This window comes from Rhinoderma darwinii, chromosome 3 (genome assembly GCF_050947455.1).
Source record: "Rhinoderma darwinii isolate aRhiDar2 chromosome 3, aRhiDar2.hap1, whole genome shotgun sequence".
In the NCBI taxonomy this organism is placed as follows: domain Eukaryota; kingdom Metazoa; phylum Chordata; class Amphibia; order Anura; family Rhinodermatidae; genus Rhinoderma; species Rhinoderma darwinii.
Window position 1 is genome coordinate 389,910,569 of NC_134689.1, and position 72,089 is coordinate 389,982,657.

The 72,089-nt window shown below is 44.7% G+C and overlaps 1 protein-coding gene and 1 non-coding gene across 2 annotated transcripts; one reads left to right on the forward strand and one right to left on the reverse strand.

The window, feature by feature from the left end:
* Positions 1-37,939: 37,939 nt before the first annotated feature.
* Positions 37,940-38,011, reverse strand: TRNAE-CUC (transfer RNA glutamic acid (anticodon CUC)). Its single transcript has one exon. It is a non-coding gene; the product is annotated as a tRNA-Glu (tRNA).
* Positions 38,012-38,191: 180 nt separating this feature from the next.
* On the forward strand, positions 38,192-53,909 carry PIN1 (peptidylprolyl cis/trans isomerase, NIMA-interacting 1). Its single transcript, XM_075858946.1, has 4 exons — positions 38,192-38,391; positions 43,297-43,497; positions 50,037-50,147; positions 53,225-53,909. Exons 1-4 carry the CDS (start codon positions 38,334-38,336, stop codon positions 53,332-53,334), a joined length of 480 nt encoding a protein of 159 aa, XP_075715061.1. The 5' UTR covers positions 38,192-38,333; the 3' UTR covers positions 53,335-53,909.
* The last annotated feature ends 18,180 nt before the right edge of the window (positions 53,910-72,089 follow it).

The following is a 72,089-nucleotide window of genomic DNA, read 5'->3' on the forward strand; positions in this document are numbered from 1 at the left end:
TTGCCGCAGCAGAATGTCTGCGTTTTTCAACGGAATTGCTGTAGTAAATTTTCTGCAGCAATTCCGTTGTGTGTGGACAAGCCCTAATAGTAAACTGGCCAACCCCTTTAAACATTAGTCCATTTATTTCTTGTAAAACATTCATCCCAATGATGACCAGTATGACTGGACATGCAGAATTTTGTACCACTACTATACCAGCCTGTGGAAACTTGTGCTCAAACACTTCGGCTGAGCTCACACATGGCGGACACTCTGCAAAATAGCACGACGCAGCGCATCCGCCCTGTCTGCCGCAGGGAATTCCGGGCAAAAATGCGCACCAAACTGTGGTGCAGTTTTCCGCCCGGAATGTCCGCTTTCAAAAACTGCAGCACTAAAGCCGGCCGGCCTCCTGGGATGACGTCTCATCTCAGGAGACCGCTGCAGCCTGCAGCGGCAGTCACATGGGATAAAACGTCATCCCGGGAGGCCGACCCTCTGATGTCATCAAGGCCGGCCTCCTGGTATGACTTTTCATCAATGTGACCACCGCTCCAGCCTGTGATTGGCTGCAGTGGTGGTCACACGCAATGAAGCGTCATCCCAGGAGGATGAAACACAGACTCTTAGGTAAGTTTATTTTTTATTTTTTTCTGAGTTACATTTTTTTGCGGCGGGATCGCTGTGAATCCGCCGCAAAAAATGGAACAACTGCTATTTGATGCGGGCTTTACATCCCCATTGAATTCAATTGGGAAACCCTGCAACATATAAGCAGCGTTTACGTAAAGAGAATTGACATGCTGCAGAATCAATTTCCGCACCACAGGTCAATTTCTAAGCGGTATTTCCGCTCAGTGTTTACGCAGCATGTGGATGAGATTTCTTCAATCTCATCGACTTTGCTGCTACTGTATTTGCTGTAGATTTTCCGCAACTAATTCTGTTGCGGAAAATCCGCACTATTTACGCAACGTGTGAACTGGCCCTTCTAATTCTAGCCAGGTAACTCCTGCAATGGGAATCGGCAGACTATTTGCTGCTATTAACCCTATCCAGGGAGCCTCTAAACTCTTGACTTCGGAAGTGTTTGTGAAATAAATGATACGTCATGGTAGTAACCTCTGATCCAGTGTCAATTAGACATGGGACGTTTACCCCGCCGATGATAGCAGTCACTACTGGGCACGTCCTGTCAAGCGTTCCATATTTCCTCGTGGGCCTGATGGTGATCTGCCCGCGGCTTTGCCCTCAGCAACGGGTAACTTTAGTTTAAAGGTGGCTGTTTGCGTCTAGAGTAATGCTCCACTCTGCATTCCCTTGCAAAGTGATCCGGCTGGTCACATCGCCAACAGCGTTGCAGCCCCCTTTGTGCTTGTCAGGATGGTCGAGGTTGCTGAATAGGCCTGTCTGCACCAATTCTCATCTGTGCCACCTCTGTCTTCAACTCCCCTATAGCTTCTCGAACGTCTCGGGCGAAGTCTTGGAATACTGCTCTGGGTTTTTCGGTCACGCTTTGGGTCGGTTCCGGGGGACTCGCGCACTGTATGGCAATGGTGGCTTCCCCTAACTCTTCTAGGTGTAACTCTAGGACTTCCTTCATTACTTTTTCCATGGTGGCCACAGGAGTGGCTTTCACAAAATCTCGCAAGGCTCTTCAAAGTCTGCGGCTGCCAGCCCAGATATACTAATCCTTCTCAATGAATTAGAATATCATCAAAAAGTTTTTTTACTGAATTTATTTCAGTAATTCAATGCAAAAAGTGAAACTCATATATTATATAGATTCATTACACACAGAGTGATCTATTTCCAGCATTTTTTTTTTTTAAAGGAAGGGTGTCGCGAAAAAATGTTTTTATATCAATTTGCTTTTAGTGTTTTATTAAAAAAAAAAAAATTATTTGTGTGTTTGTGTTTTACTTTTTTTTATTTTCTAACTTTTTCTTCTCTATGGGGGCTGCCATTTTTTTTTTCATCTCTGTATGTGTCGATTAACGACACATACAGACATGGAATACGGCACATACATCCTCATAGAGAATGTGAACGGGAGCCGTTCTATTCACTATGGTGTACGCCGTCTGTGTTGGAACAGCGCATGCGCCGCTCCCACACAGTCCAAATGGAATGTCTTCGGCCGAGCGACATCCGGAGCCATTTTCTTGTGGACCGGAAGCCGCGGCCAGACAGTAAGATTACTACTTCCGGTCGCGGCTTCCGGACATGTGTTCTGAAGCAAGCACTAGGAGCGGAGGGAGCAGACGGAGCGGACGGACCAGAGGGAGCGACGGCGGCAGGAGCAGGTAAGTTATGTCTGTGTTTGTTCGTGTTTTACTGTGTGATTACCACTGTATGTAAGCGTACTACACTGTGTGTTCACTCAAAAAATGGCGACACACAGTGTAGGAGGTTTGAACATTCAATCCCCTCCTTTCTCCTGGCCCTAGCCAGGATAAGGGAGGGGGATTCTGTGAGCTCACTAGAGCGTGTGTGTTTACACCAAATTTGCAGCATAAAGCAATGTGGTTGCTTTACCACATGCCAATGCTGCAATTTTGTGAATTACTCCCTCTAGTCACCAGCACAGGGAAATGTTATAAATTAGAATCTAATTTATAATATTTCCTGACTCGTGAAAAAATTAAGAAAATTAGAACAATGTTTAATCACTTATACACTAACTGTTTAACTAAAAAAAAAAAATTCTAGCGACACATTCCCTTTAATGTTGATGATTATGGCTAACAGTTAATGAAAACCCAAAATTTAGTGTCTCAGAAAATTAGAATATTATATAAGCCCAATTTAAAAAATGACTTTTAATACCGAAATGTAGACCTACTGAAAAGCATGTACAGTATATGCACTCAATACTTAGTCGGGGCTTCTTTTACATGAATTACTGCATCAATGTGGCGTGGCATGGAGGCAATCAGCCTGTGGCACTGCTGAGTTGTTATGGAAGCCCAGGTTGCTTTGGTAGCGGCCTTCAGCTCGTCTGCATTGTTGTGTCGGGTGTCTCTCCTCTTCCTCTTGACGATACCCCATAGACTCTCTATGGGGTTTAGATCAGGTGAGTTCTCTGGCCAATCAAGCACAGTGATACTGTGGTTATTAAACCAAGTATTGGTACTTTTGGCAGTGTGGGCAGGTGCCAAGTCCTGCTGGAAAATGAAATCAGCATCTCCATAAAGCTTGTCAGCAGAGGCAAGCATGAAGTGCTCTAAAATTTCCTGGTAGACGGCTGTGCTGACTCCTGGACATGCCTTGTAATCCCACTGCGAATTGTTGGAGTGATCCTCCATTCCTCTGCACTCTTGTGCAGGTCAACTGTGGGTGATAATACTGTATAAAGATTCCAATCTATAGCTTCCAACGTGCTGCGTTGATATGCCAGTAGAACTAGTACGGCTTTTCTGGCATCCCCTTCTATGGAATTGAGGACTAAATCTGCCTGATGTGTTGGAGTCACCTGGAAAAGTCAGGCAGCCGTGCACACACTCTACAGACTGGTATAGGTACATTCTTTCCAACAAATTTGGGGATGTAACAAACTCACATTCTCACAACAGCCAACAATGTCATTGTACAGTTTAGCAGATTAGGATGGAAGTGCTCTGTGTGGCCAAAAATGCAGAACATGAGTTTGTTTAACTATTCCATCCTATTGCGCAAGATTTTATTTTGGCTTTAAAGCTCAAATCATTCCCATCTCTATACTCTTATGTATGCAGAACCAATCTGTGAATAAAGTAAAGAGGGGATAGCCATATGGGTATAAATGTCCTACACGTACCGTGACTCCTTACAGCGGCTTCCACATGGAATTTCCATATGGTCTAGCATTTTTATTTTGCAAGTCTGTATCAAAGGAAGCACTCTCAATGTCTCTACTAGGTTTCATTTTCTCTTCTTTTTACTCAGAAATCCTGCTTAAAGGGGTCATGTGGGGACCGAAAAGTATTAGCAGTGTACTCGATGCAGTACGAGTACACTCACTAATATACATTCCAGTCCCCCATCGCGCTGATTATAAGATTTTAATAGATTTTTATAGTGCTGGCGTGAGACCGGAAGTCTAGTTGCACAGTGTTCCTTCATGTTGACACGACTCTTCGTTATGTGACAAGCCCCACTGTACTCGATGTACAAGCAGCAGCAGAAGAATAGCGATTACATGGAGTACAGTGGACCGTGGCTGGACAACCCTTTTAAGGAAATCAGATTGGAAGTGTGGGTTTCACAGGTGCTTTGTCCACTAAATAAAGGCACACAAAGCCTGTTTACTGACCAATCTGTTCTTCTCAAGAAAGACTGGTTAATGTGAACCATGCCCGGGAAAAAAAAAACACTTTCAGAAGATGTGTGATAGAGACGCATAGATCTGGAAAAGCATTGTTGAAGACTATAGTGTACATCAATCCACGGTTAAACTGTCTACTAATAAGGAAAATTCTCCCTAGGAGTGGACATCCAGTTAAGATCACTACAAGAGCAAAAAAAGGCAATCCTAAAAGAGGTGAGATTTACACCAAGGGTAACAGCAAAAGAACTACTGAAGACTACAAACTGAAAAAACTTGTTCACTTGTCCACTATTAAAAAAACACTGAACAAGCATAGTGTTCATGGAAGGATTTTAGGATTTGTAGCTACAGGAAATGTTCGGTGGGGGTGATTCAAGGGTTCACTTATCTTTTCTCTCCACACTGTGGATGTTTTGCTCAATGTGCTCAATAAAAGACATGAACAGTATGGTATGTTCATATGCAAAACGAAAAAACGGCTGTAAAATACAAAGCTGTTTTCAAGGGAAATCAGCCTCTGATTTTCAGCCGTTTTTTAATCATCTTACGTTTTTTGATGCGGCCTGAAAAACAGCAGAAAATAAGCTGTGTGAACATACCCTAACTACTTGCATGTTATTAGTTTAGTTAGTTTGTGTTTGTCTATAATTGTGACTTAAATAACAGAGACCACATTTCATTAGTAATCAATGCAGGTGGTTCCAAAGGGTTCACTTACTTTTTCTTGTAACTGTAAGTCCATCCAGTTCAGACTATTAACATTTGAGGAAAAAGCCAATTTTCCTCATCTTATGGAAAAAAATTCCTTCCTGACTTCATATCTCACAATCAGAATAAATCCCTGGATCAACGCTGCATTTCAAGTAATATAGTAACCATTACTTGTAATATTGTTACACTCAAGCAAGAATCCAGAGAACTCTTTTAATAAATTCACCATGACAACTTCCTCTGGCAGGGAATTCCATAGTCTCACTGCTTTTACAGTAAAGAAACCCCTTTAGGGAGCGCTTAGTACCTGGAAAGCCACTCTGAGCAGTTCAGGGCAAAAAGCTAAAGTGCACGTTACCACTAGGGGAGGGCATGTGAATTTATTATTGAGTTAAAGAGTCTGTCACCAGATTATAAGTGCCCTATCTCCTACATAATCTGATCGGCGCTGTAATGTAGATAACAGCAGTGGTTTTTATTTTGAAAAACGATCATTTTTGAGCAAGTTATGAGCAATTTTAGATTTATGCTAATTTGTTTCTTAATGGACAACTGGGCGTGTTTTTACTTTTGACCAACTGGGCGTTGTACAGAGGAGTGTATAACGCTGACCAATCAATGACCAATCAGCGTCATACACTTCTCATTGTTCCAGCATGATCCACAGCACAGTGTGATTGTGCAGAGAAAGAAGCTGGGCTGGAACAATGAGAAGTGTATGACGCTGATTGGATGCTGATTGGTCAGCGTCATACACTCCTCTGTACAACACCCAGTTGGTAAAAAGTAAAACACGCCCAGTTGTCTATTAAGAAACTAATTAGCATAAATCTAAAATTGCTCATAACTTGCTAAAAAATGATCGTTTTTCAAAATAAAAACCACTGCTGTTATCTACATTACAGCGCCAATCAGATTATGTAGGAGATAGGGCACTTATAATGTGGTGACAGAGCCTCTAAATAAAAGCTATATAAATCACAATGCAGTGAACTCCCTTTTTTATAAATTTTCTCTCTGGCTATATGAGGAAAAGTAGAGAATTTGGAGCTCTGTATCAGAAAAACAGAGTTCCAACACCTATAAAGAGACCCTGGACCAATTTAGATTTAATTAAATTATAGATATACTTTTTAGCCTTAGAACACCACTATTAACCCCTCCACTATCCTCAACAATCTAATAATGACAACTATGTACAAAACCCTATTCACACTTAGGGAGTATTTCCACTGTAGATTTGAGGACATACTTCAGATTTTCAAATTCGCAGCATGCCTACTAGGATTTACTGCAGATTTTTTGCATTGCAAATGGTAAAATCCGTGGCTAAACGTGCATGTAACAGATTTTGAAGTGGATTTGCGGTGGTTTTAATGCGGACTTGTAGACCTTTTACAGTGGAAACAAATTGTCGATATTATAATATAATAAAAAGTTTGCATCACTAAATCACATGGGACCCCTAGAGATATTAGATATTGAGCATAGCCACCACATATAGATCAATAGTCACCCTTCACCATCATAGACCACAAGAGATATTAGGTATTAACCGCTAAACCGACAGAAATACTATAACTAAGTTAGCAAGGTCTGTGTAACTGGGGGAATTTTGCCGTCTTCGTTGAGGACACCAACAAATTTGAAAGCCCCCTCTTCTACGTTGGTGTAGAAACTTTCTTCTAGATGTAGATGATGCCCCCTTCTATTGGAGATCTCTGTATTGTACTTTGATATATTTATATATAGTTATTAGGTTAGCCCTCAGCTGTCTTTTTTCTAAATAACCCAAATTTTGATTATCCTTCTGGATACTGTAGTCCATCCATTCTATCCTCCTGAGGTATACCTCCGACGTAAACACCGAGCGCAGTGTAAACAGAGCCATACTTTAAGCTCATTCAGACAAACGATTTTCATGTCTTCCTGACGTATATCTCCTACATAAACACTGAACGCAGTGTAAACAGAGCCTTAGAGCTTATTCAGATGAACAATATCCACGTCCGGGTGCTGTCCGAGTGTAGAACGAACAGCACCCGGACTGAACACTGACCCATTAGAGTAAATAGGCCAACTCAGATATCAGTTTTTTTCATGGACTATGCATTCATAAAGGAAAAAAAAAATTGCCGCATGCTCTAGATCTTTTGTTTGTTTTTCACGCATTGAAGTCAATGAGTCTGTGTGAAAAATTGAGGCCACGCAGATGCCATACGTTCCATTTTTTCACTGATGGTTGCCCGGAGAAACTTGAGAAGTGAAACGTGAAAATAGAGCCAGAGCAGTGTGATCTTGAATATAAAACATGGACAGAAGCCAAAAATATGCGTGGGAAATATCCCACAAGGCAACCTTTGCTATAAGCAATAGAAAATGAATGTGAACATCCTCGGGGTGTTTTCAATGGGTTAGGAGGATTGAGGACATTCTCCGTTTTATTTCATGGACGTGAAAAACAAATAGCACACTGATGCCAAAACTGACAAACTGAAGGCAATCACAGAAAAAAACTGAAACAAACTGATGCAAATTCATCCGTTTCTGTACTCAGACAAACTTTTACAATGCCTGACTGAACAAGCCCTTATTGTATTATTTTTTCTAGTGCATCAACATGGCAGTAACAGTTTGGCCTCCGTCCGTTGCCTCTGTTGCAGATATGTCCGAAATGACTGGAAACAATAGCGTAGCATTTTGCTCTATTGTTTCCGGTAAAACCATGGACACCCTGATGGAACCCATTAAAGGGACTTTCCCACCAGGGACATTTATGACATAGCCACAGAATACGTAATAAATGTCATTTAGATGCGTGTCCCACCAATGGAACCCGCACCAATCTCTAGAATGGGGTCCCCTAAACCCTGTTCTAGCTTTTTGTGCACACGCTGACTCCCGGCCACTTACTGATTACATGGTCGAGAGTTATGGAAACAACGTAGCTCACATGCTACGTTGGTTCCGTAACTGCCATTCACCACTATTGGAGTTACGGAAACATCGTAGCTCAGCGAGTTACGCTATTTCTGTAACTCCCGACCATGCAATCAGGAAGTGGCCGGGAGTCAGCGTGAGCAGAAAATGCGAGAACGGGGTTTAGGGGACCCCGTTCTAGAGATTGGTGCTGGTCCCAGAGGTGTGACCCGCATCTATCTGGTATTTTATGAAATATCCTGTGTATATGTCATAAATGTCCCTCATGGGAAAACCCCTTTAAAGACAACGGAACCGGTGCGCCCGTATTTACGTTGCTCTACTCCTACGACTGAGCAGAGCAACTGAAATACCGAATGCAGATGTGAACATAGCCTTACCTATTTTCCATTAGGTCCCTTATTCATTGTATCCAGGGCCTGGTATATTCCCTGCTTCAATGTTCTTGAAGCAGTTCCAAACGTACTTTACTCTTTTTTTATTTTTACCCCAGGAGGCTCAATGTGTTTCTAGGGTGGCGTGTCAGTCCACCACCAGCCGAATCCTCTTTTCAACATCCCCGGTTTGTTCTGTGCATGCGCTATGTGTTGGTACAAGCGCAGCCCATATTTGTTGGGGAGGGCTGTTCTGTCTTGTTTTCATTGGATTATAATTCAAGATGACGTGTACTGTGGGTGAGGTTATTACTATTTAAACCCCACACATTTATACTTCTGGGCGCTTATGTGTGGATAGTTTTTCTTCCCTCCTGAGTTGTTACTCTTACCAAGTGCTCCAAATTATACTAGGTCGTCTGGTGCCCTCTTGTGGTAAAATTACTTATTGCAATGAAGGTTTTTCTTGATTTCTCCACTACTTATATGTGTTGCTAATGTTCATATATATATTTATATATTATCCAGATGTCCATTCTTAACAAGGCACCTAAAAAAGTACTGGAAAAGGACGCCATTTGGTGGTTAAAGATTGCAACACCCCAATTCCTAATGGAAGTTAAATTCTCTACTTTAGAGATTGCCTACCTGTAAACCTAGCTGCAAGCCCTCTTTCACAAGGAATGTTGTCATTTGGGTAAAAGATATAGGGGGCAGTTTATTTAAATTGGCGTTTCACACATTTTTTTTCGTAAAATGCAACACTTTTATTAAGAGGCAAAAGCAATGACTGTGGTAATGCGCCATCCATTCCCCCACATCGAACATAAATTTAAAGGAAAAACATAGTCACCTCATAACTCTTCTTCTCCTGGTCAGGCTCCCTCAGCATGATATGGCTCATTCAACGTCCCAACACAGTGGTATTATATGCGATACAGCACTTTAAGGCCACGTTCAGACGTGGCGGAATTGCTGTTGAATTCTGCAGCAGCCGTGTTTTACATTTGTTTCTATACATTTCTAGGAAACTTTGTTCAGACGTTGCAGAAAATTACTGTGTGGAAATTAGGCTCCGGTGCAGAATTTTCCCTCAGCAGCATGCTCATCATGTTGCGGAGAAGAAGCGGAATTTCACTGCGGATTTCAGCCTTTGCAATGCAAAAACTGACACCTGTGGCAAGTCCGCTGTGATATCTGCAACGTCTGAGTTACCTGTCAAATATGAAAATGTTGCTGCAGATTCGTTGCGTAATTGCCCCGAATCTGCACCAACATTTGCAGCGGAAAAACTCTGCCACGTGTGAACGTGGGCTTACATCATCAGTGTTACATTGCATTCCACTTCATGCTGAGGGGCTCCGGAAAGGAAAAGAGGATCGTTTTTAAAAAAATGATTATTTCACTGTAAAATGGGGGGTGGGGAGATAGTCTGATCGAGGGGCAACAAGGTAGGAATCCAGCATGGGTCTCTACCTTGCTACACGCTATAGAGTGAAATCTATGCCAACTAGGAACTGGTGTAGATTTTCACTATAATGTACGTCAGTTTTCTGACGTAAATTACAATAAATTTGTCGGGCCCCACTCCCTTTTGCTAAGCCATGCCCTTTCCACAATACTGGCATGGAGGTTGTAAAAAGGCCAAAGAAAACTTTTTGGCCCTTTTGGGACTTTTCTATGACCGAAAACTGGCATAGAAAGATTAATAAATTACCCCTCTGCATGCTCTTCTATTCAAGAAATTAAAGGGGTTGTCCGGGCACAGGGTGTTTTTTCATACTGCAGCAGGGCCGCTATACAATGGTGGAAGCCATCTGAATCTGATACCGACCACTGCAAAACACCAGGTGCCCGGAGACAGTCGGAACAGCTGATCAGTGCAGGGTCCGGGTGTCTGACCCCCACCGATCATATACTAATGACCTATCCTGTGGATAGGTCATCAGTATGAAAAACCGCTCAGTGCCCAGACAACCCCTTTAAGGATGAATTCAAAGCCTCTTTAGCTCTTATGTCACGTGATTTCAATGTTCAAAGACACTTACAAGTAGCCGATGAAGTACACTCCTCCTCTTCAGAGGAAGAGGAGTCAAGAAAATTAATTATTTTTGATATAGAGAAAACTGAGCTCGTTTAGACAATCCGGTCAGAGGAGCAGGAGACCGTCCAGAGGGATAACCATGTCTACACCTTGTGGGGGCTTAGGGCCTTGAAGGTGGTTGAGGCCCTCCCTGCACTTATACATGGGCTTTGTCCAAAGCCTCTGTCCTTAACAAAAGATTCAAACTCTTATTTTCAGAGCTTGGACTCGCTAATGACCCCTAAAGTGGATGTGGCTATAGTGAAGTTGTCCAGATGCGCCTTCTGAGGATGGTTCTTATCTCAAGCACCCTATAAACAGAAGAACGGACTGCGCCCTAAGACGAAGTTGTATATATGCTGCTTCCCATGCAAAAGTTAAGGTCATAATTTATGACATTGTTAAAGTTTTTAGAAAGTGGCTTCACGGAGTACAGGGTGACATCGATTTAGTTGTACCTGTCATGACTATGGGGTATGTGTACCCACTGGCCCGCTCCGCCATAGCGGAGTAGCAGTTGGACAAACAACAGTCAAAGATAGTCTTTAGGAGTACCTGGATAGAAGATTTGGCAGACACTTGGCGTGACAGACACTTGGCATAGCAGACACTTGGCACAGATTACAATTGGTGCAGATGAACACTTGGCACACATGATACTTGGCACAGATGATGAACTCAATTCTGACACTAAACTTCGCACTGGAACAAACACAATTTGCAATAACGAACATGGGCAGACAAAACAACGCTCAGGTAAGGAAGAAGAGGGCAGAGTCCATTCTATAGTCCAGGGTGCGTTGGGATTGGATAGGAAGCATTTTACAGGTCCGCACGCTGGCCCTTTAAGGCCAGGAACAAGAGCGCGTGCGCACCATAGGAGAGGCAGTGGAGCAGAGCGGGCACATGTGCTGGCATCTCCGGGGAGGGAGACGTGGGCTGAAGTACATTGGTCTGCGGTCGCAGCCACTGGAGGGGTAGTGATGCAGGAGGTCCGCGGCCATTACAGTAACCCCCCCTTACGCCCCCTCTTCTTAGGTCCAGAGCGTGAGAGGAATCTGATGAGAGCTGGAGCATCCACATTCTCTTCAGGCTCCGATGACCTCTCTTCAGGACCAAACCCTTTCCAGTCCACCAAGTAGAAGGTCCTCCCTCCTACCCTCTTGTAATCCAGGATCTCTTTTACTTCAAAAGATGTCAGAAGAACTTTAGGGAGCAACTGTAGAACCAGGGGATTTTCTGAATCGGTTCAGGACCACAGGCTTTAGGTGGGACACATGGAATGAGTTGGGGATTTTGAAGATAGGAGGTAGCCGAAGCTTATATGACACAGGGTTTATTTGTTGCAAAATGTCGAAGGGGCCGAGGAATCAGGAGTGAATTTGTGGGAAAGGATCTTCAGACTAATGTTTTTGGAAAGCAACCAGACCTTGACCTTGAGGAGAAAACTGAAGATAAATTTTTCTTCTCCTATCTGCATATCTCTTTATGCTATCAACTGTCTGTAGGATCGCAAACTTAGTTTGCTGCCAGATGTGAAGAAAACCTCAGAAGAATTGGCTGCATGCACTTGAGACATAGCTGGTACAGCAAGAGGAACACGAGGATGTTGACTGTACACACTGAAGAACGGAGAAGCAGTAGATTCACTAGTATGATTGTTGTATGATAATTTGGCCCATGGCAGAAGCTGTACCCAATTGTCTTGTTGAACTTTAAAAAAATGACAAAGATAATTGTCAAGTACCTGGTTGATCCTTTCAAGTTGGCCATTAGACTGCGGGTGATAAGCGGAAGAAAAGTCCAATTTCACATCCAAAAATCTACATAGGGCTCTCCATAACTTAGATGTGCTGGATAAACAGACTTGCCAGACGAGGAGCAGAGGAAGGGCCCGTTAAAGGAACTAAATGTGCCATCTTGGAGAAGCGGTCTACCACGACCCAGAGCGTAGTACATCCAGAAGAAGGGAGGAGGTGAGTAATAATATCTATAGCCATGTGTTGTCAGGGAGCATCAGGAACTGGCAGAGGTAGGAGCAGACCAGCAGGTTTAGAATTAGTAGCCTTGTTTTGGACACAGTTCGTACAGGAAGAAAAATAGTTCAAGACCTCTTTAGGTAGCCTGGGCCACCAGTAGTGACGAGCAATAAAGTCCAGAGTTATACAAACACCAGAGTGGCCAGTGAGTTTGGAATTATGTCTCCAGCGGAGAATTATTTACCTGTCAGCAAGATGGACAAAAATCTTTCCAGGAGGAATGTCCTTGATTTGCAGAAGTTTAACTGCAATAATCCTTGAGGACTTTCTTCAGAGTCGTTAGTCTCAAATGACGGGGACAGGGCATTGGCCTTAAAGCAGAGTTGGCATGGAACAATTAGGTATTGGTGGCGACATTTTGGCAGGGACTGTCCTCGCACATCAAAGATGAGTTAGAAGCCCACGATCTTCCTTCTACCCTGGATGCTCCTATCCTGTTGGCTATCCGGGTCAACATGACGATCCAGGAACGTGCTCAGGAGGTTCGGCGGGAGAGACGTTTCCACAGACTGGCACCCTCATTCCAGAGACCACTATTGCCTCCTCCTGTTGCTCTACCTGAAGAACCTATGCAGGTGGACAGAATCAAATTATCCAAGTAGGAGAAACAGCGCAAACACTCTTCTGGTCTGTGTCTGTATTGCGGCCAGCTGCCATCCCGCTACGCGGTACGGCCCAGTGGGTCCACACCCCGCATCGTGACAGTACGCTCTGGCCATGGACTCCGCTGGTCAATTCAAGGGCTTGGCACCCTCCCAAGCCATGCAGGCGGATCTGCTGGATCTCCCAGCTAGGCAGGATCAGCTCCTGCTTGTCGGGGGTTTCTGAACCAATGCCACATTCATTTTACCCTGCACTCTCGAGCATTTCCGTCAGATGGAGCCAAGATCGCATTCATCATATCCCTCCTGACTGGCAAGGCCCTGGCATGGGCTAATCCTATCTGGGAACGTCAGGGACCCGAGACCCGAAATTTCCAGGAGTTCTTGCGAATATTCCGAACTGTTTTTGAGGAGCCTGGGCGAGTCTCATCGGCAGCCACTGCCATCTTCAACCTTCGCCAAGAGGACACCTCCGTGGGCGAGTATACGATCCAGTTCCAGACTCTGGCAGGAGAGCTATCCTGGAACAATGAGGCCTTCGTGGCATCCTATTGGCATGGCCTGTCGTCCGAGATCAAGGATGAACTGGCTGCTCGAGACCTGCCTTCTGCCTTGGACGACTTGATTCTGCTTGCCACTCGGGTAGACATAAGGCTGAGGGAAATATCTCACGAGGTTCATCAGGAGCGTCGGCGCCCAAATTTCAGCAACCCCTCTTGCCTGCTTCTATTTCTTTGCCCGAGGTCCTGATGCAAGTAGACCGACTAAAATTATCGGTCCAGGAGAAACAGCGCAGGCGCACCTCTAGACTTTGATTGTATTGCGGCCTCACTGGCCATGTTGTGCGTCTGTGTCCTCACAACCAAAAAACCCCAGCGCCTAGGTTTGGTTGGAGAGACAACCCTGGGCGTCAAAACATTGAATCAAGAACTCTCTTCCAAACTATTCATTCCTGTAACCATCATTGCTGGCGAGAGATCCCATCAGGTCTCCGCATATCTGTACTCCGGCTCTGCAGCCAACTCAGTCTGCCAGGGCCTTGTGGATCTTCTACAGTTTCCTACTATCCCGCTTGAAAGGCCGCTGATCGTTGCCTCAGTGGATGGACTGCCATTGCCGGACCCAGTTGTGTCCGTAACCAAGCCATTGAGACACCAAGTGGGAGCCCTTCATGCTGAACTCATCCCCCTGTTTGTCCTGTCCAAGGCCGTCAACCCTGTGCTGCTGGGTTTGCCTTGGCTTCGTCTGTACGCCCCCGTCCTGGATTGGAACTCTGGAGAGGTCTTCCAGTGGGGTCCGAAGTGTCTTGACCGCTGTCTGGGCCATATCCAGTCGCCACAGCCTGCTCCTCTTCAGTCTTTGACAGGGTTGTCTTCTTGTTTCTCCATGTTCTGCGATGTCTTTAATAAAAAGGAGGCTGAGACCTTGCCGCCACATCGGGCATATGACTGTCCGATCTACCTGGTTCCGGAATCGTCTCCTCCTCGTGGTAGAATGTACCCTCTCTCCCTGCCAGAGACCCAGTCCATGTCGGCCTACATTAAGGAGAACCTGGAGAGGGGTTTCATTCGTAAATCCTCATCCCCGGCCGGAGCGGGGTCTTCTTTTTTTAAAAGAAAGATGGATCGTTACGTCCTTGCATTTACTACCGAGGCCTAAACCAGATCACGATGAAGAACAGGTACCACCTGCCTTTGATTTCTGAACTGTTTGATCGCATACGGGGGGCAATTTTTTTTTTCGAAACTAGCCCTTCGGGGGGCCTACAATCTGATTCGGATTTGTCGAGGTGACGAATGGAAGACTGCCTTTAATACTCGTGATGGGCACTACGAATACTTAGTTATTCCCTTCGGCCTGTGTAACACCCCCGCAGTATCTCAAGAATTTGTGAATGACATTGTCACGGACACTGGGTTTGTGGACCCACTAGGCCGCTCCGCCGTAGCGGGGAGGCAGCTGACCAGGTCACAGTCTATGTGAAAGTAAGATGGCAGACAGTAATGCTTAGGTACCTGAAATAGTCCGGGCGGTGGCTGTGGCTTCAGCACGGATGGAGGCAGGTGCGGAAAGTGGCGCCAGACGTGGCGGGCAGTATCCGATGAGCAGATGGCACTTGACGTGGCAGAAGACACTTGACGTGGCAGTTGGCACTTGACGTGGCAGTTGGCACTTGACGTGGCAGATGACACTTGACGTGGCAGATGACACTTGACGTGGCAGATGGCACTTGAACATGGGTAGGCACGGGAACAATGCGGAATACAGGAACGGTAACAGGGCACGGGTAACAGCTGGAACGGGAGACACTAAGGGACCATTTGCGAGACAGACTTGGAAAGATTAACATCGCTCAGGCAAGGATCAGAAGGGCTGGGGCATTCTTATAGGGCAGGAAATCATGTGGGTTAATGAACATTGCTTTCATGTGCGCGCGCTGGCCATTTAAGAGCGGGCACGAGCGTGCGCGCGCACCCTACGGGACCCAGCCGGAAGGAGCGGAAGTGAGCGCTGGCATCTCCTAGGAGGGAGACGGAGGCCAGCGCTCACAGATCCATGGCTGCGGGCGTCGGGAGGTGAGTGAACACGACGGCCCGCGGCCATGGGCGCTACAGACATTTCTCGTGATCTCCTTTATGTTTGTGTTGTGGTGTATCTCGATGACATTTTGATTTTTTCCCCAGATCCAGTAACTCATCAGAGTCATGTCCGCCTGGTGTTGCTCCGTCTAAGAGAGAATCGCCTTTATGCCAAGTTGGAGAAGTGTGTTTTTGAGAAGAAGTCTCTATCCTTCCTGGGCTATATTATCTCCGATCAGGGCCTCAAGATGGACCCCAAGAAGGTAAAGTCTGTCCTGGAGCGGCCACGCCACCATGGCTTAAGGGCCATACAACGCTTCCTAGGATTCGCCAACTTCTACCGACTGTTCATCCCCAACTTCTCATCTTTGACTGCTCCTATCTCCACCCTCACTAAGAAGGGTATGAATGCCAAGATGTGAACTTCGGAGGCTGAAGCCGCATTTGAATCCTTAAAGAAAGCCTTCACGTCTGCCTCCATTCTGCACCATCCTGATGTATCCCTACATTTTTCTTTAGAGGTGGACGCTTCCTCGGTTGGGGCTGGTGCACTGTTGTTCCAGAAAAGATCGAAAGGCAAGGCTGTGGTATGTGGCTACTATTCCAAGCTGTTTTCTTCCACAAAGCGCAACTACTCGATTGGGGACCGGGTGTTACTGGCCATCAAGCTGGCTCTGCAGGAGTGGAGACATCTACTGGAGGGTGCGGTTCATCCTATCCTCATCTTCACGGATCACAAGAATTTGACCTACCTACAGACGGCCCAGCGGTTGAATCCTCGCCAAGCCAGGTGGTCGTTGTTCTTTGCTCGGTTCCGGTTCGAACTCCACTACCGACCCGCCGACAAGAATGTGAGGGCCGATGCCTTGTCTAGATCTTTTGAAACCGAAGATGCCATGGAATCTCCACAGAATATTATTGACCCATCCTGCATCTTCTCTGTGAATCCCCTGCAAGTTAGAGACATTCCTCCGGGTAGGACTTTTGTACGTCTGACTGACCGAGGAAGAAGTCTTCGCTGGGGTCACAGTTCTAAGCTGGCAGATCACGCGGGTGCTCGTAAGACCCAAGATCTAATCACCCGTCAGTTTTGGTGGCCCACGCTACCTAAAGAGGTTATGAACTTTGTCTCCTCTTGCACGGTATGCGCAGCAAATAAAGTTGGTCACTCCAGACCTGCTGGCCTGCTCCAACCACTGCCTGTGCCCGTTGCCCCGTGGCAACATGTCGCAATGGACTTTGTCACGGATCTTCCTTCTTCTGCGAGTTGCAGGGTGATCTGGGTGGTGGTGGATCGATTTTCCAAAATGGTTCACTTCATTCCCTTGACCGCCCTGCCGTCTGCTACGCGATTGGCTGACCTCTTCATACAGCACATCTTCCGTCTGCACGGCTTGCCCCTGCATGTTGTCTCAGACAGAGGGGTCCAGTTCACCTCGAAGTTTTGGAGAGCAATCTGCGGCCTCCTCGGTGTAAAATTAGACTTCTCTTCGGCCTATCATCCCCAGTCCAATGGGCAAGTCGAGAGAGTTAACCAGATTATGGAGAACTATCTACGTCACTGTAATGACGGGGTAGGGAGACAGACAGGTGAGCCCTAATCTACCCGCCACTCAGTCCCTGCCTACTTGCACGGCCTGTCCTAGGCGACGGCGTACAACTGGGCGACGGTCCCTACGCTCAATATGTGCACGACAGACAAATAGACAAGGGTACATAGAAGCTAAGGGAAATGGGGCAGTTGCCCACGGCAACACCTTGAGCAACAAGAGTAGTGAACAAGCCAAGTCAAACCATGAGTGTACGAGGTACCAAACGCAGAGAAGGAGAGTAGTCAGTAAAGCCAGGGTCAATATGAGCAGAGGTCAATAGTACAAGCAGCAGCAGCAGAGCCAGGAAACAGGACAGAATCACAGGCAAAGGAGGAGCAGGAAATGAAGGTATAAATAGACAGAGGGCGGGAGCTAGCTCCGTCTGGCCAGGCTGTGATAGGCTCTCCCATTTCTCAGCCTCCCAGCCCGAGTGGTAGATGATCGAGTCACTCTATCAGACTTAGGAGCAGGTGCAGACTGATTAACCACGGGCGTCGACATAGAAGCTGTGTCTGGCAGATCCTTTACAGTCACTTTGTTTCCAGGCGCCATGATGATTGGGTGCAGTCGCTCCCGTGGGCAGAGTTCTCTTATAACAACCACACCAGTGAGTCGACCACTTCCAGTCCATTCTTCATCGCCTACGGCCAACATCCTCGAATACCTCTTCCTGTTTCTACTATGTCCCAGGTGCCTGCAGCCGATTCTACCTTCAGGGACTTTCTACAGATATGGCAACAGACCCGATCTTCTATCCTGTTGGCGGTGGACCGCATGAAGAGAAAGGCAGATGCAAGAAGACGGGCGCCTCCGCAGTTCCTTCCAAGGACTAAAGTCTGGTTGTCTTCTAGGAATATCTGGCTGAAGGTGCCGTCGTGCAAATTTGCTCCTAGGTTCCTCGGACCCTTCGAAATCCTGCTATAGATCAACCCGGTATCCTACAAGCTGCGGCTCCCCCCTACCCTCAAGATTCCCAACTCCTTTCACGTCTCCTTGCTGAAACCCGTGGTCCTGAGTTGCTACTCCAGGACTCCTAGCTCCACAGTAGCCCCTAGCGGCTCATCGGGGACTTTCGAAGTAAAGGAGATTCTGGCTACCAAGAAGGTGGGAGGAAGGACATTTTATTCAGTGGATTGGAGGGGGTTCGGCCCAGAGGAGAGGTTTCTCTCCCGCTCTGGTCCCAAGAAGAGGGGGCGTAAGAGGGGGAAACCGTAACGTCTATGGCCACGGTCTGTCGTTCGGTCGTTAACCTCGACGGCCGTGGCCATGGACATCTTACCTCGCTGCGTCGTCCTCCTGTGAGGCGTCAGCACTCACATCCGGACCTTGAGTGTCTCTGGCGTGCGCGCACATGGCCTTAAAGGGCCAGTGCGCGCATTTTTGCAGGAAGTCTGCAATCTAGCCCAGGATGCCCTGGGCTATAAAAAGGGTTCTGTCCTCTTGCTCTTTGCCAGAGCGTTGTTTGTTACCCTTCATTTGTCATGCTTATGGTCTCCCAGTGTTTTCCAGTTTCCCAGTGTACCTTGCTCCTGTATCCCGTATCCTGTTTCTGTGCTACCTAGTGCTATTGCCGTGCTGTGCTATTGCCGTGCTGTGCTACAGTCTACGCTTGATCTGCTACGCCTCACCTGACGACTTCCCGCCGCCTGGTGCTGGATGTGCCTGCCTCGCTACTGCCTACGATCAGTGGCGGATCCTCATATGGGCGTTTCGGGCGGCCGCCCGGGGCCCAAGGCTGCACGGGGGCCTATAGCTGCCCAAACCGCACACAAGTGAAAAAAAACTCTCCAGGGCTGCTGCCGGCCGCATTCTAGCGGTCATCGGTCCTACGTGCTGCTGATGAAGAGGAGGGGGGGATGTGCAGGGGGAGTCATTTGCGGCCAGGGAACAGGGGCACAGCACATCAGCTGTAGAGAGCAGACTGTCAGAGATTGTGATTGGCAGGTGCTGGAGTCTCCCTGACAGTCTGCTCCTCTGTGTAGCTGTGCACTGTCCCTCCTGTTTAAATCTCCAGCAGCTGCCTGATAACGGCAAAACTGAAACTAGAGGGTGAAGGACCTGTGGTGACGTCAAAGTCACATGATTAAGGTCCTGGAGGCTGCCAGAGACAAGCACCGCAGAGGAAGAGACTGTGGTAAGTGTGTGTGTGTGTGTGTGTGTGTGTGTGTGTGTGTGTGTTTATGTGTGTGTGTCATAATGTAAGTCTATATAGTGTGTGCTGTGTATATAGTGTGTGCTGTGTATATAGTCTATATAGTGTGTGTTGTGTATATAGTGTGTGCTGTGTATATAGTGTGTGCTGTGACTATAGTGTGTGCTGTGACTATAGTGTGTGCTGTGTATATAGTGTGTGCTGTGTATATAATGTGTGCTGTGTATATAGTGTATATAGTGTGTGCTGTGTTTATAGTGTCTATAATGTAAGTCTATATAGTGTGTGCGTGTAGTGTGTGTGGTTTGAATATATAGTGTGTGGTGTTAGTGTGAATTGTATATAAGGTGTTTAATCTCAAATTTTTTGTGTGTGAAATAATTTCCCACCCATAGAGCCCTCTGCAGTAAGTCAGATGCTCAGAACCCCCCCCCCCCTGCAGTATAATCTCCCCCATAGAGCCCTCAGTAGTTATTATACTGCAGGGGAGGGGGGGGGTCAGAGCGTTTGATTGGCTGTTGAGGGTTCTATAGGGGAATAACTCCTTCCCCCCCAGAGCCATAAGGGCGGATTTACACGAACGTGTAATACGTCTGTGCAACGTGCGTGCTTTTTACGCGTGTCGTACGGACCTATGAAGTCTATGGGCCAGTGCAGACCGTCAGTGATTTTTGCGCAGCGTGTGTCCGCTGCGTAAAACTCACGACATGTCCTATATTTCTGCGTTTTTTGTGCATCACGCACCTATTGAAGTCAATGGGTGCGTGAAAATCACGCATGCCACACGGAGGCACCTCCGTGTGACGCGCGTGATTTACTCAACAGCAGTAAAACTATGATTGCAAACAGAAAAGCACCACGTGCTACAAACATACAGAGTGTCATAATGATGGCGGCTGCGTGAAAGGCACGCAGCCGCGCATCATATGGTGATGTACAACCAATTTGTACACAGATAAGTTATCTGGGTACGTACTTTATTACTCCATATTGATGGTACACAATCTGGGATGGTTAAACAGCACCATCTTCTGACATGAATGTGTATTACATTGTACTAATGTACTGGTGTTTTCTATATGTCCTGGCCTGTATCCATTTATTCCTTCATTAGTGCTCTGCACTTATATCTTTTCCAGAGCACATTAGCCTTACTAACATACCATCACTGTCAAAGAGCACTTCATTTCTAATTATCTGGTTGCATATCAGGCATAACCAGTACATTTCATGCTGTCATCCTATTTCCCAGCACTTTATTTATACCCTAAATGTATTACCTGTGTCCCACAATCGGTTGACGCCATTTTTTAACATTGTATGACTCATAATTTTTAATCTTGTTTGTATCCATCTGTTAATAAAATGAACTTCTATTTATTTGTTATATTTGTATTAGTTTTTTGACTATTCTCTATAGATCATATGGTGATGACACACAAAGCTGTTAAGTGTCTTTTGCGCGCGCAAAACGCCGCATTTTTTGCGTGCGCAAAACGCACACGCTCGTGTAAATCCACCCTAAGTGTCAGACGCTTAGACCCTCCCATAGGGCACTCAGCAGTCAGTCAGATGCACTGGGGAGGGGTGTCTGACTGCTTAAAGGGTAACTAACGAAACTTTTTAAAAAAAATTACATGTCATAGTGACATGTCAAATGTTCTAATCGGTGGGGGTCCGGGCACTGAGACCCCACCAATCGCTGAAACAAAGTGGCAGAAGTGATCAAGTGAGTGAGGAGCCGCTTTGTTTCTGATCGTCTTTCCTCTGATAGCCGAGCATGCGGTGTATGGGCACAACAAAAAGTCTATGAGTCCGTGCACCGCGACGAGGAAAGACAATCAGAAATGAAGTGGAACAGCGCTCACCCGAGCACTCCTGCTGCTTTGTTTTAGTGATCGGTGGTGGTCTCAATGCTGGGACCCCCATCGATCAAAACTTCTGACCTATCACTCTCACTATGACACGCCAAATGTTTTTTAAAAGTTTAGTTACCTCTTGGGGACTGAATTTATTGGTTTGAGTTAATGTATGGGCCTGGGTCTTAATTTGCTTAGGGGTCTGGGGTATAAGACAATTTATGGTGTTTATGTCTGAATTTTTATGTTGCTATAGACGCTGAAAATGGCTACAGAATCAAGGGGAAAAGATTTCTCATCAGGAAACTCTGCAGTCATCAGGAGAAGTCGCCATAGCGGTCTGTGTCAGATGGAGAAGAAAAGAGAACGACCCCATCAGTGAAGACATCTCCTGTGAGTCATTGCATTTATAGATCTGTCACCTCTCCTGACATGTCTGTTATCGGAAATTCTTGTATTCCACATAAAGTCTTTGTGTACCCAGGACTAATAGACAAATGCGTGTTACCATTCCCCTTGTCAGGAGGATGTGTCCCTACACAGTGTGATACTGTCAGCGATGGTTGGAGACTGTCAATATGTAGGGACACAGCCCTTTGACATGGGGAATCGTAGCACTCATTTGTCAATGCTCACACAGAAAGGTGGTGTTTAATATAGACATGACGTGGCAGGGCGGTGGTGGACAAGGGGGCCCAAGCTTGAGGAACAGCCCAGGGCCCATGGTTTACTTAATCCGCCACTGCCTACGATTGCCTCAGGTACCCTCGCTGAACTAATTGAACTCTGTACTTACCTGTTTGGCCAGCTGCCATCCCGATATGCTGTACGGCCCAGTGGGTCCACACCCCGCATCGTGACACTCGGTAAGACACTTTAAATTTAAACTTCCATTTAGAATTTCTTTAGCCTCTCTAAGGCCTGATTAACACGAGCGTGTGCGTTTTGCGCACGCAAAAAGCGCGGCGTTTTGCGTGCGCAAAATGCACTTAACAGCTGTGTGTGTCATCAGTGTATGATGCGCGGCTGCGTGATTTTCGCGCAGCCGCCATCATTATGACACTCCGTTTGGATGTTTGTAAACAGAAAAGCACGTGGTGCTTTTCTGTTTGCATTCAGAGTTTGACAGCTGTTGCGCGAATCGCGCAGTTCGCACGGAAGTGCTTCTGTGTGACCTGCGTGGTTTTCACGCACCCATTGACTTCAATGGGTGCGTGATGCACGGAAAACGCTGAAATATAGAACATGTCGTGAGTTTTACGCAGCGCACTCACGCTGCGCAAAACCCACGGACTGTCTGCACTGCCCCATAGAGTAATATAGGTGCGTACGACACCCGTGAAAAGCACGCACGTCGCACGCGCGTATATTACGCTCGTGTAAATGATGCCTAAGAGAAAGAGGAGTTTTCATAGCCCCTATTTAGATAACTGGCTTCTGAGGGTAAGCTCAGAAGCCACCCTTCAAGACTATCTTCATCAGTTGTAGTGATAATTTTTAATGTCACCATTTTAAGTACAAAACACTGTACTGGGAAACAAAAAAAAAAATATTTATGGGGTGAAATTAATTTTTTGCAGTTGTAGTTTTTATAGCACTATTCTTTGGTACATACAATATTTTGATAATTTTTTTTATTACTTTTTTAAATGGGTTTTTTTTACGCCGTTCACCGTATTTTTTACATTATGCTTGGGGAAAAAAGGGAAAAGGCTTTTTTTTAAACTTAATATTTTTTTGTTTTCCTTAAACTCCTGAAAATGTATCTAATAAATTTTATTAGTTCCCCTAGGGGACTGGAACCAGCAATTCACTTAAAGAGGCTCTGTCGATCGCATTACAAGTTGTCCCAAGTGCAATACACCACTGACGAATTTGTGGCATGGAGTGTGGGGGTGTGTACATACGAAACGATTTTGGGGGATGGTACAGAAATATATTAAGGACCATTGGAAAACGAATCTCCCAATGACGCCTCAAGCGCTACTATTCCATCAAGCGCGGCCGCCAGAGGAAGAGGGTGCTCGAGGAGTAAGATCACCTCCCGTGTTGGTGCACACGATTCTACTGGTAGCTTTGAGATGCCTCCTGAGTCACTGGTTAGAGGCAGACATGCCGGGGTTAGAATTGATTGTGTCATGGCTGAAACAGTTATTGGTTCTTGAGAGGGTGGAGGTGGAAAGGCGGAAGGAAACGGGAACCAAGAAGCTATTTGATAAGTGGCAAGTATTTATAGAAACGCAATGTACAACAGCCGAAATAGCGGAAATTGTTAGGCCTTTCCAGTACACAAAGTGGTACTGCACGCAGCTCTTGGCAGGCGTTTTAGGGAGGATGCAACTGTGAGCCAGCTGGGGGAGAAAGGATGAGTGGAAACTCATTGATGATCTAGGTGGTGTTGGAGTTGGGGGAGTCATGTTTGTTTGGTCCATCTGAAGATCGACAATTATGCCATGTTTCTATGTTGGTGTGTTTATATGTTATGTTGAATTTAATTTAAAAGTTAATCCCATGACAGTTGAGTGCTGTGCACTCATGATGTAACTCTTACGTGAAATGTTTGTAAGAAAATGTGAAAACTGACAATAAAAAGGATATTTAAAAAAAAAAAAGAGGCTCTGTCACCAGATTTTGCACCCCCTATCTGCTATTGCAGCAGATAGGCGCTGCAATGTAGATTACAGTAACGTTTTTATTTTTAAAAAACGAGCATTTTTGGCCAAGTTATGACCATTTTTGTAGTTATGCAAATGAGGCTTGCAAAAGTCCAAGTGGGTGTGTTTAAAAGTAAAAGTCCAAGTGGGCGTGTATTATGTGCGTACATCGGGGCGTTTTTAATACTTTTACTGGCTGGGCGTTCTGATGAGAAGTATCATCCACTTCTCTTCAGAACGCCCAGTTTCTGGCAGTGCAGACACAGCCGTGTTCTCGAGAGATCACGCTGTGTCGTCACTCACAGGTCCTGCATCGTGTCAGACGAGCGAGGACACCGGCACCAGAGGCTTCAGTTGATTCTGCAGCAGCATCGGCGTTTGCAGGTAAGTCGATGTAGCTACTTACCTGCTAACGCCGATGCTGCTGCAGAATCATCTGTAGCCTCTGGTGCCGATGTGTCCTCGCTCGTCTGACACGATGCAGGACCTGTGAGTGACGTCACAGCGTGATCTCTCGAGAACACGGCTGTGTCTGCACTGCCAGAAGCTGGGCGTTCTGAAGAGAAGTGGATGATACTTCTCTTCAGAGCGCCCAGCTAGTAAAAGTATTAAAAACGCCCCGATGTACGCACATAATACACGCCCACTTGGACTTTTACTTTTAAACACACCCACTTGGACTTTTGCAAGCCTCATTTGCATAACTTGGCCAAAAATGCTCGTTTTTTAAAAATAAAAACGTTACTGTAATCTACATTGCAGCGCCGATCTGCTGCAATAGCAGATAGGGGTTGCAAAATCTGGTGACAGAGCCTCTTTAAACCAGGTACAATACACTGCGGTACAAATGTATTGCAGTAGATTGTAACAGGCCGGAGGCAAGGCTTAGCAGAGGCAGACAGGTGGCAGACCTGGGGCCCTTCATTAGTCCCCTGGGCTACCATGACAAACATCGGCGCCGCCCCGATAGCATTGCAGGGGGGCCATTTGGCTGTCGGAGGGGCCCTTCCCCTCCTAATGGTTTAAATGCCGCTGTCGCTATTGACCGCGGCATTTAACTAAACGGCCAAGAACATTGCGATTGCTGTTCCTGGCCGTTAGAGCAGCGTGTCAGCTGTAAAACCCCTGAGGAAGCCACGTTGTGGCGATACGCGTGGGGCGTTTAACACCTCCATTACCCCTCTGTATGGACACTTTATCTTACTTCAGGACTTCATTCATACGGTCTGATGCAATAATCTTTTTACTTGTGTCCTTACCTTTTGTTATTTCCACACGAGGGTTATCGAGGTAGGTTCTTGTTTTTGGGAGGATTGTACATTGAACTGGTTATCAGGGTGGTATCCCCCACTTGAACCAGTCATAGCAGCCATCTGCTTTTTTAAGTGTTTTTAAGTGTTTTTAAGTATTTTTAATTTGTCTTTGTGGAGTATTTTTTGTTAATAAATTTATACGCTTTATTATATCTCGTGTCTTTAGACTTCTTTGCCATATACATACCCGTGTGTGTGTTCTTTGTCCCCATCTATTGTAGCTTTTGGGTATGTGACAATATATGTGCGGTGCCCGCCAGTGCATTTGTGTTAGCTGTAAAACACAGCTGACGCCTGCAGTTTATAGAGCGGGCTCAGTACGTGAGCCCGCTCCAAACAGCACCTCCCCACTACATGACGTTCCGGCCCGTTATGGGTCGAGAAGGGGTTGAGGAAGCGGTCAGGTTGGTCTGGCCCAGCCAGGCCCCTTGACTGTCGACTATAAGATGTAGGAACTTTTTAGCAAGTTTTATTCTTGCTAAAAAGCGCTTAGGCGGGATTCACACGACCGGGTCGCGCCCGAGCCCGAGTGCCGGCCGGTAAAATCGGCCATTTTGCCCGGCCGGTTTGCATAAAGTTTTGCATCCGTGCCGGGCCGGGCAGATCTGGACAGTGACATCAGCGGCAACTCCTGAAGGGGAATCCCCATGTGCTCGGGGATTCCGCTTCAGGAGTTTCCCCTGATGTCACTGCCCAGATATCGACAGAGACATCAAGCGCTCTGTCCAGGAGCGGAATCCCCGAACACACGGGGATTCCGCTCCTTCAAGGAGCTAAAGTGCGGCTAGCACATAGCAGAGCGGGGAGATACCTCCCTGCTCTGCAATAGTGGCGTCGCTACAGTAGTAGCAGCCGCATCAGCTGCTAGCGGCGTCATCGAAGGTGTCGCCGGGCCAGGGCGCTTTTAAAACAAGCAGGGGAAGGGAGCCAGCGCAGCGCTCCCTCCACCTGCTGTACACCCCGGCCCTGCCACACCATGTACAGCGATGCCATTCGTCAGAATGGCATCAACTCCTCCTCCTCACATGCACTCTGCGCTGTGAGGAGGAGGAGATAGAGCGCAAGCGCCGGAAAACCCGGCCATCACTCGGGACACATCCCGGTGATGGCCGTGTATTACCCGGCCCCATAGACTTCTATGGGGGCCGGGTACCCGGCCGAAGATAGAGCATGTCCTATCTTTTGACGGCCGGTTTCCCGGCCGTCAAAAAATCGGTCGTGTGAATAGCCCCATTAGGGGTCTATTATTCCTAATGCAGCCGGGTGCCGGCCGATTTATGAACGGCCGGCACGCGGCCGGGAAACCCTGTCGTGGGAATGAGGCCTTATAGTCTGAAAAATAGGATAGTTGTTTTTAGTATGTACTACTTTTACGAATAAAAAGCAATTTGTTCAACAATATATTTATATTTTGTGACGCCATATTCTAAGACCCAATTCTTTTGTCTTTTTTCATCGATTGTGCTGTGTACGGGCTTGTTTGTAGCGGGGCAAGCTGTAGCTTTTATTGGTACTATTTTGGGGTACATATGATCTTTTGAGTGAACAAAAAACAGCAATTCTGCCGTTGTTATTTTTTTCCCTACTGCGTTTATCTGGCGGGTTAAAGAACGTGATATTTAAATAGTTTGGACTTTTACGGATGTGGCAATGCCAATTATTTTTACTATTTACATTACTTTAACCCCTTCCCGCTCCTTGACGTACTATTACGTCATGGCAGCTGTATCGTTCGCGCTCCATCACGTAATAGTACGTCTCGGGAGTAACGGCCGTTTCGGCCGTCCTCCCGACACATACAGGAGCTGTGACGCTGCTGTCTTGTTCAGCAGCTGTCACAGCTCCTACAGCGGGGACCGATCGCTGTGTCCCCGCTGATTAACCCCTTAAAAGCCGCGTTCTATAGAGATCGCGGCTTTTTAGGGGTTAAGCTGCCATCGCCGGCCTGCTACGCGATAGCGGCCGGCGATGGTGACTATGGCAACCGGACACCAAACAATGGCGTCCGGCTATGCCATAGACAGAAGCCTAGTGGGTCCTGACAACGTCAGGACCCACTATGCTTGCTGTCAGTGAGTAGCTGACAGTTCTAATACACTGCACTACGCATGTAGTGCAGTGTATTAGAATAGCGATCAGGGCCTCCTGCCCTCATGTCCCCTAGTGGGACAAAGTAATAAAGTAAAAGAAAAGTTAAAAAAAGATGTGTAAAAATAAGAAAATAAAAGATTTAAAAGTAATAAAAGTAAAAATCCCCCTTTTTCCCTTATCAGTCCTTTATTATTAATAAAAAAATATAAACAAACAAATAAACTATACATAATTGGTATCGCCGCGTCCGTAACGGCCTGAACTACAAAATTATTTTGTTACTTATCCCAAGCGGTGAACGCCGTAAAAGAAAATAATAATAAACCGTACCACAATCACAATTCTTTGGTCACTTCACCTCCTAAAAAATGGAATAAAAAGAGATCAAAAAGTCGCATGTACCTAAAAATGGTACTGATCGAAACTACAGTTCGTTACGCAAAAAATAAGTCCTCGCACGGCTTTATTGATTGAAAAATAAAAACGTTCTGGCTCTTAGAATAAGGTAACACAAAAAGTGAATGATTGTTTACAAAACTTATTTTATTGTGCAAACGCCATAAGACATAAAAAAAACTATAAACGTCTGGTATCGCCGTAATCGTATCGCCCCACAGAATAAAGTGAATATGTCATTTATAGCGCACGGTGAACGCTGTAAAAAAAACGAAAAAAAAAACAATAGTAGAATTGCTGTTTTTTAGTCACCACGCCACCTAAAAATAGAATAAAAACTGATCAAAAAGCTGCATGCACCCCAAGAAAACTACAATGGATTCCTCAAGGGGTCTAGTTTCCAAATTGGGGTCACTTTTGGGGGGTTCCCAATGTTTTGGCACCACAAGACCTCTTCAAACCGGACATGGTGCCTAATAAAAAAGAGGTCTCATAATCCACTAGGTGCTCCTTTGCTTCGGAGGCCGGTGCTTCAGTCCATTACCGCACTAGGGCCACATGTGGGATATTTCTAAAAACTGCAGAATCTGGACAATACGTATTAAGTGCGTTTCACTGATAAATCCTTTTGTGTTATAAAAAAAATGGTATAAAGAGGATATTCTGACAAAAAAAAAATGTACATTTCACCTCTACTTTGCTCAAAATTTTTGTGAAACACCTAAAGGGTTCATAAACTTTCTAAATGCTGTTGTGAATACTTTGAGGGGTCTAGTTTCTAAAATGGGGTATTTCATAGGGGTTTCTAATATATGGGCCCCTCAAAGCAACTTCAGAACTGAACTGGAACCTAAAAAAATAAATAAATGAGGCAATACTTCGCTTCTTACATTATACTGATAATGAGCCGTGCCCACCCCGAGATGACCCCAATTTTGACCGTTTGTATAAACGGAGACCCCTATTAGACCGTTCCAGTGCCCGGTTTTCCCAAGCATACACCCCCGAGAAGTGTGTTTCTATTGATGAGTGCCTGGTACATTTTAAAGGGAGGGTTCAATTCCGCGAGTACCTGCCGGGTAAGAGGGCAAGGTATGGCGTGAAGATGTATAAGCTGTGAGAGTGCATCAGGGTATACCTACAGGTTTAGGATATATGAAGGAAAGGCCACCCCCAAACCAGACTGCATCCTGGACTACAATAGGTGCATGGGAGGGATGGACTTGTAAGATCAAGCCCTGAAGCCCTACAGCTCTATGCGGTGTGGTATAAGAAGCTGGCCGTGCACATCATACAGATGGCTTTGTACAATGCGTACGTGCTACGTCTATGTGCAGGCCAGACGTGAACTTTCCTGGAATTTCAAGAGGTGATTATCAAGAACCTAATCTTTAGGGACCAAGAAGGGTGGGCACCCAGTACTTCTGGAAGCGAGGCCACACGCATCGTACCAGGGCAACACTTTCCAGAAGTTCCCCAAACTGGCAAGAAGGGAAAAAGTCAAAAGAGGTGCAAAGTCTGCTATAAGAGGGCGATAATGGATGACACAATATATCAATGTGACACGTGTCCCGAATAACCAGAGCTCTGTATGAAAGAGTGTTTTAAAATTTATCATACATCCCTTGGTTTATAATTTACCCCAATTTTACTTACCCTGATGCACTCCACACAGCTTATCCCCCCTCGTCTTTCCCCTCTGAGCCCTGCTGTGTGTCCAGGCAGCTGATAACAGCCACATGTAGGGTATTGCCATACCCGGGAGAACCCACATTACAGTTTATGGGGTGTAGGTCTCCGGTCAAAATGCTCACTACACCTCTAGATGAATGCCTTAAGGATGTAGTTTTTAAAACGGGGTCACTTCTTGCGGGTTTCAACTGTACTGGTACCTCAGGGGCTTCTACATACATGACTTCGCACTAGAAAATCCCCAGTAGGCCAAATGGTGGTCCTTTCCTTCTGAGCCCTCCCATGGGCCCAAACGGCAGTTTATCACAACAAATGGGGTATTGCGGCACTCAGAACAAATTGCGCAACAGAATGGGGTATTTTGTTTCTTGTGAAAATAAGAAATTTTCAGCCAAAACTACATATTATTTGAAAAAAATAATTTTGTTTTCATTCCCAGCCCAATTCAAATAAGTTCTGTGAAAAAACTATGGGGTCAAAATGGTCACAACACCCATAAATGAGTTCCTTTAGGGGTGTAGTTTCCAAAATGGGGTCATTTGTGGTTGGTTTCTATTGCTTTGATACCTCTGGGGCTCTGCAAATGCGACATGGCACCCGAAAACCAAACCAGCAAAATCTGTACTCCAAAGAACACACAGCGCTCCTTCCCTTCTGAGGCCTCCCATGGGCACAAACGGCAGTTTATTGCCACAAATGGGGTATTGATGCACTCAGGAGAAATTGGGCAACAAAATTGAGTATTTTGTTCCCTGTGAAAATAAGAAATTTTGGTAAAAAATTACATCTTATTGGAAAAAATGACATTTTTTTAATGTCACAGACCAATTGAAATAGGTGCTGTGAAAAAACTGTGTGGTCAAAATGCTAACAACAACCATAAATGAATTCCTTGAGGGGTGTAGTTTCCAAAATGGGGTCACTTTTGGTGGGTTTCCATTGCTTTGATACCTCTGAGGCTCTGCAAATGCGACATGGCACCCGAAAACCAATCCAACAAAATCTGGACTCCAACAAACATATAGCGCTCCTTTCCTTCTGAGCCCTCCCATGGGCCCAAACGGCAGTTTATCACCGCAAATGGGGTATTGCCACACTAAGGACAAATTGGGCAACAAAATGGGGTATTTTGTTCCCTGTGAAAATAAGACATTTTGATCACAAATGACATTTTATTGGAAAAAATGACATTTTTTTCATTTCACAGCCCAATTCAAATACGTGCTGTGAAAAAACTGTGCCGTCAAAATTGTAACAACAACCCTAAATGAATTCCTTGAGGGGTGTAGTTTCCAAAATGGGGTCACTATTGGGGGATTCCTACTGTTTTGGCACCTCAACACCTCTTCAAACCTGGCATGCTGCCTAAAATATATTCTAATAAAAAAAGAGGACTCAAAATGCACTAGGTGCTTCTTTGCTTCTAGGGCATGTGTTTTAGTCCACGAGCGCAGTAGGGCCACATGTGGGACATTTCTAAAAACTGCAGAATCTGGACAATACATATTTAGTAGTGTTTCTCTGGTAAAACCTTCTGTGTTACAGAAAAAAAAATGAATACAATTGAAATTCTGAAAGAAAAATGAAATTTCCAAATTTCACCTTCACTTTGCTTTAATTCCTGTGAAATGCCTGAAGGGTTAAAAAAACTTTCTAAATGCTGTTTTGAATACTTTGAGGGGTCTAGTTTTTAAAATGGGGTGTTTTATGGGGGTTTCTAATATGTAGGCCCCTAAAAGCCACTTCAGAACTGAACAGGTACCTTAAAAAAAAGGCTTTTGAAATTTTCTTAAAAACATGAGAAATTGCTGTTTATGTTCTAAGCCTTGTAACGTCCAAGAAAAATAAAAGAATGTTCAAAAAACGATGCCAATCTAAAGTAGACATATGGGAAATGTGAACTAGTAACTATTTTGGGTGGTATAACCGTCTGTTTTACAAGCAGATGCATTTAAATTCTGAAAAATGCAATTTTTTCAAAATTTTCTCTAAATTTTGCAATTTTTCACCAATAAACACTGAATATATCGACCAAATTTTACCACGAACATGATGCCCAATGTGTCACGAGAAAACAATCTCAGAATCGCTTGGGTAGGTTTAAGCATTCCGACGTTATTACCACATAAAGTGAAATATGTCAGATTTGAAAAATGGGCTCTGAGCCTTAAGGCCAAAACTAGGCTGCGTCCTTAAGGGGTTAAGGGGAAAATGTATAATTGCAACTTTTTATATATTTTTTTATGTAATGCACATTATTAAAAACTTTATTTAACTGTTTTTTTTACTATTAGTTCCTTTAGGAGAGTGATCCCCAACCACCAGGCCGCAGACCAATACCGGACCGCAGATCATTTGGTACCGGGCTGCGGTATCTGGTATCCGTCCCGGTGGACGCAGGGAATTTCGGGCGAAAAATCGCACTAAACTGTGGTGCAGTTTCTCGCCCGGAATGTCTGCTGCGGAAAACTGCTGAAAATTTAGCTGGACTCCTAGCAGGCCAGCCTCCTTGGACGATGTTTCATCCCAGGAGAACGCTGCAGCCTGTGATTGGCTGCAGTGGCGGTCACATGGGATGAAACGTCATCCCAGGAGGCCGACCCTCTCACGTCATCAAGGCCGGCCTCCTGGGATGATGATTTATCCCATATGACCGGCCCATACCTCCAACTGTCCTGGATTCAGCGGAACAGTCCCGCAGTTCAGGTGGTGTCCCGCTGTCCCGGGCGGCCGGGGGTATGTCTCGCTGTCAACTGTATCTGTGTCTTCAGGACGCAGACACAGTTGAACCCAATTCTGAAGCAGGGAACCATCAGCTCCCTGCTTCAGAATTTTTTTAAGAGCAGAGGACTCCCCGGGCACAGCACTACTGTAAGCGCTGTGCTCGGGGAGGACTGTGACGTCACTGTCCATATATGGACAGCGACGTCAGTGGCTGCTCCTTGAGCGGAAACCCCATTGCCGATGATCTGGCCGGCGATTCCGCTCCTAGAGGAAACCCCTGAAGTCACTGTCCATATATGGACATTGACGTCAGGGGCTCCTCCTGGAGCGGAATCCCCTGCCAGAGTCGGCAACGGGGATTCCGCTCAAGGAGTAGCCAGTGACGTCACTGTCCATATATGGACAGTGACATCAGGGCTTCCCTCTAGGAGAGGAATACCTGGCCTATGCTCTGGCTGGGGATTCCGCTCCTAGAGGGAGTCTCTACAGGAGGGGGGGGGGTGGTGCGATCTTCAAGGGGGGTTTGCTGCTATAAATATGGACACAGTGGCACTATATACAAGTGCACTGGCAGTTTATATGTGGGCACTGACACTAGGGGCATCTTTGCGGGCATTATACTGTATAAGGGCAGCTAGGGGGCATTATACTGTATGGGGGCAGCTACCGGGGCATTATTCTGTATGGGGGCACTAAGATGTAAGGGGGCAGCTATGCGGCATTATACTATATGGGGCAGCTATGGGGGCATTATACTGTATGGGGGCATCTGTGTGGGCATTATACTTTATGGGGCATTATACAGTATGGGGCAGTTATGGGGGCATTATGATGCATGGGGCAGTTATGGGGGCATTATGATGCATGGGGCAGTTATGGGGGCATTATGCTGCATGGGGGCAGCTATGGGGGAATTTGTTTAGGCATTATACTGCATATCGGCATCTTTGTGGGCATTATACTGTATGGGTGCATCTGTGTTGGCTTTATACAGTATGAGTGCATCTATGGGCACATTATACTGTATGATGGCAGCTATTTGGCATTATACTGTGTGGGAGGCACTATGGGAGCATGATACTGTGCGGGCTGAACCAGGTGTGTATGGGCGGGAATTGGGTGGGATTAAAGGTGTGGATTAAAAGAAAAATTTGCTGCTACGCACGCCGCATCGGTTGTCCATCTTTGTGATACTTGAAAGTTGGGAGGTATGGTGACTGCCGCTGCATCGGTCATTTGGGATGAAACATCATCCCAGGAGGCCGGCCTGGAAGAAGAACACAGACTTCTGGGTACGGATATATATTTTTTCTGAGTTGCGTTTTTGCAGCGGAATCGATGCGATTCAGCCTCCATAAAAGCAACAACTGCTATTTGTTGTGGGTTTAAACCGCCCCATTGAATTCAATGGGGAAAACACACAACAAATAAGCAGCTTTTACGCAAATACAATTGACATAATGCAGAATAAAACTGCACCGCGTGTAAATTTCTGAGTGGTTTTTTTCCGCTCACTACTTACGCAGCGTGTGGATGAGATTTGTTTTATCTCATCCACTTTGCTGCTACTGTGTTATGCTGCAAATTTTCCGCAACGAAACCCGTTGTGGAAAGTCTGTGCTATTTACGCAGCGTGTGAACTGACCCTAACCCACCCAACCGCAATCTCTCGTCACCGCCCACCGCCGGTCCCTGGAAACATTTTCTCGCATGAAACTGGTCCTTGGTGCAAAAAAGGTTGGGGACTGCTGCTCTAGGAGACTTGAACAAGCAAATGTTTGACGCTGGCACAATAATTGCAGTGTTTTGTGTTACTTTCTAAGGAGCAGAAAGATGGCAGACCAGGGGGCCTTCATTAGGTCTGCACGCTGCCATGACAACCATCGGCACACCGCAATCACATTGGGGTCTCCCCTTCTAAATCGGCAGGCTTTCGTTCTTTCCGTAACGAGCCTCTGTCGCAGATTCTGACAAAAATGATGGAAAAAATATTTAAAAAATTCAAGTAAAATGACAGACACCATGACATAAACCCAACGCATCCAAATAAACTTAATGTGGTCCGTCAGGTGCCATGTGTGTCTGTCATGTGACATATCAGAGACTTAGGCCACATGTAGACGATTGTATATTTCATCCGTAATTACGGACCTTAATTACAGACCATAATTACGGATCCATTCATTTGTATTGGCCACGAACACATTTTAGTATTTTTACTGATGGGTGTCCATGATGAAAAAATTATAAAACCTGTCCTATTCTTGTCCGTAATTACGGCACGGACTCTCCTATAGAAGCCTATGGGCGCTTCAGTAAATACGGATGGCTACAAATGTGCATCCGTAAACCGTCCGTATTTATGGAAGCGTTGCTATGCAACATGTTGGTGACCTCATTTGTAGCCTCCCTTTTTTTTTACCCTTCCGTATATACGGATGAAATACGGATGGCTATGGATCCGTATTTATGGACAGTATTTACGGAAAGATACAGTCGTGTGCATGGGGTCTTACTTATGAAAAAGCAAACCATGGCTAACTGGGCTTTGTGATTTATACGAGGGGGCATTGTGGCTTTTGATGGCATCTGAAAAACGCATGCGCTACACTGTGTTACAGCAATGTAAAGCGTCTCCAACTTTGCTTACGACCTACACAAGAGGTATTGCGTTTTTTTTAAATAAAATGTGTGTGATTTGCGCTAATTTTCGTGTCAATAATGGCACAAATTAGATTGGACAGATTTTATCTGAATAATAATCAATCAGTGAGGACCCAATGACTAAGGGCCTATTCACATCACCGTTTGTGTTCCGTTGAGGGGTTCCGTCTGAGGTTCCCGTTGGGTTAACCCCTCAGCGGAAAGTCAAATGGAAACCTAAGCTTCCGTTTCCCTCATTATTGGTTTCCGTCTGTCACCGTTGTGACAGGGTTCCGTTGTTCTTGACGGAACCGTCACAATGGTGACAGATGGAAACCATTAGCTAGGTTTCCGTCACCATTGATATCATACCTCCCAACTTTTGAATTCGGAAATGAGGGACATTTTAAAGGACGAGTGTCGCGGAAAAAATTTTTTTATATTAATTTGCTTTTAGTGTTTTATTAAAAGAAATGTTATTTATTTGTGTGTTTGTGTTTTACTTTTTTTTTTTTCTAACTTTTTCTTCACTATGGGGGCTGCCATTTTTTTATTAATCTCTGTATGTGTCGATTAACGACACATACAGAGATGGAATACGGCACATACAGCCCCATAGAGAATGCGAACGGGAGCCGTTCCATTCACTATGGTGTACTCCGTCTGTGTGGGAACGGCGCATGCGCCGCTCCCACACAGTCGAAATGGTAGGTTTTCGGGCAAGCGACATCCGGCGCCATTTTCTTGTGGACCGGAAGCCGCGGCCGGACAGTAAGATGACTACTTCCGGTCGCGGCTTCCGGACATGTGATTAGAAGCAAGGACTAGGAGCGGAGGGAGCGGCGGCAGCAGGAGCAGGTAAGTTATGTTTGTGTATGTACGTGTTTTAGTGTGTGACACCACCCCCCTGTAGATAGCGCCACACACAGCCCCCATGTACATAGCTCCACACACAGCCCCCTGTAGATAGCATCAGATACAGCCCCCCTGTAGATAGCGCCACACACAGCCCCCACGTACATAGCTCCAGACACAGCCCTCCTGTAGATAGCTCCAGACACAGCCCCCCTGTAGATAGCTCCACACACAGTCCCCCTGTAGATAGCGCCACACACAGCCCCCATGTACATAGCTCCACACACAGCCCCCTGTAGATAGCTCCACACACAGCCCCCTGTAGATAGCTCCACACACAGCCCCCCTGTAGATAGCTCCACACACAGCCCCCCTGTAGATAGCGCCACACACAGCCCCCATCTACATAGCGCCACACACAGCCCCCCTGTAGATAGCGCCACACACAGCCCCCTGTAGATAGCTCCACACACAGCCCCCTGTAGATAGCGCCACACACAGCCCCCCTGTAGATAGCGCCACACACAGCCCTCCTGTAGATAGCGCCACACACAGCCCCCTGTAGATAGCGCCACACACAGCCCCCTGTAGATAGCTCCAGACACAGCCCCCTGTAGATAGCGCCACACACAGCCCCTCTGTAGATAGCGCCACACATAGCCCCCCTGTAGATAGCTCCAGACACAGCCCCCTGTAGATAGCTCCACACATAGCCCCCCTGTAGATAGCATCACACACAGCCCTCCTGTTGATAGATCCACACACAGCCCCCCTGTAGATAGCTCCAGACACAGCCCCCTGTAGATAGCTCCACACACAGCCCCCCTGTAGATAGCGCCACACATAGCCCCCCTGTAGATAGCTCCAGACACAGCCCCCTGTAGATAGCTCCACACATAGCCCCCCTGTAGATAGCATCACACACAGCCCTCCTGTTGATAGCGCCACACACAGCCCCCCTGTAGATAGCTCCACGCACAGCCCCCCTGTAGATAGCTCCACGCATAGCCCCTTTTGTACATAGCGCCACACAACCCCCTCCCCCTTGTACATAGTGGCACACAACCCCCCTCCCCCTTGTGCATAGTGCCACACAACCCCCTCCCCCTTGTACATAGTGCCACACAACCCCCCTCCCCCCTTGTACATAGTGCTACACAACCCCCCTCACCCCTTGTACATAGTGCCACACAACCCCCCTCCCCCTTGTTCATAGTGCCACACAACCCCCTCCCCCTTGTACATAGTGCCACACAACCCCCCTCCCCCCTTGTACATAGTGCTACACAACCCCCCTCACCCCTTGTACATAGTGCCACACAACCCCCTCCCCCTTGTACATAGTGCCACACAACCCCCCTTGTACATAGTGCCACACAACCCCCCTCCCCCTTATACATAGTGCCACACAACCCCCTTATACTTTGTGCCACAATGCCGCCAGAGCGGAGAGCGGTAGAGATAGCCGGCCCTACTGCCGGCCCGGGAGTGGGGCAGTCCAGTCACCTGACCTGTCGCCTGATCGGTGAGGTCAGATGACGGGTCAGGTGACTGGACTGGTCCACTCCCGGGCAGGCATCGATCCCAGTCAGAACACCGCCGCAAGACTCCTGCCTTCTTCTGATCGCTGCTGCAGACGTCTGGCATGCAGGGCGCCTGTCAGCAGCGATCAGCTGTTTTGATACAGCTGCAGCTCCCAGCGGGACAGTTTGCAGACCGCCCAGGACGGCGGGACAGCGGTGAGAAACCGGGACTGTCCTGCCGGATCCGGGACGGTTGGGAGGTATGTTGATATCAATGGCGAAGGAAATGGAAGCTTAGGTTTCCGTTTGACTTTCCGCTGAGGGGTTAACCTGACAGAAAGCTCACACGGAACCCCTCAGCGGAAACAAATGCTGATGTTAACACACCCTAAGGCCTCATGCACACGGCCGTGCCTGCAATCACGGCCCGTGCTCCCAAAAGATAGGACATGTTCTATCTTTTGCGGTAGAGTTCTACGGCACGGACACCTATCCGTATGCGATACGGAAAGGTATCCGCGGCTAATAGAACTGAATGGGTCCGTAATTGCAGACGAGATTTTTTACGGTTGTGTGCATGGGGCCTAATAATAGAATAGAAGTAATATAAATTTTTACCGTAATACATCTAATAAGCATATTAAAATGTTGCATACAAATGTTATATAAAGATAGCGCCACTTTTTGAGCTACTGCTACTCCCGTGCCATTAGTTTTCTTTCTATAAATGAACCCCATTGTTATTTCTATGTTTTCCGCATCTCACGCAATAATTTGTTACCACAGATAACTATTTTCACTCTGAATTTAGTCAAGAAAAACAACTTTCCCTGACCGGGAATCGAACCCGGGCCGCGGCGGTGAGAGCGCCGAATCCTAACCACTAGACTACCAGGGAAGCTGGAAGACACACTATCATGAGTAGAAATTATACGTTAGCGCGTGCACATCTAACGCATGCGCAGTATTTAAGACAATGCGCACTTCTCACTATCCCAGCCCCTTTCCCCACACTGTCTGTGCTGCTACCTATGGATCCTCTGATTGGCTCCTTTTCTCCCGCCCTTTATTTCTCCCTCCGCCATAACGATCTTCGGCTCTGAGTAGCCATTCACACAGTTCTGGCTTCGTCAGTGTCTCAGTAATGAACCGCCAATAGCGAACGCCGATCTAGCTGTGTCGTCACGGAGGGCGGGGCAAAACCTGACGCAGGAGGCAAGATGGCGGATGAAGAGAAGCTGCCGCCCGGTTGGGAGAAGCGTATGAGCCGCAGCTCTGGTAATAAAGACGAGTACAGATGGTCGGTGGTGGGCTGCGTTATGTGTGGTGAACATGGCGCTCGTTCAGATGGCCGTAGTGCTTTTATTCCATTGAACCTTGGTGTAGCCTGTTAGCCCCTATGACTATGCAGAGAGCTGGCACGTTGTTGGCATCGTGCAGCCAGCTCTGGGCAACATTCAATTAATTTTCTGTTCACTTCCCTGGCCTCCATGTCTAGAGGCTGCAAGTCTTCGATCGAATGGCGACTTTGGACGCGTTTTAATATTATACGTTGGGGCACGTTGACTGGAATTCGCCGTTACGGTGTGCGCTACAGAACTTTACCCGTTTTTACTCGTCGTCCTTTATAGAAAAGTTTCGTAAGGAGCCACGATGAAGAGCGACTGGAATGCCACGCCCCCTTTTCCTAACAAACATTGTCACTTGTCAGTAAAATGGGAGCGGCTTCATATATAATGCAATCATATAAAGGGGTATGTGCGAGCGGAGGGGGTCTCACCCCTGACTAAGCTCTACAATGGGCACCCCATTCCCCGTCCCTCCCCACTAGCTCACAGGGTGGATTGATGCCCGAAAATGTCATCAGTCACCCCGTTTTGTCTTTATGGGGGGTAAGGCCCTGTTCGCACAATTTTCCACGCTGATTCTGACACGTTTTACGTGAAATTGGTGTGAAAAACGCTTGTAAAAATGGGGTGGAATTACAAACCGCCTCGCGGAAGAAAAAAAACTTGCGTGTCCCTTGATGCTAAAGCATTTTGAAGGGGTTGTTTTATGAAGACCACCCCTCTATAAGCCATGCGGACCTCCATAGATGGGAATCCATGTTTGATTTCCCCCCACCCCTCTCTATGGACCAGAGTGGATATTTTGCTCTGTTAGAGACGCTCCTGCTCTAGCGGACTCGAAATGCTCATGTTTTATATGGACGGCCATTCACTTTAATGACTGACAAGTAACACTGATGTCCCCTGCTGCGGCCGAGAAAAGGTGCCATTGCCCGTATGGTGCTGTACTGTAATATATGTACTAGTATCACCAGGTTACATCTCAATCATCATCTCTCTACAGCATTTGGGATTCCTGCTCTTCGCTAACGTGGGGGAGCCGGTTTCCTATATGTATGAAGTGGTGGGTTGCGCTCCTCTGTATATTAGGCTGGGGCTACGCAGCTACTTTGACCGCACAGGTAACGAAAGTGAATGTGGTCGCTTTACAGCTCGCGAGTTACCGCAACATCACAGTTACAAGAAGTCTAAAGTAGCTGTAAATCCCTAGCCTAAGTCTATGGGAGGTACAGAAACCGCGCTGTGGTCGGACCCACACTGATCAAATGCCAAAAAGATTATATACATACGTGCTGTCACTTTCCCTCCGGTTTATATGGAGCAAATGTATGTCAGACGAGTGCCCTGTTGGCGTTTGGGAGGTTTTCGGGGATTTGACATTCATTACCTGTCCGTTGGAAAGGCTGTCCATGTGTAACGTGGGGGGGGGGTCTAACACCTAGGACCCCCACGGATAATAATAGCAGAGGGACAGCCACTTTACTGAAGTACCGGACTAAACTTATGGTGGATCCTGGAACATTCACCAATGAGAATAGGTCATCTATGGAAACGCTCCAAAAACTAATTCTGTTTTCAGAAAACACAGGTTATTCATTGTATAATGAAACGTTATACTGTTTTCCAATATACTTTCTGCATAAATTCTTTTTTCAAGATCTCCGCTTGCTTTTCTTTAATTGGATCTTTCATTGTTTACTTCCAGTGGATGAAAATCTGTCCTGGTCATGCGATGGACACACAGGTGCAGGACGGACTTGCAGTGCTCTATCTTGTAATGACTGGATGTAAACAATCAAGGTTCCTATTGAATGACAGCAAGCAGAGCTCTTGAGCTGAAGGATTGACTAATTATATTGGACAATTAATAACCTTTTATTTGAGCTGTTAATCAAGCACCAAGGTCTCGGTCACACAGTGGCCTCTTTGGGTTACACTGCTACTCTGGGTGCTGCTCTTGGTCAGTGCCGCAGTACAAATATTAAAGCTGAATTCATCAGGTTCACGCTGAGCACAACTTATATATATATATATAATTTAAAAAAAATTCCTCTACTTAGAAATACGATGGAAGGCAACGGCCAGGTCTGACCTGGCGGTGTTTTTGGCCTAAGCCAGATTAATTAACAGGTCGATCATGTATCTGGCAATCGGTTCGCAGTATTAATTATCCTCCCCCCCCCCCCCCCCATTGTGTGTTAGGGGGAGTATCTATAGAGGTAGCAGTCACACCCGGGCCGTGAAGTCTGAGTGAGCCCCTCAGCCGCATAAGACGACGCTGGTATTGTAAATTATATATGGGGGAGGGGGGGGCTAGATAAAGATTTTGCATTGGGGCCCAGAAGCTTCAAGTTACGCCTCTGGTTGGGGGGGTTCTAGTGAGCATGTTATGTGTTCTGCCTTCTATCACATGGCATGGACCTGAGACACTAGTAATGGAGTTCTCTCAAGTTCACAATCTGATCCTCAGTTCTCAATATTTGGATACCGCTCAACACCAGTTTGTAATGATCAAACTGGTCATCGCTTCTCTACCCCAAATCAAGCAAATATTGAATGGAACTCAACTGGAAGACCCTCTTAGAGACCCTTAAATTTGTACTTGTATGCCAAATGTCTTCATGTAGGAAATTGCTGCAGCGGCTACAAAGTTATTAGTACGTTTGGTGGATTTTTCAGACTTTTCCCTAATAAAGGGCTAGACAAATCCCAAGGGCCAATGCTCCTAGAAATCAGCTCACACCTAACTTTTTGAGACCTAGGGTAACCGCACACAGCAGGTAAACCTTCCAGTCCATCTATGTGGATGGACGTTCCCTATGTCAGATCAGCGCAGTCCGGAACAGAACATGCTTCTATTATATGGTTGTCTTTGTTGTAGGGATGTCACGATACCAGAATCTGGACTTCGATACCGACACTTCGTTTAGTATTGCGATTTTGAAACCAATTCGATACTTTGCCAACAGTAATAAAAAAAAAGTTCTTCCATTTTCTGATGTGAGGCGCGAGGTGTGATGATGAATTTAACCTCCACGTGCCTCACACTAATAGTAATTAACCCCATCATGTTTCTCAGTCATAATGGGTTAATATGTAAGGTACATGATGGGGTTAATTACTATTAATGTGAGGCACATGGAGGTTAAATTCATCACACCTCGTGCCCCACAATAAGTGATAGAAAGCAGTTTTTTTTTTTTACAGCGTACACATCATAAATGACGCAAAAAATTGCTGTGCAGGTTATTACGGCCGCGTCAATACCAAATGTGTATATTTTATGTATTGAGACTTATTTTAATGTTTATTGTAAAAGTGTATGTGTATTTTTGTTAATTTAACATTACTTTGTTTTTACTTTATTTTTTAAACTTTAATGTACTGGCATATATCTATATACCAGTACATTAGCCTGTGTATGTATAGTACACAGGCAGTTGTTAGGACATACCTAAGTATGCCCTAACAGGAAATATCGTAGGACATCTCTGGGGTCCTTCAATGCACTAATGAGCGCAGGCACTGAAGACAGAACATGGGGGGGGGTGTTTTGTAGTGCGTCCGCCATGCTCTATCGTCAGTGCCGGCGTTCATTAGTGCAGCGCCGGCCGCATCGCATCATCCTGACCCCGCGCACTTGTTATCAGGACTTTGGAGCCGGGCAAAGACTGTATTACACAGCCGCAGCCCCGCTCTCATACATTCATGTGTTACAATACTGAGCTGTGCGGCCGCACAGCTTCGTATCGAAATACATGAAATAACGGTATCGAACCGTTTGGGGATGCAGAGTATCGAAGTTTCGATGCATCGCGCATCCCTACTTTGCATAAGAAAAAGTTCTGCAACTTTCTAAATAGTTCTTCCAATTCATCACCTTTTTAGGACCTCTGCAGTCGGTGAATGGAAACATTCTTATATATATCTAGAATCTGTCCTTGAAATTTGATGCGCACACAGGTGCGCGGCTTGTGACGCTGTATCAGAGCTTTCTTTTCTAAAGCACCCCGGAGCTGTGTCCGGTAGACGAAGTTAAAGCAGGTTTTCATTGCCCGATTGTGAACAAGAATGTTCCCGTTCACTGACGGCAAACAAAAAAAAATTAGAAACAATTGAAACAAGGGGAGGAATCTTTCTAAAGGTGGATTGACACACTTTAAATCTCTGCATCAAAATCCCGTCGTGTATGAATTTCACCCTTTTACTGTCTGAGTGAAATGCGGCAAATTTTTTTGAGACGCATGCCTCTTAAACAGGTTGCCTCTAAATCGACAATTATCACCTACCCACAGGAAAAGTAGTATTTGTCTTATCCGCGGGGGCCCAGTGATCATGAGAAGCCCAAATTTCCTCCTTACTGCAGTGGTCGAGAATGTGCCTACCAATTCATTCAATGTCTATAGGACTGTTTCAGTCATTCCCATAGAGTTTGAATGGAGAGGCAGCGCGCATGTTCGACCTCCGCTCTATTTAATGTGCTCCTTACTGCGGTCGAGCTGTGAGGAGGAAGGGGATTTTGGGATCAGTGGGGCCCCCTGTGGATAAGTTATGATTGTCGATTCTGGTGTAACCCCCTTTAATAAATTTGGCACATCTCGGGAAGTCACATAGATCATGAAATCTATGCCTACGTGTGTGTGTGTGTGTGTGTGTGTGTGTGTATATATATATATATATATGTGTGTGTATATGGAAAATAACAGGCATTAAGCCGATAAGGTCCCCCAAAGTATATTGGAAAGTATTAGACCTGTTCTTCATACATTGATTAAGCTTTTCTGTACGTGAACTGGAATACCCCTTTAATTGAATTTGCTTTGTTTTACTACAGGACGTGTGTATTATTTCAACCACATGACTAATGCCAGCCAGTGGGAGCGGCCCTCAGGAAGCGGGAAAAATGGGCAAGGTGAACCGACAAAGGTACGATGTTCTCACCTGCTGGTGAAACATAACCAGTCCAGACGTCCTTCATCGTGGAGGCAGGAAAGAATCACACGCACCAAAGACGAAGCTCTGGAGCTCATAAATGGTAGGTAAGCACAGGAATAGCAAGTGAGAAATGAATAGAGATGGATTATATAACGTATAAATCCATCTACATGAAGAGTTGAGGTACTTTGTAAATACACAGCATTCTTTACTGGTTCTGAGTTACATCCTTTATAATTGTCCAGAGCTGCAGTCTCCGTTCTGTTGGTTGCTATTGGAAACAGTCAACAAGCTTGTTGTCAGACACTCCAAACTTCTTAGCTGTGCATTGGGACAGTTAGGTTTTCCCTACATCTGATAACTGCAGTGTTAGTGGTGTAAAGAAAAAGTATTCCTAAAATCTAAAACTGGTCTGCAAGGTCTGTGCTGACATTAAGACAGTGATTCCAAACCATATTAACAAACGGGAATCTCTTTAAAAAAAAATCCAGTTAGGGGAGCCCCCCCCCCTCTATTCCTACGTCTATGAACCTTGGTGCAGGGGAATGTGTATCATCCTATAATACTTGTATGTCGTTTTTTTTCGGGCTGAGATTTCTGGACTGCTTTGCCAAACATCTTAGAGCAGGTTGAGATCAGTGTGCCGTCCCTACTGTGGAACTGACAGATCTTGTTGCTGCTGTGTTTTGGGCAACCCCTGACCAGTTTCCAAGGAACACTAGTTAGGAAATACTGCATTTACGTGACCTCCAGTCATAACTGCAAAAAGTGTTCTGCTGCTGAATGTACTGTAAGCTTTATCTGCTCGATTAAATATATTTGGAAATTACGGTTTAGTCATGTGACTCTGAAAATTCTGTAATACATATCATGTGGCCAAATACACGAATCAAACAACACATGTTTGTACGAACTCCTAACCAATGGGCTCGTCCATTCACCTCACACAACCCCGCTTGTCATAGGGGTGTATACTAGGGGGAGGGATGCAAATCGGCATTAAGAAGCCAAGACTGGTACATGCATTCAGATGCTCGATACGAGCACATGGAATGGATGCTGCAAAACAGTTCATTGCTCTGCCTTAAACCCTCGCCATTGCAAGCACTCTTAAACTGGGAGCCACAAGCATTAATATGCCACACGCATAAACAATCTAAAAAGGCTTAGTCTCCCCTGATGACTCTAATGCCTAGAAGAAACGCGTTGGGAGAATCTTTGTTAAACCTGAGGATGTGAACAGGATTCCATCTTAATATCTCCAACTCGATTGAGAGAGACCACAACAGGAATGGGTAGGGGGGTATATACAACAAACCCCATAGCCACTACAAATCCTTCTTTTTATATATATATATATATATATATATATATTGAAAGTTAGTATTCCAAAGTACCGATTCTCATGAATTTCCCACATAGTACTTTGGAATACTAACTTTCAAATCACTGTCTATCAATGTTTTACACATGTTGGCTAATGGTGGCTTTTTTTTTCTTCATATAATGAGGGTTATATTGATATTATTTTATTTAACCCTGTTTTTCTCATCATTGGGGATGTCATTATAGTATGTCATTTTTTTCTTTATGTATGTGTTTTTGTTATATACATTTTATACTACACTTCAGTAAAAGTTATATTTTATTGCAAACTCCAGTCCTCTTCCAGTGACTTAAAGAGCAATCCCCTGGTATATGTGATGTATTTTATCGACAAATAATTTTTGTCCAGTGTTTCACTTTAAATATTCACCATGCATTCATCCGTTAGTGACCACTCATTAGTGTTTTTACGGCGGCCGCTAACGGGCATTATTCCGATGCAATTGCCTTTTTACGGTGCTGCTTCGGAATAAATAAATACACTTGGGAGCAGGTAAATCTCCCAGCTCTCAGCTACCGGAAGTAAGCAGACCTGCTCCAACGGGCGAGATCGAAATAAGTATCGATCTCGCCCGTTAAACCCCTTAGATGCGGCGCTCAATAGCGAGCGCTGCATCTGAGTGGTTTTGGAGGGAGGGGGGGCTCCCTTTCTCACCCCACCGACACCCTGCGATAAGATCACAGGGTGTCTGTCTTCTATGGCAGCCTAATAAAGGCCCCCAGGTCTACCTCTAGTTAATGACTGCTAGGCCATGCCACAGGTATGGCCTGGCAGATGCCTGTCCTTTTTCCCCGACAGGCAGTAATACACTGCAATACAGAAGCATTGCAGTGTATTTTAAAAGTGATCAGGTGATCGCATAGTAAAGTCCTCTAGTGGGACTAATAAAAAAAGAAAAAAAAAAGTTAGTTAAAAAATAAATAAAAATCCAAAGTGAAAAAAAGAAACACTTTTTTTTCCCCCTTATAAAATGCTTTATTATTATTATTATTATTATTATTATTATTATTATTATTATTAAAAAAAAAGAAGTTACACATTTGGTATCGTCGTGTCCGTAACGACCCCAACTATGAAGCGATTACATTATTTAATGCTCGGTGAACGCCGTAAAAAAAATTAAATAAAACAACAATGCAAGATTTGCGGTTTTCTGTGCATCCTGCCTTAAAAAAAACCAAAAACAAGTGAACAAAAAGTCGCATGTACTCCCAACCAATAAAAACTATAAGTCGCCCTGCAAAACAAAAGCCCTCATACAGCTGCATCGACAGAAAAATAAAGTTGTGGCTCTTGAAATATGGAGACACGAAAACAAATAATTTGGAAAGAAGTGTTTTTTCTGTGTAAAAATAGTAAAACATACAAAATCGATGAGTTTAATATCGTTGCAATCATAACAACCCGCTGAATGAAGGTATTGTTATTTATACCACATGGAAAATGGTGTCAATTTAGGACACACAAGGAGTTGCAAAATTGCTGTTTTTTATAAAACAAAATTCTATGGCCCCCCCCCACCAAAAAAAGTTAATCAATAAATTATATATATGCTATTAAATGGTGCTATTAAAAATTACAAGTTGTCCTGCAAAAAACAAGACCTTGTGCAGCTACGTCGACGCAAAAATAAAAGTTATAGCTCTTTGAGCCTATGGAAAAATAGGCTGGTCACTAAGGGGTTAATATACATTCTATTACGGCAAGGAAATGCCCAGTTTTAGAATCTAATTTATAATATTTCCTGACTTGTGAAAAAAAATTAGAACAATGTTTAATTACCTATACACTAATTGTTTAACTAAAAAAATATATATATATTTTTCTAGCGACACATTCCCTTTAACGCCGAAGGGCGGATATATCCGTCCTCAGCAGCAGCTAGTTCGCGCAGGAGGACGGATATATCCGTCCTCTGATGGCGCGGGTACGGCCACTGTACCCACGCGATCAGCAGCTTCCGGTCCACGAGAAAATGGCGCCGGACGTCGCTAGGTCGAAGACCTTCAATTTGGACTGTGTGGGAGCGGCGCATGCGCCGTTCCCACACAGACGGCGTACAGCATAGTGGATGGAACGGGCCCCGGTCGCATTCACTATGGGGCTGTATGTGCCGTATTCCATGTCTGTATCTGTCGTTAATCGACACATACAGAGATGGAAAAAAAAATGGCAGCCCCCATAGGGAAGAAAAAGTTAAAAAATGAAAAAAAGTAAAACACAAACGCACAAATAAATAAAACATTTTTTAATAAAACACTAAAAGCAAATTGATATCAAAATATTTTTTTCCGCGACACTCGTCCTTTAAATGTGACTAGAACGTAAGGACTAGAGCTTAGATCTCCACCATATGTAGGCCTAGTATCTTTGATTTTATGTCATGGCGTGAAATCCGTAGGTGCAGTATATGGGGCGCAGGACTTGTGTGACGTCAGGGAGCATTTTGTGTGTATAAGGCCTTATTCACAGGAACGTGTGCGTTGTGCGCACGCAAAAAACGCAGCGTTTTTTGTGCCTTGCAGTGCCGTGTGTCATCAGTAGTTGGTGAGTGGCTGCGTGATTTTCGGGCATAGGACATCGTTATGACAGCCATGACTAAGAGCACTTGACGTGCTTGAAACGCGTAGGCTCATTACACCTACCGATTTCTGCCTTGATACCAAGTCTGCCTGTTACCGAATTTTTATGTTTTGATACGAATAAAATTGGGAATACGTTCCTTTTTAAAACACTCCTCCAGCGCTGGATCAACTTTTTCTACTCTAACATTGTTATGACACTCTGTTTTTATGTTAATAAACAGAAATGAAGGAGGTGGTTTTATTAGTCCCTTCATTTCTTTAACAACTGTTGCGCGACTCACGCGCAGCACACAGAAGTGCGTCCGTGTGCCGCGCGTGATTTTCAATGGGTGCGTGATGTGCGAGAAACGACCAAGTATAGGACACGTCGTGAGTTTTACGCAGCACACGCTGCGTGAAAATCACGGACTGTCTGAACGGCCCCATTGAGTTACATAGGTCCGTGCGACGCGTGTTATTTTCACGCGCGTATCACGGCCGTCAACTACGGCCTAAGGAAGAGGTGGGAGTAGGAGGGAAGATCACAACCCTGTTACCATCATCGGTCTCCCTGTACAGCCTCTAGTGACCCCCAGGGGGGGGAGAGAGGAACTGTTCTTCATGTTGTCACCCTTCTTACCAATCACATAGGATATTGGTGCTCTGGTGTTACAGGGGTACTACTAGGTTAAAGAGATGAGCAGTTGCACAGACCTTTTGTGGACTCAGAAAATCTTTGTGATCCAAACGCTGGTAAACATGATCTACTTCATTGTGATTATTTTGTGAAGATGTGTGCATGTAGTCATAGACCTTCAAAACCGCTGCACATCTTGACTTTTAGGGTATGTTCACACGGCCTATTTACGGACGTAATTCGGGCGTTTTTGCCCCGAATTACGTCTGAAAATAGCGCCTCAATAGCGCTGACAAACATCTGCCCATTGAAAGCAATGGGCAGACGTTTGTCTGTTCACACGAGGCGTATATTTACGCACCGCTGTCAAATGACGGCGCGTAAATAGACGCCCGCGTAGAAGAAGTGACCTGTCACTTCTTTGGCCGTAATTGGAGCCGCTATTCATTGACTCCAATGAATAGCAGCGCTAATTACGGCCGTAATTGACGCGGCGTTCAAGCGCCTGCACATGCCGGTACGGCTGAAATTACGGGGATGTTTTCAGGCTGAAACATCCCCGTAATTTCAGCCGTTACGGACCCCCGCCGTGTGAACATACCCTTAAAGGTTCAAAAGGCAGGACAGTAAAACTAAACATAGCATTATGTATGGAGACTGTAATAATCTATGACATTTCTTTGTCAATTAATCCCCATTCATTTCACCTGCCATAAAGCACAGACACTGCTGCACTGCATAGAGAAAGGATGGGTGGGGGGGGTCCCCAATACGGCCACCCCAAGTAGTTTGTTTTTTTTAAAGAGGCTCTGTCACCAGATTTTGCAACCCCTATCTCCTATTGCAGCAGATCAACGCTGCAATGTAGATTACAGTAACGTTTTTATTTTAAAAAAACGAGCATTTTTGGCCAAGTTATGACCATTTTTATATTTATGCAAATGAGGCTTGCAAAAGTACAACTGGGCGTGTTGAAAGTTAAAGTCCAAGTGGGCGTGTATTATGTGTGTTACATCTGGGTGTGTTTACTTGTTTTACTAGCTGGGCGTTGTGAATGGGAGTGTATGATGCTGACGAATCAGCATTATCCACTTCTCTTCGTTACCACCCAGCTTCTGGCAGTGCAGACACACAGCGTGTTCTCGAGAGATCACGCTGTGACGTCACTCACTTCCTGCGCCAGGTCCTGCATCGTGTCGGACGAGCGAGGACACATCGGCACCAGAGGCTACAGTTGATTCTGCAGCAGCATCAGCGTTTGCAGGTAAGTAGCTACATCGACTTACCTGCAAACGCCAATGCTGCTTCTGCAGAATCAAATGTAGCCTCTGTCGCCTGGTGCCGATGTGTCCTCGCTCGTCCGACACGATGCAGGACCTGGGGCATAAAGTGACAACACAGCGTGATCTCTCGAGAACACGCTGTGTCTGTGCACTGCCAGAAGCTGGGTGTTAACGAAGAGAAGTGGATGATGCTGATTCGTCAGCATCATACACTTCTATTCACAACGCCCAGCTAGTAAAACAAGTAAAAACGCCCCGATGTACGCACATAATACACGCCCACTTGGACTTTTACTTTTAAACACACCCACTTGGACTTTTGCAAGCCTCATTTGCATAAATATAAAAATGGTCATAACTTGGCTAAAAATGCTCGTTTTAAAAAATAATAACGTTACTGTAATCTACATTGCAGCGCCGATCTGCTGCAATAGGAGATAGGGGTTGCAAAATCTGGTGACAGAGCCTCTTTAAATATAAAAAAATGCCTACAATATGTAAAAAAAAACGGAATATAAACAGTGTTTCTCTTTTGCAGACTTGCATCTGGTTAATGAAACTAAAACTAATTACAGGAGACGTTTTATTAAAGCGCTCGCATATTCTACCCAAAATGTCTCCTAAAGAAAAATAATTCCAACTTGTTCCTGGAAACAATAAGGCAGCGTACAACTGTTCCAAGACTAGTGGAATACGAAGGGACAACATTGGATACAAGTGCTTGGCTGCGTCTACTAAGGGGTTGATATATATTTTTTTTTTCCTCAGGGTATATACAGAAAATAAAATCTGGAGAGGAGGACTTTGAAGCTCTAGCCTCACAGTTTAGTGACTGCAGTTCTGCTAAGGCCGGAGGTGACTTGGGAAATTTTGGGAAAGGTAAGTAGAATTTTTCACATTTTGGCTTCTTCCTGTTCACATTACGTTTTTTGCCTCCGTTTAACGCATATGAAAGGGAAAAGCTCCTGACGTATTTGTCAACCGCCTCCAATTTATGCCATACAGTGGCGTCAGTCAACCATAGGGTACCAGTGTAAAATAACGTATCGTGTGCTATGTCTCTTTACTGGATACAGCTGTATGGAATAGTGTAGTCTACTATCGCCGCTAATATTACAGTACGTAAGGTGCATGATGTCATCGACGTGAAGTCTGGACCTTCTAGAGGAAATCGACTCACAATCATCCTCAGACTTGTCACCTTGACAGTTACAGAGGCTCTGTCACCAGATTAAAAATGCCCTATCTCCTACATCATTTTATCGGCGCTGGAATGTAGTTAACAGCAATGTTTGTTTTTTTTATTTTGGAGAAACTTTTTTTTTTTTTTTCAGCAAGTTATGACCTTTACTACATTTATGCAAATTAGTTGCTTAGTGCCCAAGTGGGCGTTTTTTAACTTTGTAATACGCCCACTTGGTTAAAAGAAGTGTATGACGCTGACCAATCAGCATCATACACTTCTCTCCATTACACCCAAGCTTGTTTCACTGAATAGCGTGATCTCGTGTGACGTCACTTCCGCCCACAGGGCCTTCGTCTCTAGGGAGTTCTATATGCTTACCTGCACTGTGTGATGCTGCCTCCTCCGCTGCTGCAGATCCAACGACTGTAACTCCTCATATGCCTGGAGACGATCTATGTTCAGTCTTCAGACGTAGAGATGAAGGACCTGTGGGCGGAAGTGACGTCACAGCGTGGTCTCGCTGTTCAGTGAAACAAGCTTGGGTGTAATGGAGAGGAGTGTATGATGCTGATTGGTCAGCGTCATACACTTCTTTGTAATACGCCCACTTGGTTAAAAAAACGCACACTTGGGCATTAAGAAACTAATTTGCATAAATGTAATAAAGATCATAACTTTCTGAAAAAAGATTGTTTCTCAAAATAAAAAACACTGCTGTTAACTACACTACCGTTCAAAAGTTTGGGGTCAACCAGACAATTTTGTGTTTTCCATGAAAACTCACACTTATATTTATCAAATGAGTTGCAAAATGACTAGAAAATATAGTCAAGACATTGACAAGGTTTGAAATAATAATTTTCTCCTTCAAACTTTGCTTTCGTCAAAGAATGCCCATTTGCAGCAATTACAGCATTGCAGACCTTTGGAATTCTAGCTGTTAATTTACTGAGGTAATCGGGAGAAATTTCAGCCCATGCTTCCAGAAGCCCCTCCCACAAGTTGGATTGGCTTGATGGGCACTTCTTGCGTACCATACGGTCAAGCTGCTCCCACAACAGCTCTATGGGGTTGAGATCTGGTGACTGCGCTGGCCACTCCATTACAGATAGAATACCAGCTGCCTGCTTCTTCCCTAAATAGTTCTTGCATAATTTGGAGGTGTGCTTTGGGTCATTGTCCTGTTGTAGGATGAAATTGGCTCCAATCAAGCGCGGTCCACAGGGTATGGCATGGCGTTGCAAAATGGAGTGATAGCCTTCCTTATTCAAAATCCCTTTTACCTTGTACAAATCTCCCACTTTACCAGCACCAAAGCAACCCCATACCATCACATTACCTCCACCATGCTTGACAGATGGCGTCAGGCACTCTTCCAGCATCTTTTCAGTTGTTCTGCGTCTCACAAATGTTCTTCTGTGTGATCCAAACACCTCAAACTTCGATTCGTCTGTCCGTAACACTTTTTTCCAATCTTCCTCTGTCCAATGTCTGTGTGCTTTTGCCCATATTAATCTTTTCCTTTTATTAGCCAGTCTCAGATATGGCTTTTTCTTTGCCACTCTGCCCTGAAGGCCAGCATCCCGGAGTCGCCTCTTCACTGTAGACGTTGACACTGGCGTTTTGCGGGTACTATTTAATGAAGCTGCCAGTTGAGGACTTGTGAGGCGTCTATTTCTCAAACTAGGGACTCTAATGTACTTGTCTTGTTGCTCAGTTGTGCAGCGGGACCTCCCACTTCTCTTTCTACTCTGGTTAGAGCCTGTTTGTGCTGAAGGGAGTAGTACACACCGTTGTAGGAAATCTTCAGTTTATTGACAATTTCTCGCATGGAATAGCCTTCATTTCTAAGAACAAGAATAGACTGTCGAGTTTCACATGAAAGCTCTCTTTTTCTAGCCATTTGGAGAGTTTAATCGAACCCACAAATGTAATGCTCCAGATTCTCAACTAGCTCAAAGGAAGGTCAGTTTTATAGCTCCTCTAAACAGCAAAACTGTTTACAGCGGTGCTAACATAATTGCACAAGGGTTTTCAAGTGTTTTCTAATCATCCATTAGCCGTCTAACACAGTTAGCAAACACAATGTACCATTAGAACACTGGAGTGATGGTTGCTGGAAATGGGCCTCTATACACCTATGTAGATATTGCATTAAAAAACAGACGTTTGCAGCTAGAATAGTCATTTACCACATTAACAATGCATAGAGTGTATTTCTGATTAATTTAATGTTACCTTCATTGAAAAAAACTGTGCTTTTCTTTCAAAAATAAGGAAATTTCTAAGTGACCCTAAACTTTTGAACGGTAGTGTACATTCCAGCGCCGATAAAATGATGTAGGAGATAGGGCATTTTTAATCTGGTGACAGCCTCTTTAATTTCCTACTAGTCATCTGTACTCCTAAACATCCCTATAGATCCCATGTGCCTTCTCTGACGTTGGTTGTCCTCAGGCAAGTTCTCGCAGTGCCTGTCTGAAAATGACTTCTTATAGGTGGCCTTGAATCAAGTTATTGCTTACCGACTACCTTGTAATAACCAATATTTTTGTGTCTATGTAATATGCTTTGCAACCACTAGATGTCAGAACTTTTGATTTTTCTTTCTTCTAACAGGTATCTAAACATTTTTTGTTCTAGTTCTTTACTGTATAAAGTAAATGCCTGAATGTGAAATTAAGAGAATGTAGCACACATTATTACATGCCCTAATGTTGACGGCAGACCCTTCCCTTGATGATAATTGTATTCACTGTCTGTCCTGCAGGTGACATGCAGAAACCCTTTGAAGATGCTTCTTTTGCTCTGCGGCCTGGAGAGATGAGCGGCCCCGTTTTCACGGATTCTGGCATCCACATTATACTTCGCACTGAGTGATTTCCCTTTTCGTAGTGGGGCCCCCCAGCCTTTAGTAGAAGGGAGCTGGGGCTATGGAGACAGGTTATGTTCTTGGATGCAGAGGTGGAGGGCAGGTGAGAAGGGACAGTGTAGGCTTTAAAATACCTTGGGGATCTCTTTCAGCATTATGGAAGATTTCAGAGGGCCATTTTTATCAGCATTACATCTCTGCGATGATGGGCAGCCTAGTATCCGTGTTGAACATTTCAATTTACAGCAAGGGATCTGCATGAAGGGTTTGGGCTACTTCTTAATTCATGGACTACGTGTACACTCCCCCATGTTTTGAACTAGCTAGATGACTAGAAAGACTGACTCCGAATATACGGTTTATAACCCTTCCAACATTAACGGCGCAGCTTATGATCCTTCATGCCGGGTGCTCTGACCTGCATTCACCGCAATGAATAAGGAACCAGCAACTGGGATTTAACTGGTTAGATCATCCATTGCTGGCGGTCTGCTCTTCCCAAGTGGGAATGCATCTAAAATATTGCACGTGGTTTCTGTGTTCCATCAAGCCATACTATTAAAGAGTTCCTATTGCCTACTGACAGTGGAATAGGCGATTTTCTTGACCATTTTTAAGAGGCTGTTCTCCAAGACTCTTAGCAAAGTTAAAGGCTATATTCTCATAAGTTGTGGGATAAGCGCACAACACGGTTAACTAATCCATTTATAGATCCCAGATACAGCTAGATTCAATTCCAACATTTAAAGGGATTGTCCAGGGTTAGAAAAAAAGTTTGTCCGTTTTTGTGTTTTTTTTTTTTTTGTTTTTTTTGGGAGTTTTTGTTTCCACCAGAAACAGTGGCACTCGTCTATGGGCTCTGTCTAGTATTGCAGCTCATCCCTATTGAAGTGAATGAAGCTGAGCTGCAATACCAGACAGAGACCATGGTCCAGAGTTGTGCTGTTTGTGGAAAAATAACATTTTTTTTTTTTTTAAATCCTGGACAACCCCTTTAAACAGAGAAGCTGTCAAATAATTTTCATCCAAAGTTTTACTTTGAATAGTTCCCTCGGATATTATTTCACCTTGTGCTCCGTCCCTTCATCAGATCATGTTTGTTTATGGCCAGAGGTAAAAAAAACCAAAACCCCATAGAAAATAAAAATGTATAAGAATTGCTGTTTTATTTACACCTCTCTATGTATCGGGTCCTTTCTCTGACCCGTCAAAACCCCTGTTGATCCATTCCATTCCGCCCATGTACTAGTGGGACCACGATAAGGAATTTGGGACAGAAAATAGATGGTACCATTCCTTCTCCTACTTTCCTATCTAATGCAGCACAGTTATCCATGTCCAGAGTTAGAATTGAAAGCCAAGAAATGGGCAGATTTCCTGCTGTTTCAGATCACTCCAGTTCACGTGGATTCAATAGCTAGTTGTCAGTCATGCAGGAAGACGCAATTCATTCACCTTTCTGGTCACACTGAAATTCAAGGATCAGTGCCTGAAATTCTACACATGAACTTGGCAAGTAAAACTCTAGATCTTCCCGTGGTAATACAATGTGCCAGCCTCAGCTACTGGTAAGACCGCCCTCAATCTCTAGTCCCATGTTGTGAGTAGATCAACATATGGCACTAATATTTTCTATACTGTACTTAGTTTTTTAGTGTTTGACGTTCCAGAGACTTTGTCGATTCCATTTCAATACATTAAAAACAACATGGATCTTACACAGTTACCGCTGTGACTGCACCTTAAACATTGCACACTATTGTTTCATTCTCAAATTCCGCCCCATCACTCATAAAGCTTTGTGGTGGACGCAACTATTTTTGTGGAAAGTTTTAATAACTAGTTTATCCGTCTTTCTACAGAACTAGTGCAATGACTGGGCTCCTCATAAAATGTCCTATTGATCGCAGTGATCGTTCCTTTTTCCCTAGTGATGTCGTTAACACAACCTTTTCTTAAAGGGGTGATCTATGTTCCGAAAATGTTCTAGTAATGGCTGTAAACGATCTGAATTAAGAAAACAAGCAGTACTCTCCTATCCTTTACCCCAGCGATCCAGCACGGAAGCTCTGGTGGCCCACCCATTGACGGGTTACATGGGTGTAGTATGTGATGGCTGCAGCCAATCGGAGGGCTCAGCAATCGTGTTGTATTTCTGCTATTGTGCCAGAAATACGATTTGTCACCGCTGTTGAACCCAAAGAAAATCTCTTGTCTCGAATATTTCTCCAATGTTTGTATATCTGATTCTGTTTTACCCCCAAGATAAACTACATCAGATGTCTGGCAGAGGTTCATCTCTTCCAACGTCCATGGAATGAACATGGTCAAACTGTTAACAGAGCCTGACATGCACATCACAGGATTCATAACGGGTCCATTATTATCTGATTAACATTAATGGGTCGGTGAGGTTTCCATTGTAGCAGGCTCCACTGTTATGGCCATCAAAGGAAATCTTCTGGGGGAAAAAAATGGAAGCGTGAAGAAAACCACAAAGGAGGAATTTGCACCACACCTGTCCGGTGGTTATGTCTGGTATTGCAGCTCAACGTCATTGAGTGAATGAGGCCCAGTTGCAATACTACATAAATGTGTGGACAGATGTGGTGCCGTTTTGGGAAGAGAGCAGCCATGTTTTTCTACTCCTAGACATCCCCTTTCACTGCCTTGATTAAGTAATGTGTCCTGACGCAGTAATACCTGCATTGTAGTATAGCCCTATGAACGTGACTATAAATTCTAATCTTAAAACTCTTGACCTTTGGAGCAGACCTGTTACTAGAACTTTTAGCTTGGTTACAGCAGGACTCCTACATCATTCCCTATGAACCATTGTTTTTTGGGTTTTTTAGGAGTGTATGGTTAATATCTGGCTTTTCGAGCTGACCAAAAGAAAAGTGTCCTGCCAATGATAAGCGATACATGTGACAGATAGTAGCAGCGTTTCTTTCATGGTATTTAAAGCTAAATTCTCCTTAAATTTATCTTCTAACTTGATCCAGTATATTTTACTCCGGTCTAAGGACAAAACTATAAATGTAATGGGTTATATGGAGTCATATTACCTGATACATTCCAGTTGCCCTCCTATGCCGTAAATCTGTGTTGCCTCAAAATGACGCTAGCGTCTCAGACTAAGTTTAAGATGCTCTCTGTGTTCACGGATTGGACAGAACTACTCAATGTGAGCAGCTCTGGCCAATCCTAGAACAGTGGGAGTGTCTCAGACTTGTAGTCTAAAGTGATGCAGCCATTTTGGGATAGCACAGAAGGGACCCTAAAACAGCGGAGCCGTGGCAGAGGGGCACAATCGGAGGACAAAAGGTGATATTACTCTATATATTCCATCATACTTGAAATGTTGTCCTGGGACCGGAGGGTCGCTTTACGGCTCAAATATTGTCTCCAGTGTTAATCTTGTAAGAAATAATGGTACCTTGACGAACGCCATTAAAGTCAATGGGGTACTTCATTTTCTGTTTGAAGCTGACAGGTCAGAATATAGGTTAAGGTGGAATTTCCCTTTTAATGTGAAGCGAGGCTGAAGATTTGTTCTTTATACACGGACCATGCGGTTGTGTGTAGTGAACAGGAGATCCGTTACTTTCATTTAAGGATGATTATTTAGATTGCTACAGTGTCCAATGCATGTAACGAAATAACTAAACCTCCACCAACAGTACGTACCCCCTACTAGTCACACCCGTTCATTAGACGTGGTTGCTGGGGTGAATGCCAATGACTATTCAGTTCTTCCAACATAAGTTGTACGCAGCAAAATATTTATTAAGCTACTTTTGTGGTTTGGCTCTAATTTGTTATTCAGCTGTGGTGTTTAAACTTTTTTTTCTATTGGTTTTGTTGAAAACTTGTATCACAATAAAAGTGGGGTATAAATACAAGTAACAACTGTATTGATGTATTTTATTATGTGGATACACATCTGAAGAAGAAAAAAAAGGGAGGAATCCTCCAGCTCACCGATCGGTCTGCGAATCCAATCTGCGCACGTATTCTCGTTGCGGCACACGATGAGTTAACGGGCAGGAAAAAGAAAGCTTAGATTCGGCGCAATTTAAAAAAATAAAGTGTCTTCAAACTTTGTCAGCATTTAAAATCCCAACGGCATATGGGGGTGAATGCATCGACAAGTAGTCGACACGTTTTAGCCGTATCGCACGTCCTTACTCATGGCAAGTCGCGACTTAAATGCGGGCAAAGTTTGAAGACGCTTTCTTTTTTCAATTGCGCTGGATCCAAGATTTCTTTTTCCTGCCTGTTGCACATCTGAACGCATTGAATGAAATTCTGGTCAAACTTAGGTGTCCCTTTTTCAGCTGACAGGTACTGTTTTATTTGCAAATCTATTCGCCCCTTAAGAAATTAATATTTGTCTAAATATGTTAAGAAATAAATATACCTCCAGTTTAAGCCAAAATTGGATCCAAGAGAGCAAACTGATAAGGTATTTCATTATATATTTCTTCTCTGGAGGTTATGTTCCTGGTTTAGTCTTAAAAGATACATGAAAAATCAACAGCGAATCGGCACTGTGTGACCTAATACCTTATTCACACGACAGGGTTTCCCGGCCGCTCATAAAACGGCCGCAGTAGGAACAATAGACCCCTAATGGGGCTTTTCACACAACCAATTTTTTTTGACAACCCGGCCGTCAAAAATTGGGATATACCCTAATTTCGGCCGTTCTCCCGGCCGCCGAACTCCCATAGAAGTCTATGGGGTCGGGTAATACACGGCCATCATTGAAATGTGTCCTGAGTAATGGCCGTGTCTTCCGTCGCGCTCTCTCCTCCCCGAAGTGACGTGAGGAGGAGGGTATTTTTTTGCTCCCTGTAGGGGCGGAATCCATGGCCACAGCTTCGGCAACGCTGTGGCCGGGGATTGGGGATTCCGCTTCAGAAGTGCCTGACCTCACTGTGTCCATATATGGACACAGCGCAGTCAGGGACTTCTCCTGGAGCGAAAACACCTGCCACAGGGTCGGGGATTCTGCTTCAGAAGTGCCTGACGTCAGTGTCTCTGCTCCAGGAGAAGTCCCTTTCGGTAAGTGCTGTATTCATACACCAGCAAGATCTTGCGTTCTGAAACTGGATGCTGCCATGTTTGATGCTGGGATACCCCCAACCTGGCAGTTCGAGAACTTAATTTCATGCAACCCCTTAAGTATGAGGCTGAATTCACACGTTGCATTTTTGTTGCATATTATGGAGCCAAAGCCAGGAGGGGCTTAAAAGGATTGGACAATTTAAAGGAAGAACTTTATACTTCTCCATACCTCCTGGATTGACTCACATTAAAATCTGCAATAAACAGGCAATGTTTGAATACGGCCTAACTGGGAAAAAATCCATCATGTGTCCTCTTTGGCAAACTTCTTTCCTGTTGGTTTGTATATAATGTTCTATGTTTCTAGCGAATACAAACAGATGTCTGACCTTTTGTAAAATCCTTTTAAGCTGATGTGTTACGTGTATAGCAGTAGGTCTTTATGAAAGCACCGTTGTAAACAAGTCCACCTCTGTGACTTCCATTTTGCCTAAAGACTCGGCTGCACGAGGACTCCTGTGATGCTGCTGACAAGTGTGTGGTATGATTAATGCTGGCTTGCCTGTGCTGCTTTCAGTTGGATATAACTAGATGACTGCTATACTCCAAATCTACTCGCAGTTTTCCCCACCACGGACCAATAGTACTGTGCAACAGGTGACTGCAAGTAGCCAAGACTCCTTGCACTATGTACGGGAGGGGGGGGGGGGTGGGAAATATGCCAGCTGTATATGGAATTGCCACTAGCTGAGCGACCTGAGGACCAGCAGAAAAAAAAAACGTTCCGTTTTTTTTGTGATCGCAAAATGTATTTTAACAACATAAGAAACATACCCTCATTCAAGTCTTGAAAGTTTTGGCTGGTACTGTATAACTTAATTTATGATTTTCCGAATACCCCTTTATCACCTAGCCACAGTATGGGTGATCATTTTCTGATTGCTGACGGTTCCACTATTGGGACACCCTCACTTATTAAAAGAATGGGGATCCCAAACCCCCAGACTCTCCTCTGCACCCTCCACAGGGAGGCGGAGCTTGAATGGAGTGGTGGACAATCATGTACTCGCCGCTCTTTTCCGTGTCTGAGTGACAGAAAGAGCCGAGCGCTGTATTCTGCTGTTTCTGTCAATTCCATAGACTTTGAATGGACCAACAGTCCAAATTACGGCCGTAAAAGACGCCCCGCAAAACGCGAGTGCATGCAATTACGTCTGAAATTCAGGAGCGGTTTTCTCCTGAAAACAGCGCCGTAATTTCAGACGTAATTGCAGTTATCGCGTGCACATACCCTAACAGGTATTTGGCATTGAATTAAAAATAGCTAAAACATAATTAAGATTTAATGTATAAATGATAACCTGCTTAAAGGGATTTGAAATTCATGATAGGGTGTTCTAAATTAAGGGACCGCTCACCCGATCCCTGTTAGGTAATCTATACCCACTAGTGCTGGTTTTCTAATAAGGCGGGATTCACACGACCGGGTCGTTCCCGAGCCTGGGTGTCGGCCGGTAAAATTGGCCATTTTGCCCGGCTGGTTTCCATTAAGTTTTGCATCCGGGCGGGGCAGATCTGGACAGTGACATCAGCGGCAACTCCTGAAGGGGAATCCCCATGTGTTCGTGGATTCCGCTTCACGAGTTTCCCCTGATGTCACTGCCCAGATATGGACAGAGACATCAAGCGCTCTGTCCAGGAGCGGAATCCCCGAAAACACGGGGATTCCGCTCCTTCAGGGAGCTAAAGTGCGGCTAGCACATAGCAGAGCGGGGAGATACCTCCCTGCTCTGCTATAGTGGCGTCGCTACAGTAGTAGCAGAAGCAGCAGCAGCTAGCGGCGCCATGGAAGGTGTCGCCGGGCCAGGGCGCTTTTAAAACCAGCAGGGGAAGGGAGCCAGCGCAGCGCTCCCTTCCACCTGCCGTACACCCTGGCCCTGCCACACAGTGTACAGCGATGCCATTCGTCCGAATGGCATCAACTCCTCCTCACATGCACTCTGCGCTGTGAGGAGGAGATAGAGCGCAAGCGCCGGAAAACCCGGCCGTCACTCGGGACACATCCCGGTGATGGCCGTGTATTACCCGGCCCCATAGACTTCTATGGGCGGCCGGGTACCCGGCCGAAGATAGAGCATGTCCTATTTTTTGACGGCCGGTTTTCCCGGCCGTCAAAAAATCGGTCGTGTGAATAGCCCCATTAGGAGTCTATTATTCCTAATGCAGCCGGTTACCGGCCGATTTATGAACGGCCGGCACCCGGCCGGGAAAATCTGCCGTGTGAATGAGGCCTAAGAGATCTATATGAGCCAACCACTTCTTTTTGCCCTTCTTTTCTCTTTTCCACATTCCTTTTTCCCCTTACTAATGATTTACTATTGGTGGTGTACATCAGGGCTAAATGAAAAGTGTGAAAGACCCCAAAAGAGGTATTTCCCTCCCTAATGAATTAAGTCGTCCTTAAGTGGCTGTATTACCTGCAAGATTAAGATCGACTTACCTGCAAACGCTGATGCTGCTGCAGAATCAACTGTAGCCTCTGGTGCCGATGTGGCCGTCACGATGCAGGACCTGTGAGTGACGTCACAGATCTGCACTGTCAGAAGCTGGGCGTTCTGAAGAGAAGAGGATGTTACTTCTCATCAGAGCGCCCAGCTAGTGAAAGTATTAAAAACGCCCCGATGTACGCACATAATACACGCCCACTTGGACTTTTACTTTTAAACACACCCACTTGGACTTTTGCAAGCCTCATTTGCATAACTACAAAAATGGTCATAACTTGGCCAAAAATGCTCGTTTTTTTAAAAAAAAACAACGTTACTGTAATCTACATTGCAGCGCCGATCTGCTGCAATAGCAGATAGGGGCTGCAAAATCTGGTGACAGAGCCTCTTTAACAAAAGACGTCTGAAAATACGGAGCTGATTTCAGAGAAAACAGCCTCTGATTTTCAGGCTTTTTTTTAAGCTGAAAATGAAATTTGGAGCTTCTTTTGAGGCGTTTTTCATAGTGTTCAATGGAAAATCAGCTCCAAAAAAGCCCCAAGAAGTGACATGCTGCTACTTTTTACGGAGCGTCTTTTTAAGCTCCGTTTTTTTTAAACCGAGGCGTAAAAAGACGCCCCATATGAACTAAATGCTGTTTTTCCCATTGATTTCAATGGGCAGATGTTTGTAGGTGTTCAGCTTCCGTTTTTTCAGGCGTTTTTCGAGGCGTAAACGCCCCGAAATAGGCCTGCAACCACTGCGTGTGAACATACCCTAAAGGTTCCATACATGGGAAGATTTGTACCAGTTGTCCCTGAAGTGCCCAATGCAGTCTACCTGTATTTTATTTATTTTTATTTTTTTTAATTTGTGAGGGCACTTAAAAGGCCTTGGTGTACAAAACAATAGAAGACATAAGTCGCCTAAAGGAACATATTCAAAATATAATTGCACAGACGATACCACAAGAGTTTATGCAATATCTCCTTTAGTTAGAAATGTATCAGGCATTTAGCGCATGTTTTGTGAATACGGTAAGTTTGCAGAAAAAGTTACCATTTTCCCTATGTAAGGAACCTTTTGAGTCACTCTACAGGTTGCAGCTCATTATATCTCAACAAGTAAGGGCTTACTTACATGAACGTGATATACGTCCGCGCAACGCGTGTGATTTTCACGCGCCTCGCACGGACCTATATTAGTCTATGGGGCCGTGCAGACAGTCCGTGATTTTTACGCAGCGTGTGTCCGCTGCCTAAAAGTCACGACAGGTCCTATATTTCTGCGTTTCTCGCGCATCACGCACACATTGAAGTCAATGGGTGCGTGAAAATCATGCGCAGCACACGGAAGCACTTCTGTGGGACGTGCGTGATTTGCGCAACAGCAGTCAAAAGTATGAATGAAAACAGAAAAGCACCACGTGCTTTTCTGTTTACAAACATACAAACAGTGTCATAATGATGGCGGCTGCGCGAAAATCACACAGCCGCGCATCATACGGGGCTGACACACGGAGCTGTTAAGTGCCTTTCGCGCGCGCAAAACAAACACGCTCGTGTAAATCCAGCCTAAGTCATGGACAATGTGAATAGTTTCCCATTGTATAGTAACATTCCATGAACCCATCTACCAATAGTTTAGTCTCCAAATTTAACACCTGACAAAAACTGTCCCAATGATGAAAATTTTTTGTGAAAATTTTCAGATGGTCTGGCATTTTGGACAGTAAAGTAAATTGTGAGACCTTCAGATCATTGGACAGAATGACCAAGCCATTTTTTACGTTTTTCCATCGTCTCATTCAAAGCGCTATAAACTTTTTATTTTTGCGTCGACATTGCTGTATAAGGTCTTGTTTTTTGCGGGACAAGTTGTAATTTTTAATAGCACCATTTTCGGGTACATAGAATTTATTGATTAACTTTTATTAACTTTTTTTTGGAGGGGAATAGAAAAAAACCAGCAATTTTGCCACACTTTTTTGCGTCCTAAATTTACGCCGTTTACCGTGTGATATAAATAACACAAACTTTATTCAGTTGGTTGTTGTGATTGCAACGATACCAACTTTGTATACATTTTGTATGTTTTACTACTTTTACACAGTGAAAACACATTTTTTTTTTCAAAATGATTATTTTTTTTGTCTCCATATTTGAAGACCTGTAACGTTTTTATTTTTTCGCCGATGCAATTGTAGGCGGGCTTTTTTATTTGCGGGACGACTTGTAGTTTTTATCGGTACCATCCGACTTTTTTATCACATTTTTTTTAAGGCTGGACTTGTTGCATGTTTTTTTATTTTATTTTTTACGAAGTTCACCGTGCGGGTTAACTTATGTAATAACTTTATAGTCTGGGTCGTTACGGACGCGGTATACAAAATATGTGCAACTTTTTTGCTTTATTTTTGTTTTTTTTAATAATAAAGCAGTTTGTAAAAGGGAAAAGTGGGTTTTTCATTTTTGGTTTTTCATTTTTCTTTTTTCACTTTTTTTTTTTTTTTTAAACTTTTTTACTAGTCCCACTAGGGGACTTCACTATGCTATTATCCGATCACATTTATAATACTCTGCAATACTTCTATATTGCAGTGTATTATGCCTGTCCGTGTAAAACGGACAGGCATCTGCTAGGTCATGCCTCCGGCATGATCTACCAGGCATTCATTACAGGCAGACCTGGGGGCCTTTTATTAGGCCCCTGCCTGCCATCGGAGACACAGACACTCGGCGATCTTATCGCCGGGTGTCAGTGGGATAAGAGGGAGCTCCCTCCCTCTATCCAAAACCACTCAGATGCGGCGCACGCTATTGAGCACTGCATCTGAGGGGTTAAACGGTTGAGATCGATACTAATATGGCAGCTGAGAGCAGGGAGATTTAACGGCTCCCTGCTCTGTTTACTTATTCCGATGCAGCGACGTAAAAAGTCTATTGCATCGGAATAAGGCCCGTTAGTGACCAACATAGAAACACTATGTGGTAGTCACTAACGAGTTAAATCAAAACAATTGTTAAAATGTGGAGATATAATGGAGACAATTGTCATCAAATAGCGAGTGCCCCCCCCCCCCCATTGAAATTTCATTACAAAGACCTACTGCTTTAGAGGACCCTGTATTTATTGTCATATTCCATGCAAAACAAAGTAAAGCTTGAACAGTACTGGATTTTCGCTGCTTGTTTCTGTCAGTTGCTCCATTTTCAGTGGTAGGCCATGCTATTAATAGTGGTCTATAGAGTTCTGTTTATCATGTCCATGACACAATTATTCCTGCAGCTTCTCGGATATTGGTCATGCTCCAACTTTTTGTGTCTTAAGCACAGTACATAACATTCATTACTCCCCCCCCCCCCTTCTTGCACAGCCTCATTCCTGTTCCCCTGTCATTCATGTACGCTCCTCAACGAAATTTCAACACCAAGAAGGAAAAGTTTTGGAATTGTGGAAATCACAGGATCGATAGCAAATAATAAAAGAATGGAATCAAAATATATTCCAAACATCTTGATTTATTCAGTATCGAGTAAGAGCACCACATGCAGAAATACACGCACTTACACACCTTGGAATGCTATCAATGAGGTTATTAATGGTTGAGGAATGTTATGCCATGCTAAATGCACTTGGAAACACATCCTTTTGCATCCCTTTGCAATTGCCAACCAATGGCGTCCCAGATGTACTCGATGGGAGAGAAGTCCGGCAACGCTGGAGGCCTAGCACATTTAGGCCACGCAGGCTGCTCATATAAGCACGAGCAACATGCGTCCTGTTGAAAAGCGGCTTCTGGGACATTTTGGAGCTGTTCGTGCACCTGAAAAGAAGACTAGAGGGGTCCAGCTACCGTACATTATGGCGCCCCACGCTATAATCCCGGGAGTAGGACCGGTGTGATGTTCCCTTGTGAAGGCTTCTTCATGGCGTTGCCCACGTAGTCTCCAGACTATTATCCAGCTGTCATTGCGTCCGAGACAAAATCGGGACTCATCGCTGAAGAAGATAGATCTCCATTCCAGCCTCCATTGCTGTCTTCCTGTGCACCATGATAGCCTTTGAGATCGGTGGCGTGTGGTCAATAGAACACCTGTAGCTGGACATCTGGCACGTAGCCCAATGTCATGCAAATGCCTACTCATGGTTTGTGTTGACACTTGTTGCCGCCATGGGCTTGGGATGTGACGTCAAATTTCAAGTACAGAATGGATCACTACTTACCATTCTAACAATCAGATGATACGTCCGTGAAGAGGTTCGCCTCCACGCACCTCTTGCTGAAATTTCCGTTCGTCGTTCTCCCAACCTTCGGGACACGCAACGTTGAATACTGCTGACATCTTGGCCTAATCGCGTAGCGATCTACCGGAGTAATAAACCAAGGTATCTCAGTTCAATGATTCTGTCCCTCTCAGTTTGCAACAAGTGGTGATAACTAGCACGTTGATAAACAGGAGGCATCGCACAATCATCCCACACCACTTGATCCGTTTTTTGAGGTTTCATGTGGCTAAAAATTGTTGCTTTCAATCTGGCGTTCATGCCCCTCCACATGCTACAGATTGGTGCTGGATGATTAAAAATATGATCATTTGTAGATCGTAGCGACACCTGCTGCTTCAGCCATTTACATAACATTACGGCTTGTCCTTCTTGGTGTTGAGGAGTGTGTTTAGCCAATCATGATGCAGCATGAGTGAATTGCCAGTTACCTGTTTCTCCAAAGTAGAACTATTTATTTACATCTTCTCTCAAATCTTGTATGCTAGAAGGAGCCCAGTGACAGTCTGTAAAGGGAGAGAACTTGTTCATGCTTACTTTACAGCTTTTACAGGGTTAGAAATAGGAAGGCAAGAAGCTGACTGTGAAAAGTAGCTTCCACTATGTACAAACTAAAAAGACTCAAAGTGCTGAAAAGGTAAATAGTCATTTATATGTTATTGTCCATAAAATAACTCACTGAGTATCTAATTGTTTTTTTTATAGAATGCCTATTATTTTCTTTAATGGGGTCCACCGCTGGGACCCCTTGTTTCTCCTTCTCAACCCCAATGAGAAGGACATTGAATGGAGAGACAGTCGAGCATGCGCGCTTCTGCTTCATTCAAAGACTATGGGAATAACAGAAGCAGCCGAGTACAGTGCTTGGCTGTTTCCGGCATTCCATAGACATTGAATGTCGTGGCGGACGTCTGCTCGATTGCTGCCCCATTCCAGCACCTCCTTATTGGGAGGGGAGGGTGCAGTGAGGAGGATCTGGGGTTTTGAGGCCCCTCGTTCTCTTATCGCTGGGTGGGGTTCCCAGCAATTAGACAATTATCACCTATCCAGTTGATAGGTGATAATGTCAATTGTGGGACAACCCCTTTAAACTTGAGAAACAAATTATTATAATTAATTTTATGCTTTTGATGACACTTCACCCTACAGACCAAGTGTGGCCACATTGTGATTCGGAGGTCTTTCTCGTTCTGCACTGGGCTAACCAACCCTATCCCAAATGTCCAGGATTCCCAAAATGCAACAAATTTGTAATACTTGTTTTCTCCAGTTCTGATCTGTGATTGCCTAGGCTGGCACAGGAAGCAGTAACTATGTGGGTAGAGAAGTTACTGGGGTTGTCTTATCACAGACAACGCCATTGTTATAAGAAGAGGGATTATCACAGCAGCGGAGATCAGTGCAAAATAACAGGTGCAAGCTTTAAAGGAACCTGAACCAAAGTCCCACAAATGGTATCCACAAAGAACAGAGAGACGAGGCAGCACTTCCAAAGTAAATAGGAATTGTATTCACCAACCAGTGCGACGTTTCAGTCCAACAGGACCTTTCTGCGGGTCCGCCTCCCAAGACCCCCGGAAAACAACAACTACAGGAGAAATGTAGTATTACATGTGGCCATTTAAATCTAATGTAATGCATGGAGTGCCCTTAGTCCTGCAGAACTAAAGCTGCTGCTTGTCTTGGCTCACGTAGGTGGGGACCTGAATGGGGGACCTGCCTCTATGGCATCCATATGTCCTGAGGGAACAACCCCTTTAATTGTTTTATGGAAACTTATGTGGCTGGCACAATCTTATGGATACTTTTTTGATCCCGCAGAACTCCGTGTTTCAAGGGTGCATGAGTAGGCTTCCACGCCAACGTATAAAAAGTGGGAACTCAGCATTCCAAGGTATTATGCAATAAGTTATATTTTATTTCACATATATAGCGAAATGTTTCAATCTATACATTCGTCCTTCTTCAGACACGGATTACGCCCGTGGATATGGATATGCGGCGCTAGCGACCTCGGTCGCTGTTAGGTAAAGACGCTCATTACCTAACAGCGACCGAGGTTGCAAGCGCCGCATATCCATATCCACGGACGTAATGGTCGAATGTATAGACCAAAATGTTTCGCTATATGTGAAATAAAATATAACTTATTGCATAATACCTTGGAGTGCTGAGTTCCCATTTTTTTTTTTTTACAATATTATGGGTAATTATGTGACGGGCACAATGATATGGGCAGCTTTGTGTTCATTACTGTGTTGGTACTCATACTCTGGAACAATTCTGGGCACTCAGAACACAGGATTGTATTGCGGTTATATGTGGAAAGGATAACAAGAGGTAGGGTGTGTGTCTACGCTTCCCAAACTATGGGCTTGTCCACACGTGACGGAATTGCTGCAGAAAATTTCTGCAGCAATTCCACAGAAACTAGCAGACATTCCGCTGCGGAAAAAACGCACCATTTCCTGCATTTTTTACTGCAGAAAATGGTGTGAATTTTGCTGCGTTTTTTTTTTTCAAGTCTGTGAGATGGTGATATCTCCCCTGAAAAATGCAGCAATTCAGACCACTTTCCGCAGCAGGAATTGAAATGCTGCAGTCCGAAAAGTACGCACCGCAGGTGAATTTCGGGTCAGAAATTTTACGCAGCGTGTGGATGAGATTTGTTAAATCTCACCTACTATGCTGCTACTGTAATCCGCTGCATATTTTCCGTCCGTAATTCCGGACGGAAAATACGCACCAATTTCGTTACATATGGACAAGCCCTAAGGCGTCTAAACGACAGGTTACCTTTACTCTGGCTCCCAAAAGAAAGTTAGACCGCCATTCCTGTTATCGGTTCTTAAGCGGTTTACTGGGAGTTGTGGTACCGCAGCAGCCACACGTTGTCTAAGCTACTACTGTACCCTCTTCCTCCGCCTTGCCCTTCACTACTCAGATAATACAGCAGGGTAATGAAGCACCAGGAATAAGTGCATTGGGATGATATCATTTATCTCTATTACTGGTGCTTGGAGCACAGACAGATTACCCACAGCGGATCAATCAGAATAAACTCTGCCCTCTAATATTCGTTCCAGCAGGCAAAATTGCTTTTAGATCTGATAAGGCCATCCTCGCTTGTGGTATTTGTAAGACAATTAGACAGGGAGAGTCTCGCCTGTGCCGGAAATGTATTTTATTTTAATTGCATTGCTGTTGCGAGACATAAATAACTCGGTTAAGTCCCGTTTTTTGTTTTTTTCTGGAGGAATTTTGCGCTGTGATCAATAAAACACACTGAATTATTTTAAAGGAACATCATCTATTATCTTGTTTGGGGAAGTGTGTTGTAACATGAAATTGGATTATTTCAGCTTCGGTGCTGAAAATTAAATGAGGTTCTAATTATCTCATACTTTTATAAAGCGTTATTATGCTCGCCTCATGGGAACGGCATCATTATTGAATGTAACGTCTTAAGGATCGGGAGTTAGTAACAGCCGCGGCTTCTGCTGAGAATGGATGTCATGCACGGGGGCCTATGTAATCTATACAGGTGATAGTTTTCTATTGATTAATGGCACAGTAGCTCGGTAGTTCGTCTGGATTTGTTGCCGCTTTACAGACTTGTGTTATAATTTGTCCATTGTAATAAAGGATTGTCTTCCAATGTTAGGGCTTTTTGTAGGCTCTGTGACATTTGGAGGAACTGAGGAGTAGAATTTTTTTCACCATTCAATGATTTTTGTATGGCTGCTCTCTCGTAGTTACCAACAGTCCGAATTGTCCGAATCTCTAGTTTTTAAGAGCAATCCCGGCAAATATTTGTTCCAGGCACTGTCCCACATAGGGGCAGATTTAGCGGGAGTCAATTGGGGCATCCGTCCCCCTGTTAACTACACCACCAGTTGTCGTTTTGTTTTTTAAAGTGGCCACAGTCAGGACATTGTGTGCGGCAGCGGAGCCAGGAGCTATTGGATGGGAGTAATTAGAGGGGTGGGAATATTTAAAGTTTGAATTAACGGGGTTATCCAGGCTTTATAAAAATTTTAACTGCAAATTGCATCTGGGATCACTGTGGCAGGCAACCCCTCCCTCTATATTGTCTTCACTGTATTGCCCTTATAGTGAGGACAGTATACAGGTAATATTAGGGGGAAAAAAAATATGTACTGACTAACCCTCCCCCATGACAGACCAATGCCTGTCAAAGCTAAAGTATCCTTAGAAATGTTTTTAAAATGTTGTCTCTTACTAATTGAGTTATCCTCATTCAGGGTGTATTCACGCGGTGTGGTTTTTGCCGCTGGTCCGAAAACCGCACCGGATATTGCATGCAGTTGCATGCATCCTTATCATGTCCTGTGAAAGCAGAGAAACCCGCACCCGTTGGGTAAGGCTGGGTTCACACGACCTATTTTCAGACGTAAACGAGGCGTATTATGCCTGGTTTTACGTCTGAAAATAGGGCTACAATACGTCGGCAAACATCTGCCCATTCATTTGAACGGGTTTGCCGACGAACTGTGCAGACGACCTGTCATTTACGCGTCGTCGTTTGACAGCTGTCAAACGACGACGCGTAAAAATACAGCCTCGTCAAAAGAAGTGCAGGACACTTATATACATTATATGCAGGACACTTATATACATTATATGCAGGACACTTATATACATTATATGCAGGACACTTATATACATTATATGCGGGACACTTATATACATTATATGCGGGACACTTATATACATTATATGCAGGACACTTATATACATTATATGCAGGACACTTATATACATTATATGCAGGACACTTATATACATTATATGCAGGACACTTATATACATTATATGCAGGACACTTATATACATTATATGCGGGACACTTATATACATTATATGCGGGACACTTATATACATTATATGCGGGACACTTATATACATTATATGCGGGACACTTCTATACATTATATGCGGGACACTTCTATACATTATATGCGGGACACTTCTATACATTATATGCGGGACACTTCTATACATTATATGCAGGACACTTATATACATTATATGCAGGACACTTATATACATTATATGCAGGACACTTATATACATTATATGCGGGACACTTCTATACATTATATGCGGGACACTTCTATACATTATATGCGGGACACTTATATACATTATATGCAGGACACTTATATACATTATATGCAGGACACTTATATACATTATATGCAGGACACTTATATACATTATATGCAGGACACTTATATACATTATATGCAGGACACTTATATACATTATATGCAGGACACTTATATACATTATATGCGGGACACTTCTATACATTATATGCGGGACACTTCTATACATTATATGCGGGACACTTCTATACATTATATGCAGGACACTTATATACATTATATGCAGGACACTTATATACATTATATGCAGGACACTTATATACATTATATGCAGGACACTTATATACAGTATATGCAGGACACTTATATACATTATATGCAGGACACTTATATACATTATATGCAGGACACTTCTTTCAGAAGTAATTTGAGCCGTTCTTCATTGAACTCAATGAAGAGCAGCTCAAAATTTACGGCTGTCAGAGAAGCCTCGCAAAATGCGAGGAGGAGCATTTACGTGTGAAACGAGGCAGCTGTTTTCTCCTGAAAAATGTCTGTCTTTTCAGATGTAAATGCCTGCTATCGTGTGCACATACCCTAAGTCCACACATACCGTAAAAACGTAATTGATTTAATTGCGGAAAATCCACAGCGTAATACAGAAGCAGCAGAGTGGATGAGATTTGAACAAATCTCATCCACACGCAGCGTAAAAAAATCAGCCGAAAAAACTTTCACCTGCGGTGAATTTTTTAATCTGCAGCGTGTCAATTTATGCTGCGGAATCGCTGGTTTTCTGTTGTGGGTTGATTTCAATGGGAGTTAAAACCTGCAACATATAGCATATGTTGCGATTTTTGCGGGGGAAATGGTGCGATTACGCCACAGAATCAGTCACAGGCTTCAACAGTCACTAAGGATGAAACGTCATCCCAGGAGGTATTCTGGGATCGTCCTGCACCTTTCCCTTGTCCGTTTTGCGTGCTTAAAAAATGCAGATGATTTTCTTGCGTTGCAGTTCCGTGTGGCATCCGTGTGTGTTGTGCGCGCCTGCGTTTTTTACGTGAGTATGTCATGCGTTTTTTTACGTCAGCAAAAAAAACTGAAGGAGATGGGTTTTTCCTCCATAATTTCTTTAGCATCTGGTGCGTGAAAAACACGGACAGCACACAGACGTCGTCCGTGCGCTTTCCGGTTTTTTTCATGCACCCCTTGACTTCAAGTGGCTGTGTGGTGTGCAAAAACCAAAATAGGACATGCAGTGAGTTTCACGCAACAGACACACGCTGCGTGAAAAACAATGCATGTCTGACAGCAAACGGATGTGAAATACGCTAGTTTGAATAAGGCCTAACTGTAAGTTAGCAACTAGGTAGCCCCACTGGGTATCTAAGATGCCCTAATTTAAAGAGATCTATTGCTGTGACATATTATCTTTAACTTTTTATCTTGCGTCCAACCCATTTTCCCAAAAATGTATATTTTGAAAGTTTTTTGAGGACATGCAAATTGTTGACCGTAATTCCACTGATTTCCAACAGAGGGCAGCATAATACAGTGATGCACTATATGGAAATCCTCCTCTTGTTGGCATCTTTAGAACATCAGATCACGTCTCTTGCCTTAGAAACAAATCTCCCTATAAATCCAACAGATTTGCTCTCGCTGCCTAGATTTTATTTTGAAAGAAAACCAAGCGCTTTGGAAAAAACCCAAGATTTAACAGTCCAGACTCAGCGGGTTTCATCTGCTCAATCCCGGGAGTCTGTCACAAAGGCTAACGAC

Excerpts from the sequence above, each read along its gene's own strand:
- PIN1 (XM_075858946.1), top strand. The coding sequence starts at position 38,334 with ATGGCGGATGAAGAGAAGCTGCCGCCCGGTTGGGAGAAGCGTATGAGC. Across the intron at positions 43,498-50,036 it reads AGCTCTGGAGCTCATAAATG|GGTATATACAGAAAATAAAA; the intron begins GTAGGTAAGCAC and ends TTTTTTCCTCAG. Across the intron at positions 50,148-53,224 it reads CTTGGGAAATTTTGGGAAAG|GTGACATGCAGAAACCCTTT; the intron begins GTAAGTAGAATT and ends TCTGTCCTGCAG.